This window comes from Esox lucius, chromosome 19 (assembly GCF_011004845.1).
Source record: "Esox lucius isolate fEsoLuc1 chromosome 19, fEsoLuc1.pri, whole genome shotgun sequence".
NCBI lineage: Eukaryota > Metazoa > Chordata > Actinopteri > Esociformes > Esocidae > Esox > Esox lucius.
The window spans coordinates 37,147,541-37,209,509 of record NC_047587.1 but is presented as its reverse complement, the minus strand read 5'-3'; the positions used below and the strand labels follow the sequence as shown (position 1 = coordinate 37,209,509).

The 61,969-nt window shown below is 43.0% G+C and overlaps 3 protein-coding genes across 4 annotated transcripts in view; 1 reads left to right on the top strand and 2 right to left on the bottom strand.

The window, feature by feature from the left end:
* Positions 1–1,305: 1,305 nt before the first annotated feature.
* mfge8b (milk fat globule EGF and factor V/VIII domain containing b) lies at positions 1,306–25,427 on the bottom strand. 2 transcript variants are annotated; one of them, XM_010901360.4, is made up of 10 exons: positions 25,235–25,427; positions 16,215–16,337; positions 15,432–15,554; positions 6,720–6,833; positions 6,237–6,418; positions 5,990–6,145; positions 5,600–5,744; positions 3,594–3,796; positions 2,522–2,677; positions 1,306–2,216 (listed from the first exon to the last, which is right to left on the bottom strand). In XM_010901360.4, exons 1-10 carry the CDS (start codon positions 25,419–25,421, stop codon positions 2,073–2,075), a joined length of 1,533 nt encoding a protein of 510 aa, XP_010899662.3. In that variant the 5' UTR covers positions 25,422–25,427; the 3' UTR covers positions 1,306–2,072. The 2 variants fall into 2 exon arrangements, with proteins under 2 accessions (XP_010899662.3, XP_010899663.3); XM_010901361.4 differs by having other exon boundaries at positions 3,594–3,778.
* A 24,807-nt stretch (positions 25,428–50,234) lies between these two features.
* Positions 50,235–56,588, top strand: LOC105028553 (monoacylglycerol lipase ABHD2). Its single transcript, XM_034288325.1, is given in 9 exon segments — positions 50,235–50,446; positions 51,180–51,355; positions 52,270–52,306; positions 52,308–52,441; positions 52,740–52,859; positions 52,862–52,901; positions 53,832–53,921; positions 54,204–54,292; positions 54,488–56,588. Coding segments are annotated over 9 exon segments (1,098 nt in total). The 3' UTR covers positions 54,688–56,588.
* Positions 56,589–59,124: 2,536 nt separating this feature from the next.
* rlbp1b (retinaldehyde binding protein 1b) overlaps positions 59,125–61,969 on the bottom strand; it is a 5,714-nt gene continuing 2,869 nt past the window's right edge. The window contains exons 5-8 of the mRNA XM_010901362.4: positions 61,645–61,823; positions 60,403–60,561; positions 59,897–60,007; positions 59,125–59,730 (exon numbers count right to left, since the gene is read on the bottom strand). Of these exons, the coding sequence (XP_010899664.1) occupies positions 59,602–59,730; positions 59,897–60,007; positions 60,403–60,561; positions 61,645–61,823 (578 nt within the window). The 3' untranslated portion in view covers positions 59,125–59,601. The remainder of the gene's footprint in view (positions 59,731–59,896; positions 60,008–60,402; positions 60,562–61,644; positions 61,824–61,969) is intronic.

Below are 61,969 nucleotides of genomic sequence, written 5' to 3'. Positions count from 1 at the left end.
AGGGAATTATCTTACACAGAAAGACAAGAACTGACCAATATTAATTATAACAAATTAACACAATTTAATATTTTCTCATTAATCATATAAAACCATGACACTGGAAGTAAAAGAACCAAAATCACTAAAGTCTAATGGATGAACTATCAGAAACATGTACAGAGAATCAAATGAAATCCAAACATCTGTTGTAACTAAGAAAGTCAATACAATGAATGCAGATGTCAGATAACATAACAGTTTTGGAGCACTCTGCAAAAATCATAAATATATTACAGTGTTTGACACTATCCATCCATAGCCATCATTATCCACATGCATTTACAGAGGATATCTATCGCCCACATTTCTAGCCATTCATGTTAATATTCATTAATATCAAAACTAATATCTTATTGCACAAGCCCATAATGTTTTTACAATGGGATCTTAATGTTAGCTGTGACCTGGGAGCAATATGCAGATCGCCAGGTCACTTTATAGGTTCAGTGCAACCGTAGAAATCATTTAGAAATGGATTGTTCGGTTCCATCTTATCAATGTGGCCACAGCCTTCATAGAAATAATTTGGCCCTCTAGTGAGAAATGGATGGCGTTTTGATTTGTCAGCTGCAAAACATTTAAATGTTAAAACTTTTAGGAACAATCTATTACAACAAGTATTTACATCATGTAGGATGATTAGATAAAAAAAGAAAGAGTTGTGACAAATGTTTCCGGGTCTGTCTAGCCTAACTTTGACCTAATAACTGATGGAAGCCATAGATATTCTATGCAGTGAAATGACAGACATTTGTTTTTCTAAACTGGAGCTGCCTTGACCTGAGAAACTTTGCCCGGCAGCATCAACCGGATAACTCTTTTCTATGACACCTTATTATAATAATAGCAAACGAATAACAAACGCATTGACATTGATTACGCACTGCAAATAGGGATTTAAAAAAAGCCAGGACAGTATAGATACCGCAATAGGAATACCTGGAGTCATACAACAGCACATCATAAAGGTTATAACACGGCACCTTCAGACTCCGGGGGGCTAAAATAAACAAGTACAGTGAAACTTTGGGGTAAACTACTTTGGAAGTTTTGAATTCCACTTAACGTCACGACTACAGAACGGGAGCCTTGTCAGCTTTGTATACAAACGTCTGATAAGTCTGCCGCTTGAGGAATTGCATTCAGTAAAAACACGGCTAATTGACCAGTCCTAATTTGTTTTCTGTATGACCACTTATCTAACACCATAAATATCAATGTGAAATCCCATTTGGTATACAAGTTGCTTTACATGTTTTTTTGTTTTTTTTTAAACACTTAAAAGGTATCCAGTCTATGTTGACACAGTGGATCTTTACCGGTTTCAGCAGCCCGATGAAATAAAATGCAAACAAAAAGCTCGGCAAAAAAAACTCTTTCTCCAAAGCACCGCAGAGTCACAGAAAATGGCAAGAAGATGACGCTACACACTAATGTGTTTGATAACACTACCACACTTCAGTGTCTCTGGGTGATCGGGGGGAAATCATCCATTGGGAAAAATCTCAATGGCTTCGTTGGCTATAGTGTGCTGTCAACAGCTGCAGGTCTTGGGTTCATTCTTCGGGGCCCGTATTCATAAAGCTTCTCACAGCAGCACTGCTGACCCAGGATCAGTTTTACCTTTTAAATCATAACTTAGAAATGAGGGGGACCGTGCCCATGTTAGCATGCCTATGTTGAAACTCTGAATACGGGCCCTGATCTAGGACTGGTAAAGATTCCATGCACTTCCGGCTTGTTGCCTGAGCACTCAAAGGTACAAGTTGAACTAAGTCACAGCATTGGGATTTGATAAACCCAATCCAAAACTACTGACAACCATTAGGTGGAGCGAAACTAGATCTGGACCCCGATCAGTGGTTAGGTGTAGGTTTGGACCTCTCCCAATTGGGAGGCAGGGTTGTGTTGGTGGCAGGGTATTTTGCTGCCCTCTACGGGTGTGAGCGAGGCAGTGCATGCGTGGCTCAGGTGGTTTCGGATAGGACGGGGGGAGGAGCAAAAATTGGCAGGGGTGGGGTGGGCGGGGCCTACTCATCACAGCCCAACAGCTCCATTCGCAGAGTGATGCGCTCGTGCCACGCCCACGGCAGGATGCGAACGAATCGGGCGTAGAAGGGCGGCTCGAACACGTTCTTTTTGTGGACATTGTTGTCGCTGTTGCCCGGGAAGATCTGGAGATGGCAGCCAAATCACAAGAATAGAACAGATGGGAGCTAGTTAGAACAAGACACACTGGACAGCCAAAATTCAAGTGAAGAATATAATACAAATCTAGAGCAAATTAATTAATAATGTCAGCAGGGTTTCATGTGTCCGATATTTAGAGGCAGGAACACATTCTTGTAGGTATGTTCATGCTAAACTCTCCTTAATAGGTCGTTCAAATAATACACACTGGAAACAAAGGTTGGTGGAAAATACGTTTGGATGTATAATAAGATCCTCCTGAGTGAACAACACAGATCTGGCCACTGACCTTGTCTGAGGTGACATTGAGGTCCTTGACTACGCTCCAGGACTGTCCGTCGTTGCTGTAGGCCACCTTGAAGGCAGAGACAAACTGGACCACTCCAAAGTCCTTAGCCCCCTGGGTGATGATGCCTGTGATGCGCTTGGGGGACTCCAGGTCCACCTGTTACAGAACCACCAGTCAGAACACGCAGGCTTCGTTGTCTGACCCTGGGACGCAGACATTTTCAGCCCACACATCCCCGTGGCAACAGGGATTGCCGAGTAATGAAAAGAATTAATCCTGAGCCTTTCTGACCCAGAGCAAGAAAGCTAATGCTCCCCAAACGCTCCTCCTTCCACTCATACCCATCTTATTCCTTTTGGAATCTTGTGTTTAAAGTGGCACCGTGGAGAATTCCTGCCTCTACCGTTTACCAGACAATAAAACCACTCGTCCCCTCTTCCTCCTCCCTTACCAAGCATACCAGAACAGTATTGGCTTGTCAAGGATGGTTTAGGGGGGGGGGGATAGTAATGCAAGTATCTAAAGCGAGTAGGAGTACAAATCAATGCACGCCGATAGACTGACCGGTGAGAAATGGGGAATCTCAGGCTGGCGGAACAATGTGATGAAAATAAGTATCTGAAACATTAACTTAAATTCACTACATGTATCTTCTGGTCATTCATGCTTGTATTCATTCTAGAAGTACAGTTAAAATCTCACATAAGTCCCTTTAAACTGACAACTAAATGTAATATTTACTATTTTTTGTTGTGGGCCCTCACCAGTTTAAAATCATGGAGTCACACACTATTTAATAGACTTAAATCTTTTGCCTAGTTTAACATGAGTTAAAAACAGAAGAAAATAAGAGAATCCACACCATCCCACTAATCTGTTCCACCATAACTAATAAGCACATGAGAGCATCTGGCTCAAACCCAGATACATCCAGTTCTAAAGAAACGCTAAATCGTTCCTCAGTAAACGTTTGAGAGGGCCTCCCAAAACGTTCAGCACCTACCTCGCTCTATCATCTTTACACCACCGAGTGACAGACGCCCCCAGGCCGTTTCCCACAACCCCCCGGTACCTGCAGCCACTCAGAGCGGTTGTTGGTTGCCGCCGTCCAGGCGTTGGTCTTGCCCTGCTTGTCCAGCCGGGCGTAGTGGGGTTGCCAGGTGAACGCATCAATGCCCCAGGTGCGGTGGACGCTGGAGGCCAAGATTTGCCGGTCGGCAAGTAGGCGAGACTTCATGCCCAGCGGTTCAGAGCAACCTGCCGTGTTTGAATACACTGTGAGGGGAGTAGGGCGAGCACCGGGAGGAGAGAGACAGAGAGAAGTATGATAGATAGGGAAGCGAGTCCCTGAGCCAGCCAGTAGCAAAGTGAAAGCACGTGGATGACAGCTGGGAACAGAGAAACAGAACCAAATCATGCTGAGGTGGAGTGAGCAGCGACGGAAGCTAAACGGACGGCAGGTAGCCTGGTGGTTAGGGCGTCTGACCAGTAACTGAAAGGTTTGTAGACAGAAATAAATCTCCCTATCGATCCTTGTGCACTAGAGTTAACCTGAACCCCTCCCGTAAGTCCCTCTGTGGAACAGCATCTTCTAAATGACTCACATGTAGAAATGGTACAGACGTACACCCAAAGGAATTAGAGTTGGGCCAACTTCTCTTCCATTTTGGAACCAAATACTTGGTGGTTACGTTAAATGTGCGTTCCACACAGAATGAGAACTCAATCGTCTTGGGAGTTATTGACGCCAAGGCGGCTGTTGTTTAAATACCAAATCTGAGGAAAACAGCCAAACTAGGTTGCTCAATGGCTCTGATGACACTGGTAAATGAGGAGCAAGATGGAGAATCTGCAGCTAATATTAGAAACATGCAGGCTAGTTGGGCTAAACTACAGCGTTGTGTTTGTACTATATGTACAACATTCAAGTATACATTTTTGCCTGTATTTTTTTCATTTAGTAGAGGCTCTTATCCAGAAAAATGTAGAGGATCAATTAGGGTTAACTGACAGATCAGAGTTTTTTTCACCTCGACGGCTCAGGGATTCAACCTAGCTATGTTTCAGTTACTGGTCAGATGCTCTAGCAGCCAGGCTGCATACGAATGTGTAATCACTGGATGCTTTGTAACATGCAGGTGTGTGTGTGTGAGAGTGTTTGTGTGTGAGAGTGTTTGTGTGTGTGTGTGTGTGTGTGTGTGTGTGTGTGTGTGTGTGTGTGTGTGTGTGTGTGTGTGTGTGTGTGAAAGAGACCATGGAGTGACATGCAAAGACCATAACCAAGCAGATCAGCACAGCATGCATTAAAAGTCAGTCACAGACAGATGTTCGCACACAGTGTTTCAACTAAAATGAACCAAGACTATGTGGCGAGAACATGATAGCAGCATGATGAAAGATATGGAAAGTACAGAAACTGCGTGCAGAATGAGCATAATAAAAAATAAAAGACATTCACAAAAATATTTTTGTGGGCAAAAAGACAAGACATTTGGTGGTACAAGCCATTGCCAATAATTCAACCACAAAAAAGTCCTTGGTGTCTGAAATCTATTTTTTGGATGTGGAATAGGATAGGTAAATCTTTTCAACAAGACAGTACTGTAATGTATGTTTGGGGAGCGGAAAAGGTACCGTCCAACTGGATTGGACTCCTTCCCGTCAGGCTTCTCCACCTCATCGGCCACAAAACTATCATTTTTGTTTTTACAAAACTGAAACACTAACCGAAAACCAGTCCTTTCAAAATGACCATGTACCTGTCCAACTGAAAACCACAGCTCTCTCACCCTGAAGATGTTCCTGTCTAACTGAAAACCACAGGCCTCTCTTATCTGAAGATGTTCCTGCATAACTGAAAACCACCGCCATCTCAGCCTGAAGATATACCTGTCTAACTGAAAACCGCCGCCATCTCAGCCTGAAGATATACCTGTCCAACTGAAAACCACAGCCCTCTCAACCTGAAGGTATACCTGTCTAACTGAAAACCACCGCCCTCTCAACCTGAAGGTATACCTGTCTAACTGAAAACCACCGCCCTCTCAGCCTGAAGGTGCTGTCTGTGTGGGTGTTTACCATTGATCTCGCAGCCCACAAACTCCATGCGCAGGGTGCAGGCCTTGCGACAGATCACGGGGATGATGCGGATGTACTGGGCGATGATGGGGGGTTCGAACAAGTTGGTCTTGGTGTTGTCGTTGTCCACATTTCCAACAAACACCTGCGGCGCGCCAAGAAAGAGAGTGAAAACGAGATGGAGGGAACGACTTTGGTGAGCGAATGACAAAGAAAATGCACTACTTTAAAATACATGAGCTTCACCAAATAAAAAGAACTGTCCCAAAGTTGGCATTAATAACCAGCCCTGGAAAATGTGTGCCATTTCATATATTTACACAGAAGGTGACCTCGTCTTTCCTACGTAGAAGGAACAGCCATTGCAATGGTTAGTGTTAGTGCACTCACATTGTCCTTCCTCTGTCCTTCCAGGCGATACACCGTGTAGGTCTTCCCGTCCAGGCTTGACGCCACTCTGAAGGCCTTGATGAACTCTGCTGACCCCATGCGACTGGCGCCCTGCGTCACGATGCCCGTGAAACGCATCTTCCGCTGCATGTTGACCTGCGGAGAGGACAACCCTCTTGGTTACATCTACTGCCATGGATGAGTAGATTCGAAGTTCTTTGACTTGGCTCTTTTATGCTGCACAGACCTCAATCCAGGGGTTCCTGTCGTGGGATGCCGAGGTCCAGGCGTTCACCAGGCCCTTGTTGTGGAGGCGGGCCAGCTCGGGTCCCCAGCGCTGCAGGCCCAGGATGCCGTAGTGCACCGACGAGGCCGAGATCTGGGACTCTGCGATGCCGCCGCCCTCCATGCCCAACAGAGAGATACAGCCTGCAGGACAAACAGACAATCCAGTCTCTTTACAGTTGTTCCTACAGAGCCAAGGAATTAACCAGGCTCACAGACAAACCTACCCATTGTCTACCAAAAGCATCTGAACTGCTTAGAGCATCAATTCAGCAAGATAGCGACCAGGGCCAAGGAGAGACAGCCCAGATTAAATCACCAAACACTGACTATGTTACATTAATGTACTTAATCACATTTGGCCTAATGCATTTTAGTTTAAGTAAAAATAGCACGGCAACCGTGCGCCTGTGTGTGCGTGCGTGCGTGCGAGCGTGTTACTCACGCAGTTGGCAGTGCTTGCCCACGTAGGGGGACGGACAGCGGCAATAGAAGTCTCCGTTTAGGTCCCGGCAGGAGCCTCCGTTCCTGCATGGCTGGCCAGCACAGTCGTTCACATCTGTGCAAAGACATCCAGGCCATCAGTCACCGTCTGTCCATTGGATTAATCAACACAACCCAATAAGGAAGAACACCACACCAAACAGGGACACGGTTCTTGACATGCTCTTTGAGGACCACCAAATCTCTCTCCAAAGGGCAGAGGCCACAGCATGTCGGCAAAGACTTATCTGAATGAGCGGGCAGCATTGGACCCAATGGTGCGACTCAGAGTTACCCCTAGATGGCGCCCTTTTCAACAGCGCTGGGGAGAATTTTAGAGGGGTGCTTGGCAACCAGCAGCGAACAAGGAGTATGGGCAGGCATCAGAAGAATGGAATGAGAACAAACACAGACTTTCATCTTTCGCCCACAAGATGGCATGACTAAGCCAGCTTTGAACGTTGCCCTAGATTGACTGAAAATGAGCATCGGAAATGCCAACCTATTTCTTACATACTCTGGTCAAAAGCAGTACACTAGATAGGCTTTTTTCTTTCCCCCTTTAGAAACAGACTGTTTATTTTTGTGCCATTCTGTGTGCAGGGTTGGGCCAGTCTGTCACTCGCCAGTTAGACGTTCTCTTCCTGAAGACTACAGGGCATCCTGCTCGGAGGGTTGGTTCCATCTCAAGGGAAGCTCAGCGAATCTGGCATGCACAAGGTCTCTAAACCCTAGTCCAGCGTTCCACTAAGCGTAAAGCCCTGTTTGTGACACATGCACACCAGGAATCAAAAGCCAAAGTACCTTGGACCTCAGTGAAATCCATGAACGTTCGAGGTTTTTCCTTTTCAGTCAAAGAGGGGCATGGCAGTAGAAGGGCACCACCACGGCTGAGCATATGCAGTACACATGCTATGTGTTTAAAAAGTTCAGTGTTTGACTGAAAGTAGTAGGAAAATATACACTACAGGGAACTCAAGGTTGGTAAGTTGGACTACAGAGATGGGTGGTTTGGTCAAAGAGATGCAGGGGGATGTGTTGTCCTGCAATACTTGATGAACAGTAATGGTCTGAGAAGCTGAGGGTGGAGTTGACCGGCAGTAGTTGATGAACAGTAATGGTCTGAGAAGCTGAGGGTGGAGTTGACCGGCAGTAGTTGATGAACAGTAATGGTCTGAGAAGCTGAGGGTGGAGTTGACCGGCAGTACTTGATGAACAGTAATGGTCTGAGAGGCTGAGGGTGGAGTTGACCGGCAGTACTTGATGAACAGTAATGGTCTGAGAGGCTGAGGGTGGAGTTGACCGGCAGTAGTTGATGAACAGTAATGGTCTGAGAGGCTGAGGGTGGAGTTGACCAGCAGTACTTGATGAACAGTAATGGTCTGAGAGGCTGAGGGTGGAGTTGACCGGCAGTAGTTGATGAACAGTAATGGTCTGAGAGGCTGAGGGTGGAGTTGACCGGCAGTAGTTGATGAACAGTAATGGTCTGAGAGGCTGAGGGTGGAGTTGACCGGCAGTAGTTGATGAACAGTAATGGTCTGAGAGGCTGAGGGTGGAGTTGACCGGCAGTAGTTGATGAACAGTAATGGTCTGAGAGGCTGAGGGTGGAGTTGACCGGCAGTACTTGATGAACAGTAATGGTCTGAGAGGCTGAGGGTGGAGTTGACCGGCAGTACTTGATGAACAGTAATGGTCTGAGAGGCTGAGGGTGGAGTTGACCAGCAGTAGTTGATGAACAGTAATGGTCTGAGAGGCTGAGGGTGGAGTTGACCAGCAGTAGTTGATGAACAGTAATGGTCTGAGAGGCTGAGGGTGGAGTTGACCAGCAGTAGTTGATGAACAGTAATGGTCATCATGCGTACTCAGTCTACAATAAGATTTACTGATATATTGTGGAATTGTGTATAAAAGTATGATTTGGGTAAAGATAGTCAAAAAACAATGATTGGGTTGTCCTCTGAAAAGGTGTGGTTACCTAATCACCATTCACATGCTGCCGCCGCCTATATTCTGCTGGAGTGGTTATTAAATACCTGCACTTACATAAACTAAACACGAGTTGTTGAGGAACAAAAAAGCCTTTTATTTTGTACTGATTGATGTAGTGGTAAGTTTACACAGCGGGCAATCAAGGCAAAACAAACAAGAAACTGTAAATGCAGAAACATAAGACTACTTTAGAACTAGTTTTTTGCCATGCTATTCTATTTTAAATGTTAAGGTAAGTCATGGTAAGAGAAAACGTAGTTCTTCATTTGTTTGATATGATTGGCTACATACATAGACACTTGCAGAGTGTTGGTCTGCTGCTGGACATGAGTGAGCTGGTGTAGTCGGCCTGCAACTTGGCGGAGTTAGCCGTTTCAGAGAGGTGAATGTTCTGCTTAACATGGGAATCCAGGAGGCGCATGTCAACATAAACACCTGACTAATGTTTCCATGAATATAATGCAACGAGAAAAGAGAGATTGGAACTCAGATTAAGAAGATAGTTCCTTTTCATCAAAGCTTCGAAAAAGGGAGTAATTAACTGTAATTATAGAATAAAACAGTCCGGAAACAGCACTGCCCTCCACCTCATCCCTGCCAGTACTGATTATAGATGGGAGCTGATGGGGTAGGACAGGCACCCTGGGGAAGAGGGAGGACAATAAAAGTGTTGGGCGACTCACTATCCACCCAGGGACATCGGCTGCTACAGAATGATTTGGTGTTTCAAAGATGTCAGGAGGCCAAGGGTCACCTGGAGCAACAGGTCACAGCAGCGAACCGGGAGATTGTTGCTTAATTTTGTCACAGGAAGGAAAGTCCTTTTTTAGTATCGCTATTTGAAATGATACACCATGTACATTTACAGCAAGTGCTTCCTGTCAATAAAACACCATAAATCCCTCATGTCCCATTGTAGCTTTCAGCTAACGGCATGCATATTTCAACTGTATAGATTTAAGAACACACACAATTTGTGCATGTGGCGAAATCCAATACAGATCTCATTTTCATTGTTTGTAACATGACCCAGATAGATCAATGGAGAGCAAGGTCAGCTGGCATGTGACGGCACCCCACTCTGCCAGAGGCAGGAGGCAGCGCCAGGGTGAGGGACTCAGTATAGGCAGTGGCCGCACAATCAACAGATAACTGGTGCTTTACGGCAGGAAGAGGGAGGGGTCGTAGGGCCAAGCCTTTGTCCTAATTCAGACACCTTCGAGTCCGGAGCAATTAAGCCCAAGTTCCTTGCTAAATGGACAGAGTTCTCAACTTGGCGGGTGTGGGATTCAAACCAGCAAACCTCTTGTGACGGGCCCAATATTCTAAACCCTGGGCATCTGCCATGATGTGCAGTTGCTTCACATGAGTCAGAGGTTAGAATGTTTGCGTTACTATCCATTAGTATGGGAAGTAATCTATTATCCCACGCCCACAGATAAGGGAAACGGAAGTGCCGTCTATCCACTTTAACAAGGGACAATCTGGGATTGAAGAACATCACTCATCAAAACGTCATGATACGAGTTCAACTTTGAGTGGTCACATTTTTCATTTGTTTACCAAAACATATGACAGGACAACCATTTATTTTTTCTAATCCCAGACTATCCCTTTTTGACATTTTGGTCAGAAAGTCCCTGGCACAGGAAGTGCACGGTTAGGGGTTGCCCCCAAATGTCAAAACATTGGCATGTTGAGCCACAGAGATGCTAAATTAAGTATGAAAAGTTGTAATTTGCACAGCGAAAGCCTTTTGGGGCCTGGCAGAAATCCCTGGAGAACATATAGAAAGTTCAAGAATAACCCCAGTTCCAGACACGGGCAGACCAAGTTGTGGAGCCATGTGTTGTGAATAAGGGTTTTTTAAAATGGTACTTAAATGAACAATCAGATTTAACAGTAGAGTATGGCAGTCACAGAAATCCTATAATTCAGGGTTGTAAACTCCTATCTACTCCATATGTAATTCCATGATTGCAGTATTGTAGGTGGTCTGTTCATAGACAACACTTATGACAAAGATGTATGGACTCAAACTGAACACTAACCAATCCTCTGAGCATGACTCCTCTGTAGGTTTCTTTCTAGAAAAACTGCCCTTTTAGAAGTTTCTCCCAGTGTTGGCTTTTGCATTGTTTACTCAATTGTATAAAGCAACTCTGATTTAAAAATGGGTTTATTAAATAAAGCAGGACATCTCAGTCCATCCCTAGTTTTATAGCATTTATTTGTGACTGGGTATCGTTAACTTTATGACAACTGCTAGTGTAAGAAAGGCTTCATCAAAACATTTAATTGATTGAAATAATTCAATAAACACTTATATATAGATATAGCAATATAGAGCTACAACTAGATTATATGGTAATAACACAAGTGTTTACCTGACCCACATTCCCATCTCTTGCTAGTAAATTTCTTTCTAGCACCAATCTAGAAAATGACTTCAGGCTATCAGTATCTATTGTAAAAAGAGCAAGTTACCAATGCAGCCACAAAAACAAAAAGTGCCACAAAAACACACACGCCAACGAAAAACAAAAACGCACAGACACCCCACCCCACCCCACCCTCTAAGCTGAATCAGGAAAGCGACACTAAAGAAAGTAAACACCATTGGACACGGCTTTCAGCAGTGCCCACGGTCCCCCCACCATTGAGGCTTTCCAAGTGTGGTTGTCAGGCCTGAATGGAGGCTGTGACATTGTCTGAACAGACTTAATTCACTTCTCCGCCTCCTCCTTCGCTTCTCATTTTACCCCGGCAACAGGGCCGCTGACGCACTGCTGCACATCGGAACCACTTTCCGTTGGCTGGATTACCATGACAGAGCGCTGTTTCTGTTTGCCCGCCAAGTGTGTGCGTACTCATATGAGTGCTTTGAGCACGCGTGTGTACATAATAAATATATATATGGCAGCAAGTGGGCCCGGCGGGCGTGATTGTATGCAAGTGTGTGTCTTCACATTATTTGTGTTTCAAATAGGTTTTATTTGGAGCATAACAATAAAATCCATCATGCTTGCCAACAAGATTTGTTCAGTGTGTGTGCTTGCCAAGTGTGCGTGCGCACGTGTGACACGTTCAGCATGCACGCCAGAGTGTGTGTGGGTGAGGATGTCAACCTGTTTAACAGAAGGGACCATTTAGCCACTACGGTACGCCTCAGAGTTGACTGATTCCAAAGAGTCGCCTGCCCCCAGACTCCCTCGCCCTGCTCCCACCACACGCAGACCACAGCCAGCCTCCCTCGCCCTGCTCCCACCACACGCAGACCACAGTCTGCAGTAACAGACCAGGCTGCCCCCACTGGCAACAATCTCCCTCTCCGAAAACACAAAGCACTAATTAACCAGCAATAAAAACGTCCAAAACAGGGATGAGGAGATCGAAAAGAGTGGGAAGGTGAAGCCAGAGCAAGTAGTCCAGGAGTAGAACATTTTAGACCTGAACGCAGTATTTGGATGCAGTATTCAGATTCTTAGCAGTTCCCGGATACATTTTATTTAATTAGCGTTAAAGCTAGTTAGGGATAAAACGCTTCTTGGAGATGGGTAATGTAGTTTGGAGCCAGGGCTTGGCTCAGCTTTGTGGTGCGCATACAGATAACATTGTTAAAATGCCTTTAAAAGTTCACGGCCAAAATTATTTTGGGATCATAAATCAAGTCATGAACTTCGAGTTAAAAAGCCTGCAAAGCGTATCATTGGCGGTTCTTACACAGGTAGCTCAATTCCCATACATTTACATTTTCCATCTACTGACCTATTGACGAATCATATCAGTTTTTTACAAACCTGTGATGCAAGTGGTCCAAATAAATGATTTAGGTAAAGCTTGTGTCAGTGCAGCTATGGTGTACCGGGCCGAATCGCTAAGAAGCAGAAATCATTCAGCTTCCAAATGAACTACTGGTTCCCAAAAAGGGAGTACCGGAACAGTACATTTGCTTTAGTGTGAGAGAGTAAAACACATCAGTCTGCGCTGTCGACCTGACACTCTGTGGTCTCTGTTTGTGTGCACACGGATGACCTTGCAGAGGAAAAAGTGATATCTATAGCAGTGTGTGTCTGCCCCTTCAGGCAGCCAGTCAGCTTAAGGTTTTACACACTATAGTAATATAGTTAAAAAAAAAAAAAACATCACTGCTACATCAATAACAGGTATTGAATAGAGAAACTAAAGCTGTAATAATATATACATTAGAACAGAGAAACTAAAGGTCCATTGTGAATCTAATTTTATCGTGCTGACCTGGGGAGTAGATGAAAAATTACGTTGCTGCAATGAATGTAGCTTCCACATAGAAAACCGTTTGACATTTCCCCTAACATAATGCTTGTTCCATATGTGAATTGCTTTGTTTAAGCATTTAAATTGGGAAAGCAAATGTAAGAGAGTGTTTTCTTTTAACCTAAATTAGCCCTTTCTAGTTTCGCCATTTGTCTTATTCTGGTACATAGCAGCCCACAGTCACCATCTGTCCATTACATGCAGCACTTCAGGCAGTTCTGGGCCAAGCACATTCAAGCAGTTGGGAGTTGAACCTTGCCATATCCGGAGATACTCCCGTAAGGACAACAGCTGCTTAGGCAGAAAAACACCACCTCAGAATAAAAGACCAGAAATGGGCTGCCTGTGTAAACACAGCCATGTCTGTTCCAATTTCCAAGAGACACCTCCAAACGCTCACTGTATCCATCACAGGGGTTCAGCTCAATGAGGTTACGGGCGGCAGAGCACTGCTGCTGGCTTGCCTCTGATGCCAAAAAGGGCTGTTCCTGGTCAGGTGTTGGATCTATGTATTTTTACCATCAGGCTAATAGTTGTGTAGATTTGCACAGGTGAAAGGATGAATCAGGGCTATAGGCTTGTTCGATGCTTATTCAGCAGTCATCGTATGTCTCCAGATGTTCCAGCTCTCATCAGTGTTAGTTTCTCTCTCCCAGCTGATTCCCACCATCTAATATTTGAACATTGCTTTTGTGTTACAAAGCAATGTCCCAGGATGGTCATGTCTAGTACCTTATCAGTCTCCATGGAAACATTGAAATAGATATATGGCAGGCCTAAACATGGAATATCAAGCCCCTAGAAATAGTGACCGTTATATCATACACACACTCCGATCAGCCTTAACATTATGACCACTGACAGGTAAAGTGAATAACACTGATAAACTCGTCATCATGGCACCTGTCAGAGGGTGGGAAATATTAGGCAGCAAATGAACATTCTGTCCTCAAAGTTGATGTGTTAGAAGCAGAAAAAATGGGCAAGTGTAAGGATGAGTTACTTTGAACTAGCTAAGGCCAAATTATGATGGCTAGAAGACTGGGTCAGAGCATCTCCAAAACTGCATCCCTTGTGGGCTGTTCCCGGTCTGCAGTGGTCAGTACCTATCAAACGTGGTCCAAGGAAGGCCTGGTCTGATGAATCACGTTTCCTTTTACATCATATGGACAGCTGGGTGCGTGTGCGTCTCTTACCTGGAGAACACATGGCACCAGGATGCACTATGGGAAGGAGGCAATCCGGCGGAGGCAGCGTGATGCTTTGGGGAATGTTCTGCTGGGAAACCTTGGGTCTTACCATTCATGTGGATGTTACTTTGACACCTACCACCTACCTAAGCATTGATGCAGAACATGTGCCCCCTTTCAGGGCAATTGTATTCCCTGATGGCATTGGCCTCTTTCAGCAGGATAATGCGCCCTGCCACAAAGCAAAAATGGTTCAGGAATGGTTTGAGGAACACAACAACGAGTTCAAGGTGTTGACTTGGAATCCAAATTCCCCTGATCTCAATCTAATCGAACATCTGTGGGATGTGCTGGACAAACAAGTCCGATCCATGGAGGCCCCACCTCGCAACTTACAGGACTTAAAGGATCTGCTGCTAACGTCTTGGTGCCAGATACCACAGCACACCTTCAGAGGTCAAGTGTAGTCCATGCCTCGACGGGTCAGGGCTGTTTTGGCAGCAAAAGGGGGACCTACACAATGTTAGGCAGGTGGTCATAATGTTATGGCTGATCGGTGTGTGTGTGTGTGTGTATATATAAAACAAAAATTCCTTGTCCGTCTGACTACAACTTAAAATACATGTTGGTTCCTACACCTGCATGTACACCTGACGCTGCTGGAAGTAGTGTTGGACTGCCAGTAGGGGGCACTCTTTCCTTTGGCCTAAGATAAAACCCCAATGCACCACAGCAGTGGAAGGAAAAATCCCCTTAGTGTCACTTTTCAATGATGTTAAACAGGTGTCCTGACTCTGGGGTCATTATCCTATCTGACATCTGGTAAAAGTGTAGGCGTTAACCCTACATTTACCATCTGCTGTCAGATAATCATGGCCACCTAATCCTCCTCAGCCTTCAACTGGCTCAGCCATCCCCTACAATGTATCACCAGTACAAACTGAATGCAATCAATATTTTACATCCTTTGCATAAAAGCATCAGCTAAACTAAGTTTTAAACAAGGTTTGATTCGATTATAACTGGATATCAATTTGGAGAATCGACCGTTCTGCCTGGATAACATTACATGACGCATCCACTCACGAATGGAATGAAGCCAACCACTTTCAATTAGCATTTTCAAAAGAATTATTTACAGCTACATACTCCCATCGTGAAACGGCTTGTCTAATTAGATCTGTGTGAGTGCCTCTTACTGTTCTGGCAGTGGACCCCTTCAAAGCCATCCTGGCACTTGCAGAGGTATCCACTGAAGACGTCCCCTCGGCCAGACACTTGACAGATCGCATCGTTTTTGCAGGGGTTTGGTTTGCAGGGTCCTGGGAAGCAAATATAACGTGTAGCAGGAAAAGAAGAAAAAAAAACGATAAAAGTCACATAACTTTTGACAATATGTTGTGTATCATTTAGCAATACTTTTTTTGTGCCATTTTGATGTACCTGTATCAAAACAGTAAAAATCTGTCATATCTTTTTCTCCATTTAAAAAAAAAATAAGAAAAAAGGGTGGCAATTTGTTTTCAGCTTTTTACCGGAATGACAAAATATGGTTCAAACATTGAGTCGCACAGTACAGAACATTCTACGTATAGAATCACAAGAATCGCAATACATATCGTATCGGCACTAAACTATCATAATAGCATATTCTCAACCCTAGTAGTAAGTGGAGTACCATCCCTTCGTTCCAATAACTACATTTACAGCATCTTATGACAACCCTTCTTCTGATGTTTTGACACATAAATTGATATAATTTTCTGTAATAAATATATTTTTTTGTAAAGTTAATTAAAGTTACCGGAATTCGAGATTAAAACAGAAACACTTAAGTAACTACACTTGAGAGTAAGTTCAAAAGGCATCAAATAACTCAAATGTTTTTTATAAAGGCCTTTTTACATTAGTGGTTGTCATAAAATGCTTTTCGAGACGCCCAGCCTGAGATCCCGCTGTGAGGCAGCTCATGTCCTGCGTACCAGTCTCGGTGTCGTTGCAGGTGTCCCCTGTGTAGCCTTCAGGGCAGATGCAGATGAAGGGAGCACCGGGCCCGGTCACGCAGGTCCCCCCATTACCGCAGATGTTGGTCTCACAGTAGTCACCTAGGGAAGAGAGGACCGGGGGCCATTATTCAACCAGGAAGCCCCAGTGAGGTATCTATTTGAACAATATATTCAACCACTTGTTAGTGGTGGCATACAGATTGGCATCGACACAATGTTTCATGTTAAACAACACTTCAAACATTGTCCTTTCCACAGCATACACCAACTACACATTATAAATGTCCAATGATCCGATCTTGTTAGAAATACCAATGCCGTATAATATGGTATTTCAGTGACTGGGACAAAGCCCATTTTCCATTCATAAACGTCTGAGCAACGCAATACGGCCCTTTGGCTTTCTTTGAGGAGAGAAACTGAAAAAGTCTGATCATTTTTCATTTCCTGTCTGTGGTGACACTGATTGTTTAAGTAAACGTCACACTGAGTCCTATTAGGTTACACTGTGAAGCCAACTAGCGCTACTCATCATTTCATGTTCACTTTCGTGTAACTCATTTAACCAAGCTGAACTCTGTCAGTCAACGTCGCCTGGCTTACTTTTGAAAGGGTTCTAGTACACCCTACGGTGGGATGACACAGCGCTGTGATGCCTGGCTTAGCTGTGCTGGCCTAACCTGCTGACACAGCAGGACAAGGCCACTGGATGTTTCCAGTCACTAGTGAGTCTGGCTCCAGCGTGGTCTGTCAGCCCAGGGCTTGTCAGCTTTAGGCATGAGGCACACATGGGGAATGTAGACCCAGCGTTCCAAACGTACCCTCGCATGCACAGAGGGAACAGTGTCGCAGGGCAGAAGGAAGCAATGAAGGGGAAATGTATCATTTCAAAAGAATTACTAATTGTAGATTCAACAGCTGCAGTAAGTGCAGTCTGTAATGTATATAGTATATAGTGATAATTTAGCAGGACAACGTGATTTATGAAGGAAGTGGGGAACACTACACCGCTGGGAAATATGAACCATTCTAAAGACACACCAAAGACTCAACACTTTCCCAAGTGGACACTGATCATTTGGATAATGTTCATGGAAGCAGAGGTTACAAATGTAAATATATACCATATAGGCAATTCATCTTCGCTTCAACCAGATTTCTAATTAGGGCTTCAACATCAAGTGAAAAAAAGGCTTATGTTCCCAATAACACAACAAACTCCCTAAACACACTCTCCAAATTTCCGCTTCATATTTAGATTCCGGCCTCCCACCTCAAACATTGCTTTGAAAGTTGTAGGAGTAGAAGAGTGTTCCGGAAAGCTACTGTGCACTCCCGGACACTGCCATTTCTCTGAGGTTATAGTTCTCAGTGGTAGAGAGCTTTGCCACCCACAAGGCCACGGTGAAAATGACACATTGGTGAGAGACTCCAAACTTCCTGTGTCTCAGTCGTTCCCCTCTACCTTCCTCCTTCTGGCATCAGAAGACAGCCAACATTTGGGCAAAGTTCATGCAGGGTGAACACAGCTGTAAGACGTGGAGCTCATGTTCTTTCATGTTTAGGAGACAAATCAAGACGTTTCAGTACAGTGGTTCAATCTTAAAAGTTAGAAAACATTCTTTAAATCAGTAACCCCACTTTTTTTCCCAAAACCAATTAAGATGTCATACTTCCACGAGGTAAGGATATTTATTTTTGAAATGCTTACGACCTTTCTTGCTAACCATCTCTACTTGGCAAAGCTCTGCTAACCGAAATACTGAATAGATATGCGCATGATAAATAACTCCCAACAGTCTAAAGCCAGGTCATGCTTTTCCCAGGGGTATCAGTGCTACTGTGTCTCTGCCTTGACATTCTCCTAGACCCAGACTGGGGGTGGCAACATAGCAAAGCCCTGGCTGGAAAGACCCACGCGTATTTATCCAAACGTTTCCGTCTGTTTATCTTTAGGAAGGAACAAATCCTCCCTCTTAGAGTGCCGCAGACATGTCCTTACGAAAAAACCTTGAGGACCAAGTGGAATGTAAGCTTAGCTCATTTAGAAAAAATTATCTTGTGTACAATGACCTAAATGGGTCATCTGGGAAAACCATAGCTAAACTACTGACGTAAAATGAAACGTGTGCACATAGTAAACTTTCTGAAACGGGGTAGGCACTTTCATTTACATGTCGAAATGTGGATCCGCTACTTACAGGCACTGTGGGGTTTGAGAGGAAATTGAATCAAGGACACATTTGTCGAGGTTGTTACAGCTAAAACGTGGTCAAACCGCCTCTCAAAGAATTCACTTCATGAGGATTGGAACGTTCAAGACTTGACCAGTTGTAAAAACAGCCCTTGTAAACACAAACATAATTGATTCTGCATTGTTAAAGAGGTGAACAGCAAATTCAGATGCACAACATGGAGAGCAGCAGCTGCCTAACCAACATCTTGTGATTCTCGGGAAGTGGTTTCATTAGTTTCTATAGGCTGTAGAGTAAGCACATTACCAGTGATCAAATCTGGCTTTCATTATCGGTTAAGCTTCGCTTTAATTTACGTAGAAATATTTCCTTTTGAGAGGTGGTTTTAATTCTTATAGTCCCTGCCATTAATATATGAATATCCCTTCCTTTAATATATTTCAGGTACAGGGAAAATAACTACTAGATATTTCCCCATTATGAGGTGGATATAATAACTACATGGTTTATACGCATGACATTGCACTTGTTATAGGGGGATGGAACTCTTTATCACAATGTGATCCATTATAAGACGGACTGAAATAGTCCACGTGTCATAGTACCCATGACATTCACACAGATCAGCTCTCATTTACACCATTCATTTTCCTCTTAGTGGATATTTTGAACTACAACCCCATTTCCCAAAAAGTTAGGACGTTACATAAAATGGAAATAAAAATAAAATACAACGATGAGCAAATAATTAAAAAATATATAGTATAAAGACAAGATATCAAATGTTGAAACAAAGACATTTTATTATTTCTTGAAAGATTTTGGTACAAAAAGTTGGTACAGAGACAAAAAAAGACTGGAAAAGCTGTGCAATGCTAAAAAAAGTAAACCTGGAGGAATATCACAACTAATTAGGTAAATCGGCAACAGGTCAGTATGATTGGGTATTAAAAGATCATTCCAGAGACGATGTGTCTGTCAGAACTGAAATGAAACAAAAAGAAACGACAAGGGAGACCCCAAAGTGTTGACCAGGTGCAATCCTATAAGCAAGAATGGGAGTACATTTCAATTTCAAAACTACACCAATTGGTCTCCTCAGTTCCCAAATGCTTAGAGTATTGTTAAAAGAGGTGATGCAACACAGTGGTAAACATGCACCTGTCCCAACTTCTTTGAAACGTGTTGCGTGCATCAAATTCAAAATGGGCATGTAATTTACCAAAAACAATAACATTCTCAGTTTCAACATCTAATATGTTGTCTTTATACTATTTTCAATTAAATATAGGGATAAATGATTTGCACATCAACTTAATGTGTTTTTATTTGCATTTTACGAAGCGTCCCAACTTTTTGGAAACAGGGTTGTACTTCAAATAAAGTTGTGTGTTTCGTGTAGGCTCTGTTCTGATAACTAAATATTTCTGGGACAAGATAGACTCAATACCAATACCTTTGCCTATTTTTAGCCAAAACATTTTCTGTATAGAAAAACATCTGCAAATTGGACGAGTCTTTTGTTATTAAAATATATAGAAAGGTAACTTTTATATGATGGAATTGGCAAGTGTTGAAATAAGAAGCATCACCAGAAGCAACACCTACAGTACACAGAATTGACAAAACATCTATGAATTTCAGCTAAGAATTTTATTGTTGAATCCCTAATGTTGACAAATGTCACCTTATCCTGAAAAGATTTACACAAGTACCAAACAGTGGTTTGATGCTCATGTATCTTGCCGAGAAATTCCCAAAAACTGAAGATCTCGTACAACGATCTGTACTACTCCCTTCACAAAACAGAACCAACTGTCTCTAACCTGAATGGAAAGAGCAGTGGGAGGCCCTGGTCAACAGTGAAAAGGCCACTCCGGGATGCTGGCCTTCTAGGCAGAGTTGCAAAGAAAAATCTGTATTTCAGACTGGCCAATTAAAAGAAAAGATTAAGATGGGAGGAAGGACTCTTCCTAGAAGGCCAGCATTCCAGATTCGCCTCTTCACTGCAGACATTAAGACTGGTGTTTCACGGGTACTATTTAATGAAGCTGCCAGTTGAGGATCTACGAGGCATCTCTTTCTCAAATTAGTTTTTAGAAGAGCTTTGCTGACTGATAGGCAGAAGTGGGACAATTGACTTTTGACCAGCTCAGCTGTTTTATCAGCCTCTTTCCCCTCGTTGAGTCGCGAGTTGATTAAAGTAGTGAGCTTGTGAAAGAGGTCTCTAAGCTAACAAATCTTTAATCAGCCACTTTGACTATATTTTAGACAGAAAGACCACTACAGTTTATTGAAGATCTAGTGCTTCGGCCTCCAACCAGGTAGGTCCTAAAGCAGCACGAAGACCCACGGCAGAACTTCCTGACAGTGAATTTCAGTAAAATAAGAATTTTCCCCAAAATGTTCCAGTTGTCTGGACCACAAATACACTTTGACACGGTTACCCTAGAGAAGAAAAATTATTCCATCTACCTTGGCCTTAACAGTTACATAAACAAAGCTATGAACGATATGAGAGACAAGATAAGAAGGGCATACCCAAGTTTTTCCCCATTACATGTTATTTATATTATTATCTCCCACTTGCTTTGGCAATATAAACAAAGTTCTCTCATGCCAATAAATCAATCAATTTAAAACTGAGAGAGGAGAGACCCGGCGTGACCAATGACTACAAGCGAATAGAGGTTGAATACAGATGCCCCGATTAAAAAGTGTAGCAGTAGGTATTTGACCAATTACAAGTGTAAATGTTGAAGTTGTTGACCTCGGTACACATGACACCAGCATGACCCCACAACTACCACCACATTCGACAACAACATTGTCTCTGCAATACGTTCATGTTTTAGGTGTCACCCTCGGAAAAAAACAACACCAGAGACATTCCTCAGAGTGTCAGCCGGGGTGGGTGCCTGTTGGCTGGCACACAGGACTGTGTGTTATTACAATGTCTGCTGAGTAACGGCTCAGGCTTTCCCCCAGGTCACCGTGGCTCCAAATAACAAACGCTAGCTGTTTCTTAAATGGCACCATTTCCTGGTCAAAGTCAGTGTACTAAATAGGAAATAGGGTGCACCTCGCTACCATGCCAAAAGAATAATAATACCCGGAGCCCAAGGCCTCACGCTAATCAGGAGTTCTACAGAAAGAGACAGAATGTGGATTTCAGGGAGAGAACAGCGACTCACGCTACCATCACGGAAACGTGAAGGGGAGGGTGGGGTTGGAAAGGCCAGGACACGAGTTGACCCCGCGACAGGGCAGCCCTGGGTGTGCTCTGAGTACAGAGGTATACAATGGTAGAACGTGTCTAAAAGCCACTCCAGATGAATCCGTTGCTGAGAGGATCAGCCTCAGGCTGTCCTGCAGAACAGATACAGAGTGGGGTGATCGTATTAGCAGGATGGCAGGTGGACGACAACAACAACAACAACAGACCACAGCTGAAGATGTGTGGCGTGGTTCAAAAAGTGGGGGGGGGGGCGGAGGGAGGTTGCCATCCCTGTTGTGACAGAAGAATTGGTCGTGACTGGCTCTGAACGGAACAGGTGTAGATGGGAAAGGGCTGACTTCTGATTAAATGCTGACAAGTAGGTGTATTGTTGTTGTGTTGATACGTTCCAAAGACAACGTGTGTCCTGGGGTCCTACTGCATTAGGGAGTGACGCAGGGCACTCCACACAACATAAGATGACTGAGGAGTTACCAAGCCTGACACTAAGGTTATCAGGGGTATAAAGCCATTATATAACAGTGCTTTTGGATCCTGGGTGCGGATGGGTTGACGGTAAACATTGGAGATGGAAAGAAGGAGATACTTTTCAAAAGACTTGTGCAAATGTATGGAAATAGCCTTGTCGGTTTGGAAATGAGACTGCAAAGTTAAGTCTGCTGTACTCTGCTTTAGGAGCACACTATGGTTGTTATAAATGTTAGACGTGTGTGTGTGTGTGTGTGTGTGTGTCCAGCCACGCACAGGTGCATGTGTGAGTGGTACCCAGGGGCCAGCACATTGTCTCTTTCAGATCCCTCATGCAAACACCACTTGCCATATGAACGCTGAAGCGTATAGAAACCAAGCAGGAGTGGGAACTCTGTGTTCCAGAAGGAGAGCTCAGTCATGAGGAGACGTCATAGAGAGTCACGCGTCTTTTCGCTTAAAGGCACTGAGGCAGAACACAATCTGACCTGTAGAGTGCTGGCCAAAGTCATGCTGCCATAGTTTACAGAACAGGAACAGCGTCGAGAAAATAATCAGAACCACATCAGGGTTGTGGTCATTAGCTACCAAATGGACAAAAACTCACTGAAACTGAGAACATTAACTTGTTCCAAAGGGAACGCTGATCGTTCCTACAGTGTGCCTTAGTTGAAAAGGGTCCATTTCGTTTAGTTTGTGACATGTGATCAACAAGGCCTTCAAGAATTCTAAGGTCTGTATTACTGTAAGCCCAGAAGGCTACAGCTGCAGGGGAGATTAAAGTAATCCTCCATCTGCTTTCCAAATGTATCTAAAACTTCACAAAGCTATTATCAGAGCTAGGCTACCTCTAAGGGATTCCATCAAGTTCATGCCATCAGCCCATTCACAGTTATGTCATAGCTGGACCTGATCCAGACACATAACTGTCCCTCAGGCCCCCAAAAAAGTGTTATTCTAGTTCCTTAAAAAAAGGTCTGATTTCCTATAGGGGTTTTCAAATTAATATTGAATGCAGAAAGTGCAATTTCAAAATGTGGTAATGCATCACCGGTATTTATACTCCGAGTGAAAACACAATGCGAATGTGAAAAAAGCAGTAAATGAACTCTGAAATTGCTAAATTATCAGAGAAGTTTGAACATTTTATGCTGAAGTGAGTCTTTCTAAATGCACATTGAAAAGTAAGAATGGAGTCTGGCTGCATTTATTAGATCATGGGTTGGTGTTCAAATATTTAACACCAGCAGATTGGGAAATGGGACATGAGGCCCAAAATAGAACATTCCATATTGCATTGAAAGATTGATTAGCCAGCCGCTTTTCAAAAATTTATATAAGGCCCTCAGAAAGAGTTGACATTAGAAGGGAAATCATCAGAACTAAAACAGATCCTTGTAGACAGGAATCTACTGGCACTGCAGATGGTAATGGCAGGCGGAAGCTTTTTGAATGGTTCATAGGACGCGCGCGTGCAAACACATTAGAGCAATTGGCTCCGCATCCAGCTATATTTAGCCTAGCTCCCTCAGCTGACCTGAGTGGTCTTGTTGTGAGAAAAATTACACCTCAGCACGCCAAAACACGTCTCCGCACTTCCATCTCCACAACCATGAAGCAGCGATTCTTGCAGCCCCCGATTCACAACACAAAACAAAACAGAGTGGGCTTGCTCTAATCAACAAAATAATATTACATTGTTCTTTCTCATAGACTATTTTGGATGAATAAAAAGACCGGCCCGAAACAGCTCTACTTGACGCAAATTAGGCATTAGTTACAGCAATGAACAGTGTATATTCACTAGTGAATAATGAATAAAGCTTTCTCAGTCAAAGCTACTCCTGACAAAAACCACAAAAAACATGTCTGTTTCCAGAGCCTTCTGCTGTTCCCTAGTCTTCTAAACAGGTTGAATGACACTGCTAGGTGGAAGTAGCCCTCTTTACCGCCTAACGCAGGGCGGCTGATAGCACCCCGGAGAGGATTTCGTGACAGAAATATATATAGAATGCATGGCTGGAGCAGCAATGGTCAGTGGCAATCATTTACCATACTTTATAGCTAAATTATGTGAGTTGTTAGGCCAGCAACCACACAGCAAAGTGACTCAATGTTTTTGTCCATGCTGCACCACACCTATTTCAAATGTTGGGTTTTTACTCCACTGTTCAAGCCCTAACCTCTCACTAAAGTGCATCCATATTCATATTGTATTTATTTAGTATTGAATATTCTACTCTGAATATAAACATTGAAAAGTAAATTACTGCATTCTAAACACAAAATGTCCATGATCTTACTACTCAATGATCTTCAAGCCTTCAGGGCATAAAATGAGGAAAGGCAATAAAGAGGTCATATACAGTAGTCCATTCTAATAATGTCCTGGATGCTAACAAAGCAGTGCGAGGATGTGGATGGGACATGGGCAAACATAATGAACACTACACGGAGCCCTTTCAACAGAATGCCCGAAGTGTTAGTCCGTTATGCGTTGAATACGGTATCTATGCCAAACATATTCCTAATAGTTATTTTAAAAAGTCCAAGCTTATGAGAAATCCAATAAATGTTGGTTATCTTTAAAACTAATAAATTATAAATAGCTTAGTTGTCATGCAAATACATTTTCTTAAGCTGCCAACGTAGATAGTGAAAATAGATTAGCCACGTAAACAACAGTTTACCCCAACAAGATAACAACGGTGTTCAAATGTCCTGTATTGTTAAGTTAAATATTAAAAGCAGACTTCTTGCAAATACTCAAAGCAAAACGTGCTCGATTGTAAGCAGTAGTTTGTTCCCATGACTCACTCAACAAGCTCTTCAAATGAATTCCCAACACAAGAATTCTCTGTTACTTCTGGAAAGGAATTGCATTGGTAGGGCCACTTGTACCAGCCCTGGAATGTCCAGCTCCACACATTGTCGAAGTATAGCATAGAAATTCCAACCAAAAAAGGACACGACTTTCCAAAGTGAAGAACAAACGTAGAATGATAACAGTGCCCAATAACCACCTTCTACACACACGGCGTACTTACTAGATGTAATAAACGTTTATGGTAACTGTAAACCAAACACCAGCTTACCATTCACTGTGGAAATGGCACCAACCAGAAAAAAAGATGCAAATAGTGGTTTCAAGAATGGGTAACGAGTTTGATTCTTCATTTCGGCCTCCTTTACTCTTTCTCTAAACTCTGGTGGACGCTTGGACGAGTACTTAGACAAAAACACAACTGCTTCGTGTGGTGTTTCTCCGTTGGTTGTTAACATTGAAAAATAGGAGGCGACAGAGTGAGAGCACGTGTATCTTCCCATCCATCCAATTGCATTCTGTTGTATAATTGTAAGCCCTCCCCGGGGGTGTGATGGAGGAAACGTTTTAAAGTAAATATAGCACGGTGAAAAGCGTGGGCGCAAATGTCAGAGAAAAAATACCGAATGTTTTATTGATGATTATTGTATCCTGTCAAACGACACAATCTGTGTATGTGGCAAGAGTGAACCCCTGCCAGATTACACATTGCAAAGTAATCCTGAATCAATGGATTTTTGGAAAGGGATGATATTTCCAAGAAAAAAAGAAGCAAGTGTTTTTGAATGTGTTCTATATTTTACAAGCCAGATTTGGCTGCAAATCAAAACGTTTGATTAACATTGCCTCCAGATAAACAAAGAAATAAAACACCATTCCTGTAATTGCCTCAGTGTTAAAAAGTATGCATTGGTTTTGGCATATACAGACATAAACACAGGGACACATATATCCGAAATAGCATTTGAAAAGATCGAAAAAATCCTATGTTTTAACCCCTAAACATAACGCCTGCCTAAACTTAACCTTAACCATAGTCAAAGCCAAATTCTAACCCTAAACCTAATTGTTATCCTAACACTAAACTTAACCCCAAGCCAAAAAATAATAATTGTCTATGTGAGGACCGGCCAAAAGGTCCTCACTTTCCCAAAATGTTGTCACACTGCTCAAAAAAATTAAGGGAACACTTAAATCACACATTGGGCCTCGGTGAACAAAATATATTAAAGGCATCAGTGCTCCTGGACAGACTGTGGCGCTACTTGGCGGTGTCAAATGTATTGATACATAACAGGTCATTTTGTAGGGCTCTGGCAATGCTCCTGTTCCTCCTCGCACAAAGAAGCAGATTCCAGTCCTCCTGCTGTGTTGTTGCCCTCCTAAAGCCCTGTCCAGCTCTCCTGGTATCTCCTCCATACTCTAGAGACTTTACTCAGAGACACAGCAAACCTTCTTGTGACGGTATGTATGGATGTGCCATCCTGGAAGAGCTGGACTACCTGTGCAACCTGAATGGGCTGCAGGTACCGCCTCATGCTACCTGTAGTGACAAGGACAGTAGCAAAATGCATAACTAGAGAATAATCAGTCAGGAAGGATAAAGAGAAAGCAATTGTCAGTAGCCACCACCTGCAAAACCATTCCCTTTTTGTGGGTTGTCTTGCTGTTGCCTCTCCAGTGCACCTGTTGTCACTTTAATTTACATCAAAATAGGTGACACTGATTCACAACCGCTTATACTTCCTAACTGGACAGATTGATATCCCTGAAGTTTAATTGACCTGGTGTTAGACTGTGATGATTACGTGTTCCCTTAATTTTTTTGAGCTGTGTAGTTTAAGGCTCAAATTGGCCCTCACGTAGATAGCAATTTGAGTACACGCACACACATGCACGCATGCACACACACACACACACACACACTTTGAATGTGGGTGATGTTCAGGCTGAGATCCATTGTAATGTCAAAGGTTATTTTTGAGTTGAAAGAGTGAGTAGGTGTAAGTAAGCAGAACTCACAATGATCTTCCCCATCTCTGTCTTCTGCTCTGTTCACATGTTATATTCATATTATTATGATAACCTCATTGGGATGCTGTGTAAAATGTAAATAAAAAACGGACATGATTCTGTAGAGGAAGTCACTGCATGGGCTCAGGAATCAATCAATCTAATTGTCACAAAATGCTTTTACCAAACACCTGGCCTTAAACCCCAAGGAGCAAACAAAAGTAGTGTTGAATTTCAATGGTTAGGAAAAACTCCCTAAGAAGGCCGAAATCTAGGAAGAAACCTAGAGAGGACCCAGGCTCAGTTCTCTTCTGGCTGTGCCGGGTGAAACATATTAAGAGTACAAATTGTAATAATTAATAAATGCATGTGGGCTGAGTCTATTTAAACTTAGTCCAGATCAGAAGCATGACCAGATGGACAAGGACAGGGACAAAACTGGGGAGGGGGAGGTGTCAGCACAGTGGCAGCTGAAATCATCAGGTATCATTTTTATCTGCAACACAACCAAGAGGACTTTGGACAGGGACAGCAATGGGTCTTTCAAGTCAGGTACTCCTCAGGTCCTCGTAAGTTTGAAGCGGCAGGAAACAGGGAACATTTAGAGAATGCCTTCCTTAGATCTACAAGGATTTATAGAAGGAGAACTGACCCTACTCCCCCAGCACAATAATATAGCAGCGTAAGACCTTGGGGCTGAACATATCTGAACACTGTCTGTGAACACAGTATGTCACTGCAACCACAAATGCAAGTTAAAACTCTACCATGCAAAGAAGAAACCATGCATGAACAAAATCCTGAAACACTGCCGCCTTCTCTGGGCCCGATCTCATATAGATCGGGCCCGATCTCAGACAACAAGACAAAGTGGAAAACTGTCTTATGGTCTGACAAATCAAAAATTTAAATAATTTTAAGGAATCATGGATGCCATGTCCATGATTCCCTAGAATTATGAGAGGAGAAGGACCATCCGGCTTCTTATTGGCACACAGTTCAAAAGCCAGCATCTGTGATGGTATGGGGGTGTATTCGTGTACATCCAGACATCTTTTTCAGGGAAGGCCTTGCTTATCTCAGAAGACAATGCCAAACCACATTCTGCATGTATTACAACAGCATGGCTCTGTAGTAAAATAGTCCAGGTGCTAACTGTTTTTTTAACCTTTATTTATCCAGGAAGGACTCATTGAGATTACAAATCCCCATTTCAGGAGTGTGATAGGCGGAGTGGACATGGGTGGCGTGCCAAGTTTCCTCCACACGCCAAAACCACCTCAGGGACTTCGGTCTGGCTCAGGTGCCACGGTGCCAGGACCGGCTGGTAGCCTAGAACGCACTGAAATGGAAATAGGTTCGTGGAGGAGTGGCAGAGGGAATTCTGGGCATATTCGGCCCATGACAGACACTCCGACCACCACCCTAGCCGGTCCTGGCAATAAGACTGCAAGAACCTACCCACCTACTGATTGACACGTTCCACCTGCCCATTAGCTTTGGGGTGATATTTATATGTATCTGTGCATCACAGGATTCTAATTTAAAACCTTGTACAAAGGTCTTGGTATGAATTACTAGGCTGTATTTAGGAACAAAACTCTTTAATATAAGGGTCATTCCTGGGATTCGGTAATATTTCAACTTGGAATTTTCAACTTGAATTCAACTTGAATTTTTTCCAGATTTGTACACCTTTTTTTCTCAACCCCGTAACGGACAACATTTTATTAGTTTAAACAGGATTCTAAACAAAACTTGTTATAAAACAAACATCTACCTACTGCTCACATGTCCCTCATACCAATTCAATGACTTCAAATGTAACATTTATGATAATTTTCACATTTGCATGTGATGGAAGATACAAATATCCAAATTGTTTGTCCGTGGTCTCTTTATTTTAGTAAGACATTTTTTTATTTAGATGTTTCACTAAAACCACAATTTTACTGTGTTAGCCCTTAACATTTCGAGTGGTAATCAGCAAGAAATGCTTTAATTTTTAATTGTCTTCCTCATTTTATTTTCCAAAAATATTAATGTGACAGGGTTGAGAATACTGTGATGGGGTTGAATACTGTAACAGGGTTGAAAGGACACATTGGCCTACTTTTCATTTGTATTTGTTTAATACGAAAATCCCTCTTTGAGACTCAAACAAAACACTATTTTATTTTAGGCAACCATGTAATAAAGACATAGTCATATTTAGTTTTATTAGTTTTTACTTCACTATCTGAACTGCAGTGAGAATTTTTAACAAAGAAAACTACTGCAGACAGTATGGTCGTTAGTAACTTTCATCAGTTTGTTTTATTTTTCTTACAGGTTATATTCTAGTGTACTCAATATGCCCAAAAATAGGCTACCAAATCTAATCTCTTAGCCTTTGTGCAAACGTACTTTGCATTAAAGCTGATTCTGATTATTCTGTAGTAAGAGAACTTTGTACACATTTTACAAAAGATAGTCAAAAACTTTTTATTTTATAAATGTTATTTTTACTGTAAATTACTAACTTTCCAGTGGGAGATTACTTGGCATTTCAACCTGTAAACATTTGGTGAGGTTTGCTGATGTCAATATGCATCTGCTTTGGGCTACTAATGGATAATAGTACTGAGTTTGTGAAGTGTTTAAAACTCCTACATACCTACACAGTACAACACCAGTGAAGAGATTCATCAATTAGCAGCCAGTGACTTATAATTTAACAGCACATGGGAATGGAAGCAACAGCATGAGTTTCTGAGCAAGCTCTGGCTTCATCTTTTAAGTCTTGCAAGTTGTTATATCCAATAGGCTACATCTAAAGTAAAATAACCTTTTCTTTTACCTGCACTCTTCTGTTAGCATTCATATTAAAACGTGCCTATATACTGTATTGTTTATGCTATCATTGTTTTCACCTGTCACCAGCAGGCACATAAGCACAGACAGAAAACATAGGAGCATAGATAAAAGCAGATAGACATAGAACACATAAATCACATAAATACATGAGCACCAAAATCAAATGCATCATGTTTTAAGCAATCTTTAGTTTATATTATGTAGCCTAGAGCACAAAATGTTTATGAAAGGTTCCACATAGCATACATAAACTTCACTTTGCCTTATAATATTAATCATCTGAATACAGTTTGCTAAATTAAATTAAATTGAAAAAATATATATTATTACAATTACATTACAGTAAACAAGACATCTTTGTGTGGTTGTGTAAAATGGTTGCCAGATTTGTGTTTGTCCTATAAGAATATAAAAATCAGCCCTGATGGTTAATTACTTGCAATGCTTCATGTTGTTTGTAGGAACACTTGTTTTCTCTTAATGTATCCATTAAAACATTACCCATTTAAAGTGTGCTGAGGCAACAGTTATGATAAGGACACTATATTATCACAAGTGGCATGAGGTGATGGTCAAATTTGAAAATATAGTTTATGGACTTAAAGTAATCCGTAGTGCATGATATGTAGCCTAAGAACAGTATAACACATGCCGATGTATTGGAAACATATACATGTTTTGTTAATTATTTATGAAAATGAGGCAACAAGAGCTTCTTTGCTCTGGTGCCTAAATACTGGCATGTTGTCACTGACAAGGTGTCTGCAGGTTTGATTGATTGTGGTTTGTTACCACAATCAATCAATGTTTGTTGCATGACTGGAAGAATAAAATGGTCCTACTGTAAAAAAAATATATCTCTATATATATAGTTGTTGGAATTTAATTTAATTGAACAAGAGAGAAGGAGGATAAATGCAAGGTAAGTAAGTAATACATTAGTAATTGTCCAAAATTTAGCCTTTCAAACAAGGATTTCAAACAATTCACATATCAGATAATTATAACTCCTAATAAGAAGCATAATTTACATCTGAATCTGCAATACTTAAATTTCATACCTGGCAACCCTGCAGAGTGTCATCTGAATCGTATAAAGGGGATCACTGCCCACCTTTTTCTCAGAGCAGCACTTGGGTGTTGTCGGTTGCTTGACCATACAACACAGCATCGCTTACTGTGACAGGAAGCTTTTTTTGATGTGTATTGAAGATGCTCTGGATAAAGATTAGTTGTATTACCATTTATTATTATTTTTGGATTGATTTCCTGCCTGTTGGGCTCTGTCCGGGGCCTCCCCTGGGTAGGGCCACAGTGTCACCGGACCCCCCCGTCTCAGTTCCAAGGTGTTACACTGCTATATTATTGTGCTGGGGGATATGAGGAATGCACTACTAACTTTTCTCAGTCTCCTCCAGTTTTACATTTTAGGAGGAGATGAGGTCCTGGTCCACACCTGCGGATTACCTGGTTTGGGGGGCCCGTTGCTGTCCCTGTCCTTGTCCACCTGGTCATACTTCTGACCCAGTCTACAATCAAATAGACTCTGGATTTAGCCCAGAGAAATGTATTTATTATTCCAATTGGACTCTTAATATCTCACCCGGCACAGCCAGAAGAGGACTGATCACCCCTCTGAGCCTGGGTTCTCTCTAGGTTTCTTCCTAAAATTCAACCTTCTTAGGGAGTTTTTCCTAGCGACTGAAATTCAACACTACTGTTGTTTGCTCCTTGGGGTTTAAGGCTGGGTGTCTCTGTAAAGCACTTTGTGACAACTGCCGTTGTAAAAAGGGCTTTATAAATAAATTTGATTGATTGATTGAACCCCATCACATACAATTAAGATGAAAAATGATGACTTTTCAAAATTTTATTTTAATCAATAAAAATCTAAAATATACTTATTTGATTGGCTGCCATGTGGCCTACTCTTATACACCACATTAAGAGGAGTGGCCATTTTTAGCAAAAGAACTCAACCCCATCACATATGTCATTGTTTCGGGGTTGTTAACTTTGTGACAGGGTTGAGTTATTCACATAATTTAATCAATGATTTCAATTTAAAAATTTAATTTCAATATTATTACAAAAATCATAACTCATATTTTTTTAATAGATAAAATATTTGATGTAATGTGTCCACTTAAACTTCAACAGGCATCCCAGTCAGAAATGGCATCCACATCAGCAGCAGAGAGGCAAAGGCAGTTTCGTGCACGCAGAGATGCTGACCTAGAAAAAAGGGCACAGTACCTTGAGAGAGGCACACTGACACACTGACACACATACACACACAGATACACACACAAACACGCACACACAGACACAAACAATGTAATGACCCACTGAGTTACTGCACCTGCAGTATTGTTTTGTTATGTTATTACGAACTTTTATCTGCTGTAGTTTCCTTTCAACCATGTGACAGTATTCAACCCCATCACAGTATTCTCAACCCTGTCACATTAATATTTTTGGAAAATAAAATTAAATACAATTAAAAATTAAAGCATTCCTTGCTGATTACCACTCAAAATGTTAAGGGCTAACACAGTAAAATTGTGGTTTTAGTGAAACATCTAAATAAAAAAATTTCTTACTAAAATAAAGAGACCACGGACAAACAATTTGGATATTTGTATCTTCCATCACATGCAAATGTGAAAATTATCATAAATGTTACATTTGAAGTCATTGAATTGGTATGAGGGACACATGAGCAGTAGGTAGATGTTTGTTTTATAACAAGTTTTGTTTAGAGTCCTGTTTAAACTAATAAAATGTTGTCCGTTACGGGGTTGAGGAAAAAAAGGTGTACAAACCGTTCTACCCCATAATCGGTCGAGTAAATTTGTGGCATCTCAGGCTGCCACCGGAAATACCATATAAACGGTGAAAGATGCAGTGGCATCTCAGGAAAAATCGTTGGCATCTCAACCTGCCACCGGCATCTCAACCTGCCACACAAAAAAATGCCACTGCTAACAGGGCAGATGCCGTGGCATCTCAACCTGCCACTATAAATGCCACTGCTAACAAGGCAGATGCCATGGCATCTCAACCTGCCACTATAAATGCCACTGCTAACAAGGCAGATGCCGTGGCATCTCAACCTGCCACTATAAATGCCACTGCTAACGGGGCAGATGCCGTGGCATCTCAACCTGCCACTATAAATGCCACTGCTAATGGGGAAGATGCCGTGGCATCTCAACCTGCCACTATAAATGCCACTGCTAATGGGGAAGATGCCGTGGCATCTCAACCTGCCACTATAAATGCCACTGCTAACAGGGCAGATGCCGTGGCATCTTAACCTGCCACTATAAATGCCACTGCTAATGGGGCAGATGCCGTGGCATCTCAACCTGCCACCAGAAATGCCACTGCGAGCTGCTGATGCCGCAAATTGAGCAAGCTGTCACTCTAAAGATTAGGGAACACCTGGCTTGGCGGGAGTTCAGTCTCCCCGCTGTTTGGCTTTATTCCAGGTTACAATGGTCAGTCAAGATGAGAAAAGGATGGTTAGCCCCCTGTAACCAGTGTCTCCAAATGGTCAAGGCTCTGACAACAGCCAAAAGCTCCCGATCACCTACGTCAGTGTTTCTTAATCCTGGTCCTCTTGACCCAAAGGGGTGTACATTTTTGTTTTTACCTTAGCACTCACACACCTGTTTCAAATGTTGCCCCACTGCTTACACACTTGATTGATGTAATCAACCTATTATCAAGCCTTTAGTTTGAATCAGGTGTGTGAGTGGTTGGGCAAAAACAAAAACGGGGTGGTCTAGGATTGAGAAACACTGACCTACGTCATAGTTCCGCTGTGCCGCACTGAGCTTCTTAGAGAAGGCACATGGGTGGAGCTTTGGAGGCGTCACCGAGCGCTGAGCGAGAACTGCACCCAACCCTACCTCGGATGCATCTACCTCCACTACAAACGTTAGTGCTCGATCAGGGTGAGCCAGCATCGGCGCCAAGGAGAACAAAACCTTAATGGAGCTGAAAGCCTCTCCTGAGATCCAATTTTGTGAAGAAGCGCGCCCCATGAATCAACTCGATCACTGACGAAATCAATGGCAGGGGATAACTGCAACTGATCGATAATCAATGCAATGACACAGACCACAGATTTTTCTTGAGGAGGCAGGTGAAGTGGAAGGTTTTATGTACCCCTGTTGCAGGGACTTGGAGACATAAGTGCCCATAGCCTCCATCTCCACCTGCGAGAAAGGATAGACATGACCCCTGGGCAGTGGAAACCTGAACACAGGTTTATCATATAATCCCCTAGCACATTGATAGGCAATTTGGTCTCATGCGCTTTGGAGAAAATGATTTTGAGGTTAACATGTTGGGCAGAGGGTTCCCCGGGAAAATCACCTTTCCTGGGGTGATGCAGGAGTGCCCTGCCTGCCGCCTCCTTGACCGGATAAGGGATGGCAGCAATGTGCTGCCACATGCCCACTCCTGCCACAAGTGTTGCACTGCACGTGTTATCCTCCCGTTTACATGGGAACAGGTGCTGCTGCAGGGAGGGGTGGAATGGGCAGATTCCTCTCTCGACATCTTCAAGTGGCCAGCAGGTTATCCAAATGAATGGACAACGTAACCAGCTGATCAAAGCTGAATTGTCTATAAGAGCCTGTTCGTTCCACCCCAAGCCGGCTGCAAGTGTCCTGAATTCTAACGAGAAGCCCTGGACACTCCTTGTTCCCTGCCTTGGATGAATCAAGCATTCACACACCTCTCTTCCTTCAGGCTGATGATCGAAAACCGCCTGGAAGTGACGGGTGAACTCTGCGTAATTGTCCAACTCCAGTCCCCCCTCTCTCCACACGGCATTGGCCCACTCTAGGGCTTTCCCTAAGATGCAGGAAACGAGGGCTGATACATTCTCGCGGTCGATGGTAGCTCCAGGATTGGTGTTAAAGAATAAGTCCAGTTGAAGCAAGAACCCCTGGCAGCGAGAAGCAGCACCGTCATAGTCCTTAGGAAGGGACATGTGTAAACCGCTGGGTCGCAGTGAGGCCACAGTGAGGTCTGGCTCAGGATCTAAGGACTGGTTCATCTCCAGGTGTTGAATGGCCTGAAGGACCTGCGTCATGGCTGCTCTGAGGTTGGCCAAAATGGTCCCATGTTCGGCATCTCATTCAGCCACAGAGGGTCCTTCCTGGTCTCCTGCTTGATTCATAAAAGGGTGAGTTATTCTGTAGCATGTCACTGTAGTAAAGGATCAAGTCGCAGGAGTCAGAAGTAATGGTCTTTTATTTGTAGACCACAGGTGCACAAAGCACGGAATACAACAGCAAACTAACTCCAGGTTCTGGGAAATAATAACACGGCACGCAACCAGTAAAGATGGGGCAGAAGCTCTAACACAGCAAACAAACACAATAAAAAGACTTGGGAGGTTGAAAAACACTTCTACATGTGATGATTGGTCAATGATGATCTGGTATGGGTGATAATGACTGTCCAGGATGCATTCGTGTATAAAAGGAAAATAAAGAATGGGGTTAAGGGAACGGTGGCGGCTAGAAGTCCAGTGAATTCGAATGCCGGAGCCTTCCCAGACCAGGAGAGGGAGCAGCTCCGGGATGAAATGTAACATCAGTGAAGCTTGCTGTATATTCAATGTAAACATCTTCTTATTTTATTTGTGACACAAACAACATGTATCATCAAATATTTGTGTTTATTTATATAATCCAGCTATTTGAGAGCAATATTTGAAATGTAATTTTTTTCTATAGATAGACACTTGTCCTTGAAGGGTTTTCTAATGAAATTGACTTATTTCTGACTTTCACCAGTGGTACAAGAGGCAGTGGTACAATAGGCTACACCTCTGGGTTAGGGTTATCCAGTGACCTATGACATCTGGGATAATCTGAAGCAGATCCACTGACCTATGTCACCTGGGACCAAGTGAATCTGCTGCTGTGAATTAGACAGCTGGGACTGTGACTCTACCGAAGTGAAAAGGGAAGAGATTGCCATGTTGGCCAATGTTGCATTGGAGATACACTACAACCTGTTGAGACCAGGCACACACAGTGTTGCCAGATGGAATGGTTTCCAGAACAATTGGGCTATTTTTAATGACAGAGTGTACGCAAAAATGGGCTTGGGCGGGTCGATTTACAGATAGGGTTAGGCTTTTGTGGAGTTTGTGGGTAATTGGGCAATTTACAGTCAATTAAACATGGCAACCCTAGGCACGCAGCCATACAATGTGATCCAACATTCTGAATGGATAAGTTGTTCATTTAATGTTACATGAATGGACTAGGGCAGCATCAACTAATCAATAAAAATATTGATAATAAAAATTGTTGGCAGTGAAAGTCACCATTGAATAGTTGAGTCTACACAAGATGCAACAAATTTTTGTTTTTGAAGGATGGCGGAGGCTGAGATGGCGGAGGTTACACATAAGGCAAATCCTGTACGACCAAAAACATCAAAAGTATGGGACCACTTTGAAGAATTCAGTGAAAAAGGTTTATTGCAATATGTGCAAAACAGAACTCTCACGACATGGGAGCATGACTTTAATGTATGAGCATTTTAAAGAGAAAACACGCATTAGCTTTGATGACAGAAGATGAGGGCCCAACATGGTACGTTAATATAATACAAATTCGTCATAGTTTTAGTTTGTATTTGTGGAGTTAAGTTTTAAGATATACGGCAGTCATTTAAATACCGAACTGACCAAAATTCCCGAACTGACCAAATATGATACTAATGGGTTAATCCTTCAGGAATATTGTAAATGCTTAGTTAGCTGGAGCTGCTCAACTACACACGAACCCACCAAGGAGGTCACCGGTTTGGTGGTGAAAAACCTGACGTTAACATTAACTCAGCCCTGCATTCAAGATGAACTATTTATCAATACCTTATCCGATTAATCTAAGTAGTGAACGACAGAGTAATTGTTTATGAGAATAGTTTTCAGTTGCAGCCCTAGAATGGACTAGCCAGTGCTTTTCTTGATACAGGGGCTTAAGTTAGCAGCATTGACCATCCCTGGAAGGATATATATACCAGCATGGGTATGACGTCAGGCACTGAACTTATGGGTCCTGAGAGGACACTTGATGTTTAAGCTGTGAGTATACTATCATACTATTGGATGGTTGGACTGAAATCACAGTCAACCCACCTTTGGACGGGGACCCTGGCCTATCCATTAAGGTCCCATTTCTATTGAGTCATGTGAACCAAATCTAGATGACCAAGCTAAGACAATAGTAAATTGTGTACAGACTGAAAGACCAGATCAGTGTGTCAATCAGTCCAGAAGCATGGAACCACAAGCACAACCCTATGTCAGAACCTGTTACCACTTCAATAACTTAGGCCTACATGTTGGCACATATCCAGTCACGACTTTTCCTTTGAAGCAGTCCCAGAAGAAAGAAAAGTAAATGATATAAGACAGACTCACACCATTACTCAAAAGATTCAGCAGATAAAGATGGAACAGGTGTTTGAGAAGAGTTAGAGTAGACTTCAGGAGAGACATAAAGATACTTACCATGAAATGCTAAATTTAAGTCAAAGGAATCAAAGAATGAACAGGGAATGAGACCTGCCATAAACCCTCCCCATTGGATAACACTTCAACAGCAGTAGTATCAGACTATCTAATGGAGCTAGAATGTAAACTCCCAAAGTTAACATTTTTGGAGCTATATCAAGTTAGGCCATATCTTAGACACCATACACCTAGACTTTACATGTCTGACCTATGTGTATTGAGTTAAGAGGAAAGGAAAAACTGTATTGAGATGTAAATATTTTAAGGTATTTAGGATACACCCGAAATGTGTGGTCACTAATAAATATATAATAAATATATTTGAAATGCTACTTTATTCTACAGAATAGAATACACCTTTGGGCACTCAGTTATCCAGTAGTCTGTCACCTCAGTCATTTTTCAGAATTTAGTTGGAGTACGCAAGATAACCTTTTCCCTGTCTCAACTTTCCACCGGTTCTCCAACAATTATTATCTAATACTTTGGCATACTAAATTCTGATCTATCGTTATGAGCTGTAATAAGTACCTGTTGTTCCATGGAACTGGAATGGGTACATGGTCACATGATGCACAGTCAGCTTAGATGAGTCAACCAGGCAGTTTACAACAAATCAGACATGGTATGAGTCAACATGTTGGTTTCCCACAATGGCTTCCTCTTGTGGTGCTTTTCCTTGTGTGTTAACTCTCCAGTATCAGGCCTTTCCATGGGACAGATTAGGCAAATGCAAGATTAGCTGGTTCAAGTTTAGCCTAGTGAGTTGGTCTAAAATTGGTAATAAAGTTTGTCGCTGTTAGGGCCTCCAGAACAAATATGGGACCGAGTTAGAAAGGTCCACTCCAATTTTGGATCACAGTCTGTCCGCTGGCTAAACATGTTTGTTTTATGAAACAGCTATTTAAGATAGTTATTGGTTCCTTTGTCAGATTCAATTTTGTTGGGTTAAAATGTATGCAAATGTTAGCTGTAATGTGATATTTTTTGTAATGTTTATTATAATGTTCATGTAATGTTGTATGGACAGTTTTGGGTGAAATGTACAATACATTTACATAGTCCTGTTTCACAGCATTTCTTTATTTTGTCAGACTTCAAATCATTAATTAAAGGGGCCATTTCCAACATTCAAATGCAGGAAATAATTATTTAAAAACTACAAGGGAAATATATTACTTTTTAAATTGCTTGTTATTGTCGACCTACAGTAAAATAGGTAACCAAGTGCTCCAGTCCATGTTAAACTGAGTAACCAGCAGGAGGCCATCTGTAATAAACAAAACAACTAAACATGTATACACTGCATTCCAAAAGTTTTGGGTCACTTATAAATGTTGTTGCTTTTGAAAGCAATTTTTTGTCCATTAAAATAACATAAAATAATTCAGAAAGACAGTGTAGACATTGTTAATTGTGTATGTTAACTGTAGCTGGAAACAGCTGAGTTTAATGGAATATCTACATATTTGTACAAAGGCCCATTATTAGCAACCATCAGTCCTGTGTTCCAATGGCACGTTTATCATCATCATCATCATCATCTTCCGCTTATCCGGGGCCAGGTCGCGGGGGCAGCAGTCTAAGCAGAGATGCCCAGACTTCCCTCTCCCTAGACACTTCCTCCAGCTCTTCCAGGGGGACACCGAGGCGATCCCAGGCCTGCTGGGAGACATAGTCCCTCCAGTGTGTCCTAGGTCTTCCCCAGGGTCTCCTCCTGGTGGGACGGGCCCAGAACACCTTCCCAGGAAGGCATTCCGGAGGCATCCAAAACAGATGCCCAAGCCACCTCAGCTGACCCCTCTCAATGTGGAGGAGCAGCGGCTCTACTCTGAGCTCCTCCCGGGTGACCGGAAGTGGGCAAGCCACCCTATTCCGATTAAGGACCCTGGCCTCGGATTTGGAGGTACTGATTCTCATCCCCACTGCTTCACACTCGGCTGCAAACCGTCCCAGTGCATGCTGAAGGTCCTGGTTTGAAGAGGCCAACACGAAAACATAATCCACAAAGAACAGAGACGAAATCGTGTGGTCCCCAAACCTGACACGCTCCGGCCCCTGGCTGCGCCTAGAAATGCTGTCCATGAAACTTACAAACAGAACCGGCGATAAAGGGCAGCCCTGCCGGAGTCCAACATGCACTGGGAACAAGTCTGACTTACTGCCGGCAATGCGGACCAAGCGCCTGCTTCGGTCGTACAGGGACCTGACAGCCCTTAGCAAAGGACCCAGGACCCCATATTCCCGAAGCACTCGCCACAGGATGCCGCGAGAGACACAGTCGAATGCCTTCTCCAAATCCACAAAACACATGTGGATTGGTTGGGCAAACTCCCATTAACCCTCCAACACCCTGTAGAGGGTATAGAGCTGGTCCAGTGTTCCACGGCCTGGACGAAAACCACACTGTTCCTCCTGAATCCGAGGTTCTACTATCGGCCGTATTCTCCTCTCCAGAACCCTGGCATAGACTTTCCCGGGGAGGCTGAGAAGTGTGATCCCCCTATAGTTGGAACACAACCTCCGGTCCCCCTTCTTAAAAAGAGGGACCACCACCCCGGTCTGCCATCCCAGAGGCACTGTCCCCGACCGCCACGCAATGTTGCACAGACGTGTCAACCAAGACAGCCCCACAACATCCAGAGACGTGAGGTACTCAGGGCGGATCTCATCTACCCCCGGTGCCTTGCCACCAAGGAGTTTCTTGACTACCTCTGTGACTTCAGCCCGGGTGATGGACGAGTCCACCTCTGAGCCCTCATCCTCTGCTTCCTCAATGGAAGACGTGACGGCGGGATTGAGGAGATCCTCGAAGTTCTCCTTCCACTGCCCGACAACATCCCCAGTTGAGGTCAACAGCTGCCCACCTCTACTGTAAACAATGTTGGTAGGGCACTGTTTCCCTCTCCTGAGGCGCCGGATGGTTTGCCAGAATCTCTTCGAGGCCAGCCAATAGTCCTTCTCCATGGCCTCACCGAACTCCTCCCAGGCCCGAGTTTTTGCCTCCACAACCACCCGGGCTGCAGTCCGCTTGGCCTGTCGGTAACCTTCAGCTGCCTCAGGAGTCCCACAAGCCAACCAGGCCTGATAGGACTCCTACAAGCTTGACAGCATCCCTTACTTCCGGTGTCCACCACCGGGTTCGGGGATTGCCGCCTCGACAGGCACTGGAGACCTTACGGCCACAGCTCCGAGCGGCCGCTTCGACAATGGCGGTGGAGAACATGGTCCACTCGGACTCAATATCTCCAGCCTCCCTCGGGATCCAGTCGAAGCTCTAGCGGAGGTGGGAGTTAAAGATCTCTCTGACTGGAGACTCGGCCAGACGTTCCCAGCAGACCCTTACAGTACACTTGGGCCTGCCGAGTCTGTCCAGCTTCCTCCCCCGCCATTGGATCCAACTCACCATCAGGTGGTGATCAGTTGACAGCTCCGCCCCTCTCTTCACCCGAGTGTCCAAGACATACGGCCGCAGGTCAGATGAAACGACAACAAAGTCGATCATCGACCTGCGGCCTAGGGTGTCCTGGTGCCACGTGCACTGATGGACACCCTTATGCTTGAACATGGTGTTCGTTATGGACAAACTATGACTAGCACAGAAGTCCAATAACTGAACACCGCTCGGGTTCAGATCAGGGGGGCCGTTCCTCCCAATCACGCCCCTCCAGATGTCACTGTCGTTGCCCCCTAGTAGAACGATAGAGTCCCCAGTCGGAGCACTTTCCAGCACCCCTCCCAGAGACTCCAAGAAGGTTGGGTACTCTGCACTGCATTTAGGCCCGTAGGCACAAACAACAGTGAGAGACCTATCCCGGACCCGTAGGCGCAGGGAAACGACCCTCTCGTTCACCGGGGTAAACTCCAACACATGGCGGCAGAGCTGGGGAGCTATAAGCAAACCCACACCAGCCCGCCACCTCTCACCATGGTCAACTCCAGAGTGGTGAACTCCAGAGTTCCGACTACCTCTAGTCGGAACCTCTCAACCTCACGCACGATCTTAGGCTCCTTCCCTGCCAGCGAGGTGACGTTCCATATCCCTAGAGCTAGTTTACGTGTCCAGGGATCGGGTTGTCTAGGCCCCCGCCTTCAACTGCTGCCCGATCCTCTCCGCACCGGCCCCTTATGGTCCCTCCTGTGGGTGGTGAGCACACGGGTAGGCGGCCCCACGTCACTCCTTCGGGCTGAGCCCGGCTGGGACCAATTGGGAAAGGCCCGGCCACCAGGCGCTCGCATACGAGCCCCAATCCCGGGCCTGGCTCCAGGGTGGGGCCCCGGATGCGCCATACCGGGCAACGTCACGGAGCTCAACATTTTTCTCATCATTAAGGGGTTTTGAACCGCTCTTAGTCTGACCCGTCGCCTAGGACCTGTTTGCCTTGGGAGACCCTACCAGGGGCATATAGCCCCAGACAACATAGCTCCTAGGGTCACTCGGGTACTCAAACCCCTCCACCACAATAAGGTGGCAGTTCATGGAGGGGCCAATGGCAAGTTGTTTTTGCTAATCCAAGTTTATAATTTTAAAAGGCTAATTGATCATTAGAAACCCTTTTGCAATAATGTTAGCACAGCTGAAAAACTGTGAAACTGGCCTACTTTAGACAAGTTGAGTATCTGAAGCATCAGCAATTGTGGGTTTGATTAAAATGGCCAGAAACAAAGAACTTTCTTCTGAAAGTCATCAGTCAATTCTTGTTCTGAAAAAGGAATTAAATTCCATGCAAGAAATTGTCAAGAAACTGAAGATCTCATACAACGCTGTGTACAACTCCTTCATAGAAAAGAACAAACTGGCTCTAACCAGAATAGAAAGGGGAGTGGGAGGCCCCGGAGCAAGAGGAAAAATACATTAGAGTGCCTAGTTTGAGAAACAGATGCCTCACAGGTCCTCAACTGGCAGGTTCATTAAATTGTATTCGCAAAACACCAGTCTCAACGTCAACAGTGAAGAGGCAACTCCAGGATGCTGGCCTTCTAGGTAAAAGACATACCTCAAACTGGCCAGTGAAAAGAAAAGATTAAGATAGGTATAAGAACACAGACACTGGACAGAGAATGATTGGAGAAAAGTGGTATCGACAGACAAATTGAAGTTTGAGGTGTTTGAATCGCAAAGAAGAACATTTGTGAGATGCAGACCAATTGAAAAGATGCTGGAGGAGTGCTTGATGCCATCTGTCAAGCATGATGGAGCCAATGTGATGATCTGGGGTACTTTGGTGGTGGCAAAGTGGGGGATTTGTACAGGGTAAAAGGTATCTTGAAGAAGGAAGGCAATCAGCTGGTTCTCTGTCTGGAGTGGCCGGCACAGTCATTGAATCTCAACCTTATTGAGCTGTTGTGGGAGCAGCTTGACCGTATGGTATGTATGAAGTGCCCATCAAGCCAATCCAACTTGTGGGAGGTGCTTCAGGAATCATGGGATGAAATCTATTTCGATTACCTCAACAAATTGACAACTAGAATGCCCAAGGTCTGCAAGGCTGTAATTGCTGCAAATGGAGGATTATTTGAAGAAAATAAAGTTTTAAAGACACAATTATAATTTCAATTAAGGGCAAAGGTAAATTGTGCTTTGTCCAGAACAGAGCAGGACATATTGCACTTAAATATATCAAGAAGGTGAATTTCAATAACATGCATATCAATCTCCTCCTGAATCCAAGCTGAGGAGAGATTTAATTCCTCATTACTGGTCTTTGTCCAAGGTGGTACAGAACTCACTGCCTTAGCAGTTGGCACACAATTTAGACACTCATCAGTTCAACACAAGACGTTTTCACAGTCCACAGGTCAAGAACAGAGGCTGGGAAAAGTACAGTTTTAAATAGAACCATGACTACATGGAACTCTCTGTCTCCCAGGTAACTACTGCTAGCAATTAAACAGATTCAAACATATCTGAGAAAAGAACACATCACAGTATGCATGGACTGTGAAAAGAAAGAAGAATCCTCTGTATTTTGTACTTCACATTTTGCACTGTATTATGCTATTACATTGTGATATGTCATGTAGCTATGATACAACTATTTGTTCAGCAATATTTTGAACACCTTGTATTTATTAAACTAGTATTTATTAATTATGATTAAGCTTTTATCAATATCAAGTGTCCATGAGCCAGAGCCATGGGCGGATTGGCATTCTGACAATTCTGGCAAATCCCAGAGGGGCCAGAACATATTTTATTGGGGTTGGGTAGTCAATTTAACATTATATTGTGTTAAAAAGTAGTTGACATTGGGTAATTGGACATGATTAAAAGAAACATACCTTTCTAATATAGTTTACATATAGACAACATATCCCATGAGACAATATAAGACAATATCCAACTACCTTCGCAAAGTGCTTTAAATCAAACATAAGTCATTGAGTATTACAATAAAACATTGAATGAATGCATATATTCCAATAATATAAGTTGGTACTCTCTGTGTATTGAACTTTTTTTAATTATGTATTGGCAATTTGTTTTACTTGTAAATTTCAATCAATCAATCATTTATTTTATAAAGCCATTTTTACAGCAGTCACAAAGTGCTTTTACAAACACCCAGCCTGAAACACCAAAGAACAAGCAATGATTAGGAAAAACTTCCTAATAGGGTCAAAACACAGGAAGAAACCTAGAGAGGAACAAGGCTCTGTCAGTCCTCTTCTGGCTGTGCCAGATAAACATTTTAAGATTACAAATTGTAATAATTGTAATAATTACTCATTTGATCAATAAATACCTAAAATATTGTTTCTTCAATTTGAACATCTTCCAGCAACCCATCATCCCTACAGATCACCTTAAAACCCATAGAAAAAACTAACAGCAAAGTGATAAATGTGTACCTTTTCTCCATCTGTGGTTGTTGCTCTTACCTTAATGGCCCACTTTAGTTGACCAACTATCCACCATTTTTACCACTGCATCACTGATATTAATTCGGATTTACAACCCTGTTTTCAAATTGCAATGATGTGCAAATCATTTAAACCCTACATTCAATAAAAAAATACAATACAGTACAAAGGCAACATATCAAATGTTGAAACTGAGACATTTTATTGTTTCTTGAAAAATACAGTGTTTTCCCACTTCAAAAATGCTGGGACAAAGGCAACAAAAACTGGAAAGGTTGTCTAAAGCTAAGAAACTAAACCTGGTGAAATATCACACAACTAATTAGGACAATTGGCAAAAGATCAGTAACATGATTGGGTATTAAGAGATCATTTAGTACAATCATTTAAGAATTTAAGAATAACATTTCTCAACATAAAATTTCTAAGAGTTTGGGGATCTCATTATCTACAGTACATAATATCATTAAAAGATTCAGAGAAATCCCTGTCTGCAAGAGACATTGCCAAAAACCAACATTAGATGGCCATGATCTTTGGGCCATCAGACGGCACTGCATTAAACAGACACGATTCTGTAGTGGACATCACTGCATGGGCTCACTTCCGAACACCATTGTCTGTGAGCACTGTACGTCACTGCATCCAAAAAAAGAGTTAAAACTCATGCAAAGAAGAAACCATACATAAACGCTGCTGCCTTCTCTGGGCCAGAGCTATTTTAAGATGGACTGAGACCAAGTGGAAAACTGTCCTGTGGTATGACAAATCTAAATTTGAAATTATTTGGACTAAAGAGGAGAGGGACCATCCAGCATCTTATCTGCACACAGTTCAAAAGCCAGCATCCGTGATGTATGGGATGCATTAGTGCCCATGGCATGGGTGACTTGCACATCTGTGAAGGCACCGTTAATTCATGCTGAACAGGTTTTGGAGCAACAGATGCTGCCATCCAGACAATGTCGTTTTCAGGGAAGGCCTCGCTTATTTCAGCAAAACTATGCCAAACCAGATTCTGCACATATTACAACAGCATGGCTCCGTAGTAAGAGTCAGAGTGCAAAACTCAACTGCCTGCAGTCCAGACCTGTCACCCACTGAAAATATTTGGTGAATTATGAAACAAGAAATACAATAAAGGAGAACTGTTGAGCAGCTGAAATCTGATGTCAAGCAATAATGGGAAAACATTTCAGTTTCAAAACAACTGCAGTTGGTCTACACAGTTCCCAAACGCTTCCCAAACACAATGTGGTTAAAAGAAGAAATGATGCAACACAGTGATAAACATGCCCCTGTCAACATGTTTCAACCTTTTTGAAACATGTTGCTGACAACTGTATTTTTCAATAACATTTCTCATTTTCCACATTTGATGTGTTGTCTTTGTGCAATTTTCCATGAAATACAGGGATAAATGATTTGCACATCATTGCATTCTGTTTTCATTTGCATTTTACGCAGCGTCCCAACTTTTTTGGAAACAGTGTTGTCTATTTTTATAATTAATGTGAATGTTAAAACAAAATCAACCGTGCACTAAATTGATAATTTAATGCAGTTAATTTTGACAATTTACTGAATATTTGTTAACGCTACTGATGCTTAATGTCATTATGGATCTTGCCTCGTTTCCATATGATGATTGTAATTTTTGCCTGTTTTCCTGTTTTCTCTATTTGTTCTTCCAAAAAAATAAACATTTTTATATAATTGTAAAGATATGCAGTAAATGAGCATTACCTTCCAGCTTTACAACTAAGATGATTACAACTTAGATTATGAAAACAAAGCACTGTTCTTCAGGGGCTGTGGTATGTGGGTTGGTGTGGCTAAAGTGCCAGGACTGATTTCATGTTCCAGTCTGCCCATGGCCATAGTTTTTGCAAACTGTCCCCAGAGTTTAAAATGTGTGATAAAAATGCAGCAACAGTAGTGTTTCATCACTCATTTTTTCATCCCATTTCTTGGTGACTTCAGCCCGGGTGATGGACGGTTAAGAAACTCCTCGGTGGCAAGGCACCGGGGGTGGATGAGATCCGCCCTGAGTACCTCAAGTCTCTGGATGTTGTGGGGCTGTCTTGGCTGACACGCCTGTGCAACATCGCGTGGCAGTCGGGGACAGTGCCTCTGGGATGGCAGACCGGGGTGGTGGTCCCTCTTTTTAAGAAGGGGGACCGGAGGGTGTGTTCCAACTATAGGGGGATCACACTTCTCAGCCTCCCCGGGAAAGTCTATGCCAGGGTTCTGGAGAGGAGAATATGGCTGATAGTAGAACCTCGGATTCAGGAGGAACAGTGTGGTTTTCGTCCAGGCCGTGGAACACTGGACCAGCTCTATACCCTCTACAGGGTGATGGAGGGTTCATGGGAGTTTGCCCAACCAGTCCACATGTGTTTTGTGGATTTGGAGAAGGCATTCGACTGTGTCCCTCGCGGCATCCTGTGGAGAGTGCTTCGGGAATATGGGGTCCTGGGTCCTTTGCTAAGGGCTGTCAGGTCCCTGTACGACCGAAGCAGGAGCTTGGTCCGCATTGCCGGCAGTAAGTCAGACTTGTTCCCTGTGCATGTTGGACTCCGGCAGGGCTGCCCTTTGTCACCGGTTCTGTTCGTAATTTTTATGGACAGAATTTCTAGGCGCAGCCTGGGGCCGGAGGGTGTCAGGTTTGGGGACCACACGATTTTGTCTCTGCTCTTTGCGGATGATGTTGTCGTGTTGGCCCCTTCAAGCCAGGACCTTCAGCATGCACTTGGACGGTTTGCAGCCGAGTGTGAAGCGGTGGGGATGAAAATCAGTACCTCCAAATCCGAGGCCATGGTCCTCAGTCAGAAAAGGGTGGCTTGTCCACTCCAGGTTGGTGGAGAGTGCCTGCCTCAAGTGGAGGAGTTTAAGTATCTAGGGGTCCTGTTCTAGGGGAGGAGCTCAGAGTAGAGCCGCTGCTCCTCCACATCGAGAGGGGTCAGCTGAGGTGGCTTGGGCGTCTGTTTCGGGAAGGTGTTCCGGGCCCGTCCCACCGGGAGGAGACCCCGGGGAAGACCTAGGACACGCTGGAGGGACTATGTCTCCCGGCTGGACTGGGAACGCCTCGGTGTCCCCCGGAAGAGCTGGAGGAAGTGTCTAGGGAGAGGGAAGTCTGGGCATCTCTGCTTAGACTGCTGCCCCCGTGACCCGGCCCCGGATAAGCGGAAGAAAATGATGAAGATGGTGATGCCTCCTAGTGGCGAAATTGTATTGATTAATCATCTTATAACCTGATACAAAAATACATTAACCAAACACTTCTATTTAAAAAACAATCTATTATTTTTCTGTGTGTTGTTAGGCGTAAGTAGTGCTTCTGATATGTAGTGTGAGACTGTTGTAGTTATTGTGTTGTACATAAAAAAACGAATATGAAGGTAATATTTATATAACAATAATATTTAAATCAATTAATTTTGCAAAAACTGTGCCTCAAGAATTGTTTTTACAATATAGAAAACCTGGGGATCAAATAAAATTTGATCATACAAAATGTCATGAGGTGTCCTTATTTTTTATAAGTGGTAAATAATTGTGTTACATAAATTCCTTTGAATTTGAGTTAAGTAGCTGAGCTCCAATAATAACAAGTATACGTAAATCAGCTCTGCTTCAGAAAGCTGCCGCATGGAGAATGATAGAGAATGCATTCCTTCATAGTTAGATTAATGGTGTCTAGGATGAACCCGGTGAAAAGCTATAATGAATGATCAATTTCAGTGAAGTCAAGCAAGTTGGTGTCGGGACTGGTGGGTGATGCTAGAACACCATGAAAGCCTGACTGGGGGAACCAACGTTAAAAAGCAAATGCACTCATCTGATTGGCTGAGTTGTACAACTTGCTCATTATAAATGCAGCGTACAAGGCATGTGGCCAAATGAGATTTGTCTTAGAGGCGAGGTTTAAGGTAGGCGTCTGTTGGCATAGACACACCCACCTTTCAAAACCTTAAAATCTAGCCCACAACCGTCTGTTTCCACACAAATCAAATCACAGATAGCTGTACCTTTAGCAAGGGCAGTGAAACAAGCTTTGAATTGATAGAAGTTTTGAGGTTGAGGACTTCTCCCCCAACTACAGTTATATATGCAAATACCTTCCCAGGCCCCTTAAAATGAACATGTATGCATGATATACACACAATCTGCAAAACAAATATGATATGTACACAATCTGCAATACAAATAATCTATAATGATAGTACAGATTCCACACACCATCCTTACAATTTCTCAAAAGCCATGTTCCCCTACATACGTTCCCTTTTCCCCACTCAAGACAATACATTTACAAAACCAGTCTGTAATATTGTTCTTAAATATCGCAATGCATTGACATGAGAGTTTTAAGGTTTCCACATTACCATACAGAATTGACGTCACAGTTAATGCTGCTGGCAGAATACAACCACCCTGGTGGATATGAGGGGTTGCTATCCCATATGGGCAACCTAGGACAAGATTGTTGACATACACTGAACGAAATTATAAATGCAACATTATTGTTTTTGCCCCCATTTATCATGAGCTGAACTCAAAGATCTAAGATTTTCTCTATGTACACAAAAGGCCTATTTCTCTCAAATATTGTTCACAAATCTGTCTAAATCTGTGTTAGTGAGCACTTCTCCTTTGCCAAGATAATCCATCCACCTCACAGGTGTGGCATATCAAGATGCTGATTAGACAGCATGATCATTGCACAGGTGTGCCTTAGGCTGGCCACAATAAAAGTCCACTCTAAAATGTGCAGTTTCACTGTATTTGTGGGGTCGGGGGGCCGAAAACCAGTCAGTATCTGGTGTGACCACCATTTGCCTCACGCAGTGCAACACATCTCCTTCGCATAGAGTTGATAAGGTTGTTGATTGTAACCTGTGGAATTGGTCCACTCCTTTTCAATGGCTGTGCGAAGTTGTTGGATATTGGCAGGACCTGGAATACGCTGTTTAATATAGTTGCTTGGTGCTCTGTGTCTCAATTGCAGTAAGTGTAATGTCATAATAACAGTCATTGCCTGATAGGCTAAACCACTTGAGTAGCTAAACAGCAGCCGTGAAAGGAAAGGACACAGGCTTGAACGAAGTAACAAGCAGTAAAACAGAAGGCACGAAAGGACTCACGTTTGAACGAAAGATCGAGCAGAATGACAGAAATATTTTTGAGGTGAAAAGGATGTTGCTTGTGCGTGGTTGCCAACCAGCTGACTTCTTTTTACAAAAACATTTATTACTGCGTGTGTGCTGAAATCAGAGGATCGGTGTAGAGCAGTCTACTTTGTGTATAATTTTTCTAACAGTGTTCATTGTTTACTATGATGTCTGATACATTGGTAGTTATAGCTACGTGTGTATTCCTTTGTTTTGCGTTTTGTTGGCGCTACCTACCGTGGTACAGTAAGGTATGAATATAAACATTATCTACACTAGCTAATTGTTAGCTATAGTTGCTAAATAATGATTGTCTGAATTATTGCCAGTACAGTTAAGTAGTATTTCATATTATTATTTGCAATATATAATTTTAAATGGATGACAGTTTTGTATAAAATGTGTTTTTCTTCCCAGAGTACTGTCATGCCAGCAACACCAACTCTGCTTTTACACCACTGACCATGAAACGAAAGCCATGTTAAACGGGGATTGACGCTAATACAAGGAAAGGTGGGCAACACAATTCACTGACAGACTGTATTGGGCTGTTTGTGGTTTTTAAATACAGCAAGTCCAATTATCTTTGCATTTCATCTCAATATCCCAACAAGCTAATTACATGATTTATTATTGCTATGATTATTGAAAACAATGGATGTGACATAGGGTGATCAATTGCAGCTGTCCATGGGTTCAAATTTGGCCCAATGCTCTTTTAGCAAGAACTCTCTTTCCCCCCACTGTCTCTATCAAATCAACAATAAATACATATTTTTTTTAACTGTCTAAGGACCTGTCTGTCAACCATGGCTGCAAGTGTGGAACCGGACGATGTCCACACCATTACCCCTGAGATGCCAGCCATGTTTGATGGCATGAAACTGGCTGCCTTAGCAACAGTACTTTATTTCCTGGGCTGTCTGAATCTAAAGAGCCCCAAAGCGCCACCTGATGTTAACTATCAGGATACACCCCTCAACCGCTACCTGATCAAATCCTGTCCCATTTTGACCAAAGAGTGAGTATAGACGCACAGCAGATAATGGCTGCGTCCTAAATGTCACCCAATTACCTATAGTACACTACTTATGCTTAGTTGGTAGTGCAATATATAGGGTATAGAATTTAATTTGTGAAGTGTACCTCGTAAGCAAGCAAACACACTTGTGAGTGAAATGGCAGTAATTATATGCAGTGCTTCCTAAAAAGTGTCACTCAGATGTTTGTTTTTCCGTCTTTGTGGTGAACCTGAATAAACCTAACCCAAAAATTCCTATTTCCTAGCGCTTAACCTGACCACAACCAGTAATGCCTAAACCTAAGCTCAACCCCAATTTGAACACGATACCCAACCTGTATGTTTTATTCTTAACCTCTTAGCTGGAAATCACATTTCCCCCGAATCACATGTTCTACCACTCCGAGACCGGTCCTCAACACCCCATGCATCAGTCAGGAGCTGTCCAGCCAACCGATAGGCCCTGTGTGGGTTACTTGACAGCCACATTAGTTACATAGCAATTACTAGTATGCACTACGTCATCGCCTTTAAATCTATAGACTAAACATTCAGGAACTAAAGGACAAAGGCAGGTGGAGTATTTGCTTCCTTTGGCGTGTGATTCCATGTGCGTGTGGGTGGAATTTACCAGTTCACACGGGATTTCACAGCATGCTCTTCAGGGGAAACTGATCAGGCTTCACTTTGACTTACTGTTACCTCGCAACTATACACTGTTGCCTTCACACAGATACGTGCCTCCTCTGCTGTGGGGGAAAAGCGGACACCTCCAGACAGCCCTATATGGTAAGCTGGGACGTGTCCGCTCCCTGACCCCCAGTGGGCTGCGCAAGTACCTCCCCATGCAGGACCGGGCCACCGCCACTTTTGACCTCTTCGAGCCACTGGGGGACCACCACACTGGAGGTGAGAGTTTCCCTGATGTGAAGATTTCCCTGGCTACAAAACCTCAGTCTTAACCACAGGGCTGTGTGCTTCAGCAATTAGGCAAGAGAGGGTGTGATATACAGTTATGCTCAAAAGTTTGCATACCCTTGAAGAATTGGGTAATATATGTACCATTTGTAAAGAAAGCATGAGTGAGCAGGCAAAACACATTTAATTTATTTCTTATGGGATTCACATTCAACTGTAGGTAATAACAGAGTGGCACAATCATAAAACAAACCATGTCAACAAAAAAAATGAACTGACCGCTGTCAAAATATGCTAAGGTGCTGACAGCGTAGTGGTGCAGGATAGAGAGAGAAGTAGACAGTGTTCAGAGCACTGGAGCTGTGTGGTGATGATTAGTTGACAGCCTCAAGTAAAGATTATATTGAGTACATTGCCTGCTTTGTGTGTAGGAGTTGACAAGGAAAGGTTGAGGTCAAAAGAAGATAGGAGAGGGGCAAAATAGAAGTGCAGACTTTTGGAAGAAGTCACCTAAAAATAATTGGTGAGTCATCATCTGGGAGGGAACTGAGCAGCATGTCAAGTTTATTGAGGAAGTCGTCCAGAGCACCTAATGGACGACAGAGGACAACAATGTTAAGCTGGAATGGAAAAGTCCCATTGACTGCATGGAATTCAAAAGAGGAAATGGGTATGTGACTAAGAGGGAAGCGACAGAACCTCCAGTTTGAAGAAGCAAGTAGCCCTGTGCCATCACTGCGGTGACCAAATACTCTTGGATTATTAGAAAACGCCGTCAGATGAAGAGCAGCCAGAGTGACAGTATTGTCTTGGGACATCCATGTTTCTGTCAGCGCCTTTCCCTTAGAAACGTAACCCTCTGACACCAGCGCACTGACCTCTGTTGCCATGTTTGTGCTGTGCAAACGACATCACCATGGTGATCTGCCCGGGGATTGGGAATCAGTGAGAAGCACTACATCCACACCTTCATGGATCACACCCAGAGGCAGGGCTACAGGTGTGCTGTGCTCAACCACCTGGGGGCGCTGCCCAACATCGAGCTCACCTCGCCGCGTATGTTCACCTACGGTAAGAGTCTTTCAGAGCTCAGTTACGTACGAATGTTATAGTCTTTGGTGGTAATGGCCTAAATCAAAAGTAAGTAATTGAAGAGGCTTGTATGTTAGATTTTTACTGTACTACCGGCAGAAATGCAAGCATGAATGATGAATGACCAGAAGACATTTGCATGTTTTAAGTTCATGTTTTAAATATTGAGTGCCTGACACATTGCCAGTTTAAACCTTTCTGATTTGTCTGTTTGGAGCTACCTTTGTTACTCCTTGAGTCTCCTGTAGCTCCTCCTTGCCCCCATCCAGGCTGTATGTAGGAGTTCCCGCCATGGCGGGTTACATCAAGTGGGCCTTCCCCCAGACTTTGCTCATTGTGGTAGGCTTTAGCCTGGGGGGCAAAATCGTGTGTAAGTTCCTTGGGGAGAACCGGACCAATCAAGATAGTGCTGTGTGAGTGTCTGACAAGGATACAGCGCGCTCAGGTGAGCCGCACTGGAATTCATTGTTTTTACAAACCTCAATCGAGATTCGCAAAAAAAATGCGGACGTAATTTCCTAGCAGTTTAAAGACATACAAAGTGCATGAAAATGTAAAACTATGGAGTACTTGAACAAGAGATTGCGATGGTGCTCGCCTGGCAAAAGAGAATGAATGAAGTGCCTTGTGTGTTTGGAGTGTAGCAAACCCTGTTATAGACTGGTTTCTGTGTGTTTGTGGGCCAGACAGTCAACCCATCTGAGTTCTCCTCATTCTTAAATGTAGGCCACAGTCACAACAGCTGGCCTTATTTACACTTTCATTGTTACTATTTGGCTGCATCGGTTTAATCGAGCTCGGAGCACCACACACACAGAAACCCACATTTCCACCCCTGTGACTGACTGCTATAGTCTTTGAGACCTCAAGTCACCCAGTGTTAACCTGGGTACTTTTAGAAACAGACTCGCTCACTGTTCACCCTCATGCTGGCCGTTATCTAAAGTAGGTACACTCGGGCTATAGTACCCTATAGTACATGCCCGTTGCGTGTTTACACACCCTGCCCAACGTAGCATAAGCGTTAAACCCACTGGGTAAACATGCAGGTCAGTCATATTTACTGTTGCTGTACACGATGTGCCACACAGTAATTGTAATCTTAGTCAGTCCACTTAGTCCATATGTTCGGGATTGGAACATTCTGTAACATTGTGAAATTGGGGACCTGTTTCTGGTTGGCAGGGGCAGTTTGTTGGGGTTGGACTCTAGTATGATGAAGGGTGCAGACCTGAGCCGTCTGTACGCGGCTACCTCGACAACATCATGAGGTGGGCTTTCTGAAACTGTGGCGGAAGTTTTAAATTGACCACAACTTTTTGCCAGTCACACGGACGCTATTCCCTGATGTGTTTATGGATGATTAATTTCACAGGAAGTTCCATGGTCAGAACACGCTGAAAGGCTACAAGAAGGAGCGCTGCCCACACTACATTTACAATGTGAGTGAACAGACCAGGGCAACGTTTCCTCAGGCCTTTAGCTCGATTAGTGCGACATAGCTATTGACCACCCAAACTCAGGTTGCCTGTGAAATAGCGGTGAATGCAAGTAAATAATGTAACGAATCTTGACCAGCCGGGCAAATTGTTTGACCGAATTAGATTTTAGCGTTATGTGGTGGCTTGAGGTTGTGTAAACTGCAATTGTTTTACTGCTTTAACTACTAAGGATTTGAAAGACCTGACGTTTCGGATCTTTGAAGATGATGATGAATGGTAATGGTAACCGTTGTGTTTCCGGTCAGTGTGCCTCTTTTAGTCTACGCTTCTGACGACCCTTTGGTGCATCAGTCACTGCTGACTGTCCCACGCACATTCGCAATAATTATCATCAGTATTTTTATTTATCATTTGCAAAATTTGCATTTACCTCCTCTATTAAAGAGGTGCTTTGCACATCGTTTACTTCATCTTACCAAGCGACCTTATCGACATTTAATAGGCCAGAAGTTGCATTCCACCGCATGCTAAGTGTTTGCGGCGTCGTACGACTCCCCTCTCTCTTTCTCCCTTTCCCACCCGCCAGAAGAGAAACAGAATGTGATCTTTGCCCTGACGCTCCACGGGGGTCACCTGGGCTTCTTTGAGGGAGCCGTGTTGTTCCCCCAGCCTCTGACCTGGACGGACAAGGTCATCGTGGGCTACGCCAACACCATGTGCCAGTGGGAAAGACACGACCTCCCCGCCGCGGTCCCTGTAAACAGGACAAAGGCGAAGCTTAATGCTTAAATAGCCACACCAGGGGTAAAAACCTTGAGCACTTAGAGTACACACACATACACAAACAAAGGGAATTCTGACTCTTTATCTACCTCTTACTCCATCCTGTGGCACACCTGTCAACCAAGAGTGCGGTCAGTCACTATCTGTCCCTCCATTTAAAGGGACTGAAGTGTATAGGGGAACGAATATGCACACGAGAGAAGGCCGGACCAGCGTCTTTCCCAAGGGTGGAAGTAGGGCAAAATAGCTTGATGGCTAAATGGGCAAAGTAGCCTTTTCTGACTTGGGTGGAGTGTAGCTTAGACGGCACATTCGTTTATGAAGGACCTTCCTCAAAGCAGACCACTGCTTTCCTCTAGACGTGAATGGCTACCAGACTGACTGTTGGTTTAGAGTTCTGTTCTTTCAGTGGAAATGGTGAAGGGATGACTTTGTGTCTCAACAAGCGCTCTTGGTTTCAACAGTTGAATTGCTGCTTGGCCTTGACTCTACCAGCTCTGTTCTCAGTATAGGCTTCTAGTGGCCTCTAGTGGCAAAAAGGCAGTTGAATCAAATAATGAAATAACAGACAACGCCATTAACGGTTTCCACCATTTAATGTAGTCAACTGAGACTTCAAGCATACTGATGAGCCTGATGGTGTCATGTCCAACTGGGTTATAATGAGGGATCAAACAATGATGTCAAGTATATGGACTGCTTCAACATGGAGATTGCCTTAACTGGAAATATATAGGGAAGCTCACTATCACTCTCTGTGGTAACCATGTGGTGAATTGTTGTTGTTAGCTGGAACCAACAAGCGTAAATATGATTGAGGGGGTTGAATGTATTTGAAACTCTGAAGGCTCCTGTTAAGCAGAGAGATTGGTATTTCTACACTACCCTTCAAATGTTTTGGGTCACTTAATGTCCTTCCATGAAAACATACATGAAATTAGTTTAAATAGGATGTATAGCTAAATGAATGAGTAATATAGTAATTGACAAGGTTAGAAATAATTATTGTCCTTCAAACTTTGCTTTCATCAAAGAATCCTCCAGTTGCAGCAATTAAAGTCTTGCAGGCCTTTGGCATTCTAGTTGTCAATTTGTTGAGGTAATCTGAAGAGATGTTTCCTAAAGCCCCTCCCACAAGTTGGATTGGCTTGATGGGCACTATTGAGCTGTTGCTGCTCCACATCAGTTCAATAGGGTTGAGATCTGGTGACTGTGCTGGCCACTCCATTATAGACAGAATACCAGCTGACTGCTTCTTCCCGTAATAGTTCTTTCATATTTTGGAGCTTTGCTTTGGGTCATTGTATTTCACTACTTTGACATTTTGGTCTCTGAAATCAGCACCCTCTCTACTACAGTTAAGAATACATCACAAAAGACTTCTAAGACACATGACAGTTTCTGTTAAAAAGGCCAAAAAAATTACAATTACTGTAAAATGACTTGCACATCAATGCATTCTGTTTAGATTTTTTTTTTGTACTTAAAGCTCAGCACTGGCGTAGCATGTTGATGCCTGACCAGAGTGCAAGCTGTCCTTACAGATGGAGCAAGGCTATACACCTTTGAATTTGAAATTACCCTCAAAGCACCACACTCACTATCTTTTTCATGGCAGTTTGTGAAAAAATATGTATGATTATTTGATTCAAGCTTTAGCAGGAGGTCATGATGTGACCAAAGTTCTTTCAATGCACTGTTTTCCACAAGTTACTGTTATAAATGGCTACATGACAGAAGAGCTGCTCGACTGAGAGCCTGCTTGGAGAACCTGGGTTATGACATGAGCCACCCTCATCTTTCCCTGTGGAATTAATCCTTTGTTTGCCTTATTTTTTATTCAAACACCTGATGTACCATGACATTATAATGTTGAATCAATTCTTGGCGTGATGTACGAAGTAAAACGTGTGTTTTGGTTCCTATGAGGGTGTGCACAATGCAATACATTGAACATTGATATTGTACCTTTGAAATAAAGTGTTATTTTGTTGTACATTGTCTCTTGGTGTGCATTGCTTGCAAACATGTTTGCATTCAAACTAGGACTGTCACAATCTCAGATTTTCACTATATAATTATCGTGGCCAAAAGAATTCACAATAACAATATTATCGCAATATCTATAGAAAATGTGAACTAGTAATGCTATCTGTGAAATTCACCTATAACTTTGTCTGTTTTGTCTCTCTTTTTTTGGGGCAAATTAATTATACTCCATATGAGTGTAGGGAGGTGGAGAGCATGTAACCATAACTACAAATTAAAAGCGTACAAAAAGAACAATTGCACTTAACGGACAGTGAAAAGGCAACCAGATGAACTGATAAAAGATCAACAAGGCCTAACACAGAGTGGAGTTTATGGAGGAATACAATGGAATGTTTGCCTAGTGAATAGTCTACCAAACAGCACCTCTTTGCAGGTCTGACCCTGGGCTTCTGGTGGGGCTATCTAGTTGATTTCATTGCATTGACCCAGACTCGTAGTTGAAGTACATCATTTGTCCATAGATAGGTGACATGAATGCGCTATAGGAAAAACCCAGAGGAGTTTTAGAAAAAATACATTATTTTGTGACTAGGCAACAAAACCGGCACATATTTGCGGGTCTGTCCTGGGTAAATGAGTTATTTCAAACGCCACTGTATAGGTCACACAGTTGTGCTCATAAGTTTGGCAGAAATTGTGACATTTTGGCAGAGATTTAGAAAATATCACTGATCATGCAAAAGAAAAACAGTCTTTTATTTAAGGATAGTGATCATATGAAGCCATTTAATATCACAGTTTTTTGGCTCCTTTTTAAATCATGATGAGAACAGAAATCAACCAAAAAGCCCTGATCAATAGTTTACATACCCTTGAATGTTTGGCCTTGTTACATACACACAAGGTGACACACAGGTGAAAATGGCAATTAAAGATGAATTTCCCACACATGTGGCTTTTGAAATTGCAATTAGTGTCTGTGTATAAATAGTCAATGAGTTTGTTAGCTCTCACATGGATGCACTGAGCAGGCTAGATACTGAGCCATGGGGAGCAGAAAATAACTGTCAAGAGACCTGCATAACAAGGGCATGGAACTTTATAAAAATGGAAAAGGATATAAAAAATATCAAAAGCCTTGCCAGTCAGTACTGTTCAATTACTTATTAAGAAGTGGAAAATTCTGGGATCTCTTGATACCAAGCCAAGGTCAGGTAGACCAAGAAAGATTTCAGCCAAAACTGCCAGAAGAATTGTTTGGGATACAAAGAAAAACCCACAGGTAACCTCAGGAGAAATACAGGCTGCTCTGGAAAAAGACAGTGGGGTTGTTTCAAGGAGCACAATACGACGATACTTGCTGCATGGTTGAGTTGCCAGAAAGAAGACTTCACTGTGCCAATGCCACAAAAAAGCCTGGTTACAATATGCCTGACAACACCAAAACACGCCTCACAGCCTCTGGCACACTGTAATTTGGAGTGACGAGACCAAAATAGAGCTTTATGGTCACAACCATAAGCATTATGTTTGGAGAGGGGTCAACAAGGCCTATAGTGAACAGAATACCATCCCCACTGTGAAGCATGGTGTTGGCTCACTGATGTTTTGGTGGTGTATGAGCTCATGTATGGCAAGATGAATGCAGCATGTTATCAGAAAATACTGGCAGACAATTTGCATTCTCCTGCACGAAACCTGTGCATGGAATGCTCTTGGAATTTCCAGTACGACAATGACCCTAAGCACAAGGCCAAGTTGACCCTCCAGTGGTTACAGCAGAAAAAGGTGAAGGTTCTGCAGTGGTCATCACATTCTCCTGACTTTAATATCAACGAGCCACTCTGGGAGATCTCAAACGTGTGGTTCATGCAAGAAGACCAAAGACTTTGCATGACCTGGAGGCATTTTGCCAAGACAAATGGGCAGCTATACCACCTGCAAGAATTTGGGGGCCTAAAAGACAACTATTACAAAAGACTGCATGCTGTCATTTGGTGCTAAAGGGGGCAATACACAGTATTAAGAACTAAGGGTATGTCAACTTTTGAACAGGGGTCAGTTCATGTTTTTCTTTGTTGCCATGTTTTCTTTTATGATTGTGCCATTCTGTTATGACCTACAGTTGAATGTGAATCCCATAAGAAATAAATGACGTGTTTTGCCTGCTCACTCACGTTTTTCTTTACAAATAGTACATATATTACCAATTCTCCGAGGGTAGCACAACTGTAGTTTAAGCACATGCATCATCTGTCTATAGGTGACATGAAAAACCGAGAGGGTTTTTTGGAAGAATACTAAGTTTTGGCCTAGTAAATATATCATACTCTTATAATTAACATGACATCAGTACTTCATTGTTTAAATATCATGGTTATCGTCAACCCCGGTATATCACGACACCCATAACTCAAACTGCAAAGAACCTACAAATCAAGGTGAACCAAACATTCTCAAGCTTTCTTTATATACAATTTATTGTACATGAAGGGGCAACATGTTGATGCCTCTGCACCAATCAGAAAGAACTGTTTATGTCCAAGCAGTCACAAAACAAACACAGAAACAACAGATAGCAACCTGTTCAATTCATGGCCAAGTACCACTTTGAGAGAAATGGAGCTGGAAAGAAAATGGATCCTGCCCAGTTTGACTAAAAAGCCATGTGGGTACAAATGGTTACACAAAGCACATCCAGCACAATGTTTAGGACTGTTAAGTAACCAGGGTTAAGCCTGAACCAAACCTTCTGTACTATTGGGATTTCTCTGTTGGGTGTCATTAATAACCACTGGGAAACACCCCATTTTAACATTATTTTTTAATTCCACACCTAGTTTCTTTTTTAGTTTTTTCTTATCTTTCTCTACAGTATGTTGGGGGGAGGTCCCAATCTGGTTGGGGAAGTGGTGGAGGAGAGGGTGTTCAGTCAAACAGATGTGCTGCTATGGCTTTGCCGTCGTAGTTGGAGTTTTTGCCATCGAACTCGGTGGGCAGGATGTCGGCATCAAACTCCTTGTAGTAGTTTTCCAGCTCGTCTCCGTGGACAAACACCTGATTGGTGGACAGACATTTAGGTTAACTAAAATGATCCCCCTACACATACATTTGTCAGTCGTATTCATGTATTTACCATTTGATTAGGAACGCATTCACCTCCATAACTCGTTGTTAAAAATATTGAATTAAAATATTATTTTTAAAGGCCTGGTTCACTCACTCTCTCCAACAGCTTGCCCTTCAGAAATGGCTTGACCACATTGTAGGTGGTGGTGAAATACCATGGCTGGTGGATAAAGTGTACCGCCTTAAAACGGGCAGGGAAGGAATCCTGAAACACATGACAGAAACAGAGCTGCAGATCTCACCAGCATCATGGACACCAGGTGATTCACTTCCAGCAATAACAGAAGGGAGAACTAGAACAGTTGAGCCATGCCATAAAAGGCTTAGTATATGTAGGTCAAATAGACTTTGATCTTTCCAAAAATAACAACAAATCTACCATCGAGGACAGAACTGTCGGAAGCCAACTTTAAATGAACACGCTAAGTAGAATCAGCCCCACCAATAAATCAAGTAAAGGGTACCATTAATAGAATGCAGGTCATCTACAAGTGACAATCCATTGGATTGAAAATGGATTATATGGATTCAAAATCCATTATTTTGTATCCTAATAAGTTAATGTGTTATTTTCCCCTCCGGGGAATGTGTGAGAATGACCTGCAACATGTCCACCATCTTCTTGAGCTCAGTAGGTTTGATTCCGGAGGCCTGCTGCATGGTGAAGCCCTTGAAGTTCTCGATGATGCAGAAACCGTTGATCTGAGTCTCCTCGTTCTCCAGCAGCTTTTCCAGGATTACACAGTAGGCGCGCAGGATCTGGTGAACGCGCCGACACACAAGCACATGGTTGAAGCAAACACCTATCAACACTACTGTGGTCAACATGACAGATGTATTAACAAAAAGGCAGGCACTCGGTTACGTTTTGCTATAGTAGCGGCGTTGTTTCAGTTTTCCATCCCAGCAACATTAATGGACTACACACTGTCTGAAACCTATGCAACTGGCCACAAATACGTAGAATTTTGACCTTCATTTGATTCCCCTCACAATTCCACTACCATTTTGCACGACTAATAAAGTGAACTAATGGAACAACATTTTTTCAGATGGAAATAACATCCTTCATGCCCCATAATTTACAAATTGATATGAGCACCAGCGACTCCACTTTCTGCTGCAGCTCAAAAAGTTTAGAATCAGTCGAGTTGCCATGACCCACTTTTATAGGTCAACCATTGAAAGCGTGCTTACTTTTTCCATGCTTGTCTGGTTCGGTCACACAACCACTCAGGACAAAATCAGAATGGAAAAAGTGGTACGCAGAGCATCAAAAATCATAGGTTGTAACCTTTCTTCACTTTTCTCTACCAGAATAATCAGGAAGGCTAAAAACATCATTGCGGACCACTCTCATCCTGCTCACTATCTATTTAATCTCTTACCATCAGGAAGAAGATATAGGAGTATTAAGACTTCTACATCACATTTTAGAGACAGCACTTACCCGTTGGCTATTAGGCATCTGAATTTGCACTGATTATTTGCAGCATTCTATCAACTGTGCTCTTCATTGCAGTGGGGTATTGTCTTTTGTCTGCAGGGTTTTGGTCTAATGTCCCATTTGTACCTAGGATGTTTGTCTTTTAGGTTTTGTTTTAATGTCTGAGAGTTGTACCAATACAAATTCCTATCAACTTGTTGACATGGCAATAAATTTAATTTAATTGATTGAATTGAATTGAGCTATTGTTAAGAGCAATGCAAATTAGTAAACCGTTAAGAAAAAGGCATCCCACATAAAGACCCTGCAATGTTTATAGTGCCTTATTTTTAAATACTATCAATACATTCAAATGCATGCAGTGCATTGTGGGAACCCAGGTCACTGGTAGTTACCTCATCAAAGGTGATCTCTTCATAGTCCCAGTTCTCAATGTTAAAGAGCAGCACGATGCGGCCATACTTGTCTCTGCTGGATAGGATGCCTGGATAGCCGGCCTCGATTGTGCTGCGGACCGCCTCTGGGGTCAGGTTCTCAAACAGCTCAGGGTAGTCCCTCCTGAAGCGGACGTAACCTGAAGACAGACTTTAACTTAGTACCCACTCAAGCCAAGTCAGGAGACATTAAGCCGACAGGAACCTTAACACACATACAGTATGTAGTTGCAGCTATGGGTTAAATCCAAATGCTATAATGCTAATGTTCAAAATGATCATAAGT

Bases quoted from the DNA above. Each gene is read 5' to 3' on its own strand.
- mfge8b (XM_010901360.4), bottom strand. From the start codon at position 25,421: ATGTTAACAACCAACGGAGAAACACCACACGAAGCAGTTGTGTTTTTG. The intron at 15,555-16,214 runs GTACGCAGGACA...TTTGCTTCCCAG, and splicing joins CTGCAACGACACCGAGACTG to GACCCTGCAAACCAAACCCC. The intron at 3,797-5,599 runs GTAAACACCCAC...CTCCCCTCACAG, and splicing joins TGTGGGCTGCGAGATCAATG to TGTATTCAAACACGGCAGGT.